Below are 72,089 nucleotides of genomic sequence, written 5' to 3'. Positions count from 1 at the left end.
CTGCCGACGGGACTCCACCGCTGCTGACACCGACGACCGCCGCAGGTAACACCTCTTGCCTGCGATCCCCTGTCAGGAACAGCTCCAGCCAGCTTGTACCCTCCGTGGCAACCCGCTGTGCCACCTGCCTCATCAGCTCATCCGCCATCTGTACTCCGGAAAACGCCCTGGACCGCAGAGGAAGATCTCTCACAGGACCAGACGTCTGACGTTTGCAGCTCCAGCAGGTAAGATAGTGAACTGCCCTTGACCTCAACTATTTATCTGCTCCTAACCCCTCCTCTATCCCCTTGTCCCACCAATCCCTGCTCCTGATTTTTTCCCGCACTTTTTTCCCCCCTTCCATCCCCCTATCACATACAGTCCCAGGCACTTTCTCTATTTGATTTAGTGCCTCAAAAGTGAACGTTTCGTTTTCTGGAGCACAGGATCAAGTTTCTCCGTTCTGCTCTTACTGCAGTACTTCCCCTTTAAGGCGGTGCAGCAGGGTTTCATCTGCGTTCACACTGGGCAGCACTAGGGAGTGACAGAGGTAAAATGAAAGCGAAAGAAACTTTTACTGCAAAGGAAATTACCAAGGAGAAGAATTACCAGATTTCAGGGAACTGATCCCCCAACCGGAGCGAGTAGAGAGCGCTGCCCCCCAAGACGTAGAGCAATCATAGGAAGAGCGCAAGAAAATCACCGCAACCGGAGCGAGTAGAGAGCGCTGCCCCCCAAGACGTAGAGAAATCAAAGGAAGAGCGCAAGAAAATCACCGCAACCGGAGCGAGTAGAGAGCGCTGCCCCCCAAGACGTAGAGCAATCATAGGAGCGCAAGAAAATCTCCGCAACCGGAGCGAGTAGAGAGCGCTGCCCCCCAAGACGTGGAGCAATCAAAGGAAGAGCGCAAGAAAATCACCGCAACCGGAGCCAGTAGAGAGCACTGCCCCCTAAGACGTAGAGCAATCACAGGAAGAGCGCAAGAAAATCTCCGCAACCGGAGCGAGTAGAGAGCGCTGCCCCCCAAGACGTAGAGCAATCATAGGAGGAGCGCAAGAAAATCTCCGCAACCGGAGCGAGTAGAGAGCACTGCCCCCCAAGACGTAGAGCAATCACAGGAAGAGCGCAAGAAAATCACTGCAATCGGGGCGAGTAGAGAGCGCTGCCCCCCAAGACGTGGAGCAATCACAGGAAGAGCGCAAGAAAATCACTGCAACCGCAGCAATTAGAGAGCGCTACCCCCCAAGACGTGGAGCAATCAAAGGAAGAGCGCAAGAAAATCACCGCAACCGCAGGTCAGAAGACAAGACTCCAGGATGACAAGTAACGCAGCATCCCCAGTGAACAGGTAGGCCGTTATCCATCAGATGCCGGAGGGGGCGTCTTCATATATGTTCGTTATGTTTCATCAAAAACATTGCATAATTTGTCGCCAAATTGTATTTAAATAAGGAAAAAGTCGTCGCTGTCCATAGAGAAAAAATGGCGCAATATATGAATAAGTATAAAACGTTGGATTTTCACACATATTTATGCCACTTATATAGAGAGAAAGCAGCTTCTAGTAAAATAAGTGGCGAATGTATCGGTGCAATGACTGCTGGGTAATTGATGGGTAATCGTTACATGTGGGCTGTTATGCGGCTGCTCCGTGCTCTTTCTCTCCTGTACACATCTATTACCTCTATGATCAATGCAGAGGAGAAAGCAGAAGCTGAACATGATTATCTTATGGCGGGCCAACCTTATACCTCCTCCCTACATTTAAATCCCCCGATCTGCCAGAAAGGGTCACAAAATCTCCCAGAAACACCCACTTTTAGGCATATGTGCATAAGCCCGGCGCCCTTGTAAATTTGTTTAGCAAAACAAGTTTGCTCCTTCTATAGCAGGAGCCTGGAAAGGTGAGTAATAAGTGTCCCCTTCACTGCCCTAGACCAGCAGGTACCTTAAGTATAACCCTTTAATTACCCTAGACCACCAGGGACTTTAATTATATCCCCTTCACTACCCTAGACCACCAGGTACCTTACTTATATCCCCTTCACTACACTAGACCATCAGGGACCTTACTTATAGCCCCTTCACTAAACTAGACTAACAGGGACCTTACTGTATCCCCTTCACTACCCTAGACCATACTTATATCCCCTTCACTACCCAAGACCACCAGGGACTTTACTTATATCCCCTTCACTGCCCTGAACCACCAGGAAGTTTTCTTATATCCCCCTTTACTGCCTTAAACCACTAGGGACTTTAATTATATCCGCTTCACTACCCTAGACCACCAGGTACCTTACGTATATCCCCTTCACTACCCTAGACCACCAGGTACCTTACTTACACTACCGTTCAAAAGTTTGAGGTCACCCAGACAATTCCAGCATTGCAGACCTTTGGCATTCTAGCTGTTAATTTGCTGAGGTCATCGGGAGACATTTCACCCCATGCTTCCAGAAAACCCTCCCACAAGTGTGATTGGCTTGATGGGCACTTCTTGCGTACCATACGGTCAAGCTCCTCCCACAACAGCTCTATGGGGGTGAGATCTGGTGACTGCGCTGGCCACTCCATTACAGATAGAATACCGGCTGCCGGCTTCTTCCCTAAATAGTTCTTGCATCATTTGGAGGTGCTTTGGGTCATTGTCCTGTTGTAGGATGAAATTGGCTCCAATCAAGCGCTGTCCACAGGGTATGGCATGGCGTTGCGGAGTGATCGCCTTCCTTATTCCAAATCCCTTTTACCTTGTACAAATCTCCCCCTTTACCCCAGACCATCACATGACCTCCACCATGCTTGACAGATGGCGTCCGGCGCCCTTCCAGCATCTTTTCAGTTGTTCTGCGTCTCACAAATGTTCTTCTGTGTGATCCAAACACCTCAAACTTCCATTCGTCCGTCCATAACACTTTTTTCCAATCTTCCTCTGTCCGATGTCTGAGCTTTTGCCCATATTAATCTTTTTCTTTTATTAGCCAGTCTCAGATATGGCTTTTTCTTTGCCACTCTGCCCTGAAGGCCAGCATCCCGGAGTTGCCTCTTCACTGTAGACGTTGACACTGGGGTTTTGCGGGTACTATTTAATGAAGCTGCCAGTTGAGGACCTGTGAGGCGTCTATTTCTCACACTAGAGACTCTAATGTACTTGTCTTGTTGCTCAGTTGTGCAGCGGGGCCTCTCACTTCTCTTTCTACTCTGGTTAGAGCCTTTGTGTGTGCTGTCCTCTGAAGGGAGTAGTACACACCGTTGTAGGAAATCTTCAGTTTCTTGGCAATTTCTCGCATTAAAAATAGCCTTCATTTCTAAGACCAAGGATAGACTGTCGAGTTTCACATGAAAGCTCTCTTTTTCTAGCCATTTTGAGAGTTTAATCGAACCCACAAATGTAATGCTCCAGATTCTCAACTAGCTCAAAGGAAGGTCAGTTTTATAGCTCCTCTAAACAGCAAAACTGTTTACAGCGGTGCTAACATAAGTGCACAAGGGTTTTCAAGTGTTTTCTAATCATCCATTAGCCTTCTAACACAGCTAGCAAACACAATGTACCATTAGAACACTGGAGTGATGGTTGCTGGAAATGGCCCTCTATACACCTATGTAGATATTGCATTAAAAACCAGACGTTTGCAGCTGGAATAGTCATTTATCACATTAACAATGTATAGAGTGGATTTCTGATTAATGTAATGTTATCTTCATTGAAAAAAACTGGGCTTTTCTTTAAAAAATAAGGACATTTCTAAGTGACCCTAAACTTTTGAACGGTAGTGTATGTCCCCTTCACTACACTAGACCACCAGGGACCTTACATTTATCCCCTTCACTACCCTAGACCACCAGGTACCTTACATTTATCCCCTTCACTACCCTAGACCACCAGGTACCTTACTTATATCCCCTTCACTAAACTAGACCACCAGGGACCTTACTTATATTCCCTTCACTACCCTAGACCACCAGGGATCTTACTTATATCTCCTTCACTACCCTAGACTTCCAGGGACTTTATTTATATCCCCTTTACTGCTCTGAACCACCAAGGACTTTAATTATATCCTCTTTACTACCCTAGACCACCAAGGACTTTAATTATATTCACTTCACTAACCTAGACCACCAGGGACCTTACTTATATTCTATTCACTGCACTAGACCACCAGGGACTTTACTGATATCCCCTTCATTACCCTAGACCACCAGGGACTTTAAAAATATACCCTTCACTACCATAGACCACTAAGGACCTTACTTATATCCCCTTCAATACTCTAGACCACAAAGGACTTTACTTATATCCCCTTTAATGCCCTAGACCACCAGGGACTTTACTTATATCCCCTTCACTTTCCTAAACCATCAGGGACATTACTTATATCCCCTTAACTACCCTAGACCACCAGAGACCTTAATATAACCCCTTCACTTCCCTGGACCACCAGGGACTTTTCTTATATCCCCTTTACTACCCTAGACCACTAGGGACCTTACTTATATACCTTTCACTACCCTAGACCACCAGGGACTTTTCTTATATCCCCTTTACTACCCTAGACCACCAGGGACCTTACTTATATACCTTTCACTACCCTAGACCACCAGGGACTTTATTATATCCCCTTTACTGCCCTGAACCACCAGGGACTTTAATTATATCCACTTCACTAGCATAAACCACCATGGACCTTACTTACATCCCCTTCACTACCCTAGACCATCAGGGACCTTACTTGTATCCTTTACTGCACTAGACCACCAGTGACTTTATTGATATCCCCTTCACTACCCTAGACCACCAGAGACCTTACTTATATCCCCTTCACTACCCTAGACCACCAGGGACCTTACTTATATCTCCTTTACTGCCCTAAACCTCCAGGGACTTTACTGATATCCCTTCACTACCCTAGTCCACCAGGGACCTTACTTATATACCTTTCACTACCCTAGACCACCAGGGACTTTAATTATAAACACTTCACTACCGTAGACCACCATGGACCTTACTTACATCCCCTTCACTGCCCTAGACCATCAGGGACCTTACTTGTATCCTTTACTGCACTAGACCACCAGTGACTTTATTGATATCCCCTTCACTACCCTAGACCACCAGAGACCTTACTTATATCCCCTTCACTGCCGTAGACCACCAGGGACCTTACTTATGTCCCCTTCACTTTCCTAAACCATCAGGGACATTACTTATATCCCCTTAACTACCCTAGACCACCAGGGACCTTAATATAACCCCTTCACTACCCTAGACCACCATGGACTTTATTATATCCCCTTTACTGTCCTGAACCACCAGGGACTTTAATTATATCCACTTAACTACCGTAGACCACCATGGACCTTACTTATATCCCCTTCACTACCCTAGACCATCAGGGACCTTACTTGTATCCTTTAATGCACTAGACCACCAGTGACTTTACTGATATCCCCTTCACTACCCTAGACCACCAGGGACCTTACTTATATCCCCTTTATTGCCCTAAACCTCCAGGGACTTTACATATATCCCCTTCACTACCATAGACCACCAAGGACCTTACTTATATCTCCTTCACTACCCTAGTCCTGCCTGCCTCCTGCTGGTATATAACCTGCCCTTATATCAGTAACTGCCCCCTCCTCATATAACATTGTGTCCTGCCTGCCTCCTGCAGGTATATAACCTGCCCTTATATCAGTAACAGCCCCCTCCTCATATAACATTGTGTCCTGCCTGCCTCCTGCTGGTATATAACCTGCCCTTATATCAGTAACAGCCCCCTCCTCATATAACATTGTGTCCTGCCTGCCTCCTGCAGGTATATAACCTGCCCTTATATCAGTAACAGCCCCCTCCTCATATAACATTGTGTCCTGCCTGCCTCCTGCTGGTATATAACCTGCCCTTATATCAGTAACAGCCCCCTCCTCATATAACATTGTGTCCTGCCGGCCTCCTGCTGGTATATAACCTGTCCTTATATCAGTAACAGCCCCCTCCTCATATAACATTGTGTCCTGCCTGCCTCCTGCAGGTATATAACCTGCCCTTATATCAGTAACAGCCCCCTCCTCATATAACATTGTGTCCTGCCTGCCTCCTGCTGGTATATAACCTGCCCTTATATCAGTAACTGCCCCCTCCTCTTATAACATTGTTGATAATTAGATGATAATGATGGGGATGATGATGATTATTATTATTAGATGATGATGGTGATGATGATGGTGGTGATGATTATTAGATAATGATAATAATGATGATGATGATGATTATTATTTTTATTAGATGATTATTAATATTATTAGATTATGATTATTAGATGATGATGGTGGTGATGATAATTAGATGGTGGTGATGATAATTAGATGGTGGTGATGATAATTAGATGGTGGTGATGATTATTCGATGATGATGGTGGTGATGATTAGATGATGATGGTGGTGATGATTATTAGTTGATGATGATGGCGGTAATGATTATTAGATGATGATCGTGGTGGTGGTGGTGATTATTAGTTATTGATGATTATTATTATTAGATGATGATGGTGGTGATGATTATTAGTTGTTGATGATTATTATTATTATTAGATGATGATCATGGTGATTATTAGATGATGATGGTGGTGATGATTATTGGATGAAGATTATTAGTTGATGATGATGATTATTGGATGAAGATTATTAGATGATGATGGTGGTTGATTATTAGTTGATGATGATGATGATGATGATGGTGGTGGTGGTGATGATTAGTAGTTGATGATGATTATTAATGATGATTGATGATGATGGTGGTGATTATTAGTTGGTGATGATGATGGTGATGATGATGATGATGGTGGTGGTGATGATTATTAGTTGATGATTATTATTAGATGATGATGATGGTGGTGGTGATGCTTATTAGATTATGATGATGATGATGATGATGATGGTAATGATTATTAGATGATGATGACTATTAGATGATGAAGATGGTGGTGGTGATGATTATTAGTTGATGATGATGATGATTATTAGATGATGATGATGTGGTGGTGATGATTATTAGTTGATGATGATTAATTAGATGATGATTATTAGATAAAGATTATTATTAGATGATGATGATGATGGTGGTGATGATTATTATTATTAGATGATGGTGGTGGTGGTGATGATTAGTAGTTAATGAGGGTGGTGATTATTAGATGATGATTGATGATGATGATGGTGGTGGTGGTGATGATTATTAGTTGGTGATGAGGATGATGGTGGTGATGATTATTATTAGATGATGGTGGTGGTGGTGATTATTATTTGATGATGATGATTAGATGATGGTGGTGATGATTATTATTTGATGATGATGATTAGATGATGGTGGTGATGATTATTATTTGATGATGATGATTAGATGATGGTGGTGATGATTATTAGTTGATGATAATGCTGATTATTAGATTATGATGGTTGATGATGATGATGGTGATGATGATGATGATTTTTTTCTCGTGTTTCTGGCAGGCAAAATTCCTTGAAAACACTTTGCTGCTGTTCATCAGGAGAAGAGTAAGTACATTTCTGTGACCTCTGTTATAATTTACATCTTGTTATATTCTGTTTACAGTGAAGATGATGATGATGAGGATGATAAGAATAAATCTGTGAATCATCCTCTTAAGTTGCGGCATTTAGTGGGGATGTCACTCAGCTTTCCCAGACTCCTGATTGTCTGTTATTATGGACATGTCTACAGGGGGCAGACACCATATAACCATAACCAATGGCACTTCTACGCCATGCCCCCTGCTGCCTCTCATCCCATTGGATGGGCTCTCAGCGAATCAGAATGAACATATGCCAGTGTTACTTGCCGGCAGCAGCCAATCACATGGCCTAGACTGCACCAGCAATAACCGTCTAATTTATTCATTTCCATTTTAATAAGTTTGCGCTATTTTGACCAACTCGTAAATCCCTCCGCCCTCCGTCGCTATTAATAAATCTCCTCCATTGTGCGCAGTAAGTGCCCCCTCCCCCGCTGAGGGCCACACAGGTAGAGATTGAGGGCCGTGGGGGCATCCAGCGCGTTCTTCTGACCTGTTTGTATTTTATTTCAGTGAGGGACGGTCGCCACAACCTGGTAAGAAGCCGGAATCACTGCCGGAGTACGAGACAATACTGTAACGTTCAACTGCGCGGCCGTGAGGTGTCTCCACATTACAGCAGAAATGACGCAAGCGAAGGAAAAACGTCATCACTCTCCACCCGTGTGAATCGCCCCAATGACAAATAACGCAACGCGCCGCTGCCCTGTCTCCTGTGCGGAGCGCTGCATCATTGTACAGTAAAAAGTTCTGCAGATTTATAACAACGTATTCCTTATACTTACCATTTCAAAATCTCTGATTGCTGTCATTGTATGGGTGGTTCTTGTTCATATTTAGAGCTAAAAACACTAGTCCTGCTCACACAGCTGACGGTCTTGTTACAATGTATCAGTGTAAGTAAGAGCTATCAGACTGGAGTCCAAGAAAGAGAGATGCGTGCTTAGCACAGAGAATTGTCTACACTGACACACTGTGACTACACCTCAGCTGTATGAGTAGGACTTGGTTAGGATGGGCTTACTGACAGCAAGCAGAGATGTTTCAAATATTAAAGACCTGAAATGCAAGGTATATTATAAGTTGCAGAACTCTTCAATGTACAATGATTATAGAGGACCTGACCCCCCCCCCCCCCATCTACTCACCATGAAATAACAGTTCTGGAACACTTTTTTAGGACTCTGCATTGTGCCGTTCCTCTGTTGTTCCTCCTAGAATGTGGGGGGGGGTGTCCCTACACAGACTGACCGTCCAATCAGTGGTGACAGAGTGACACTGTATATTGGCACTCCCCCTTGACTAATGGTAACACCCAGTTGTCAATTTATTCATACATTTCTAGGAGCAATAACAGAGGAACGGCACAATGTAGAGTTCTAAGAAAATATGTTCCAGAATTGTTATTTAATGGGAATTATAATTATCTACTAATAAAGATAAGTCAGGAGAGGCGACCGATCCTCTTTAACCTTCATTTACAGAAGAATGGACTCTGGCCCTTTAAAAAATAAATCTTACTACCTTAAAATGTATAACTAAAAGTTTGGACTAGGCAGTGATTGGCTGTGTGCTGACATGTGACGTGTGTGTGGAAATGTAATGTGTGAGATGCAATGTAACTGCTAACTGCAGCATCGGGTCCCTGCCGGGTGGAGCGGCGGAGCATGGCGCCGCGCCTGTCATGCTCCACCGCCGCGCCTGTCATGCTCCACCGCCGCGCCTGTCGTGCTCCACCGCCGCGCCTGTCATGCTCCACCGCCGCGCCTGTCGTGCTCCACCGCCGCGCCTGTCGTGCTCCACCGCCGCGCCTGTCGTGCTCCACCGCCGCGCCTGTCGTGCTCCACCGCCGCGCCTGTCGTGCTCCACCGCCGCGCCTGTCGTGCTCCACCGCCGCGCCTGTCGTGCTCCACCGCCGCGCCTGTCGTGCTCCACCGCCGCGCCTGTCGTACTCCACCGCCGCGCCTGTCGTACTCCACCGCCGCGCCTGTCGTACTCCACCGCCGCGCCTGTCGTACTCCACCGCCCCGCCTGTCGTACTCCACCGCCGCGCCTGTCGTACTCCACCGTCCCGCCTGTCGTACTCCACCGCCCCGCCTGTCGTACTCCACCGCCGCGCCTGTCGTACTCCACCGCCGCGCCTGTCATACTCCACCGCCCCAGTATTTGTCATTCATTCCTATTGCAGTCACTCAGAGGTGAAAAGCTGCTGGACTTTAATTGTGGAGAAGTCTCATGGCATGTTTTAGGGTCACGCTGCCCCCCAACATCTGAAGTCGCCAGCATAAAACTCCTAATATTGTTCAAATTCATACTGAGCGACTCCGATGATATTTTAGCACTGCTTATGGGGGCACTTTACCAATGTTTATGGGGGGACTCTAACCCTCATTATTAGAAAAGTCTTGCAGCACTGATGGGGCACTTTTATGGGGTCGCCTGTCACTGATTATGGGGCGCTCTTCCGTTGTCGATGGGGGGGGGGGCTCTGGCTGTTGTTATAGGGGCAAGGGCAGAATTTGAGGGAGGCAACAAAACATAATTGTACCGCTCATTTACAACCCCCCTGTCAGCAGTGATGAAGAGATGGTAACTAAAAGACACACAACCCCCGGTATTGCACGAACTCCCCCCCCCCCCCCACACTATTTACCCCGTTTCTAATCACCCCACAGGAAACAACGACAAACGGTGGAAGACGGAGCCACAAAGACCAGACACTGTCGAAGAGCAGCCACAGCCAACCTCAAGTAAGTGATATGAGAGGAACGCTGGATAAAAGCTTCACACCGAGAGGGGAGCGTAGATGAGGGAAATGTCAGTTCAAAAGGTGCAAAGAAAAGTCAAACAAGTTACACAACAGTTAATAATAAAGCTGACGTATCTACATAGGACTGCGTTCACACCTGCCGTGTCACTTCCATTCTTCTGCTCCATTATAGACAAAATTTACTGAGTGGCGGATCCATCTCACAACGGACACCCACCACCAAACATGACAGAATCTGCCACAGAGGCGCCAACACAGGTGTGAACAGAGTCTAAGCATATAACAATAGCAAACACAAGCTGCTGTGCAACAAAAGTCATATACATACACATATACACACACACATACATACACACTACATACATACATACACTACATACATACATACACTACATACACACACACACACACTACATACATACACACTACATACATACATACACTACATACATACATACACTACATACACACACACACACACACTACATACATACACACTACATACATACACTACATATACACACACACACACACACACACTACATACATACACACTACATACATACATACATACACTACATACATACACACACACACACTACATACATACACACACACACACACACACACACACACACTACATACATACACACTACATACATACATACACTACATACATACACACACACACACACACTACATACATACACACACACACACACACACACACACACTACATACATACATACATTACATACATACACACACACTACATACATACACACTACATACATACACACATACATACACACACACACATACACACCCACATACTACATACATACACACACACATACACTACATACATACACACACACTACATACATACATACATACATACATACACACACTACATACATACATACACACTACATACATACACACACTACATACATACACACTACATACATACACAAACATATACACACACATAAATACACATACATACACACACACTACATACATACACACACACTACATACATACACAAACATATACACACACACACACATAAATACACATACATACACACACACTACATACATACACATACATATACACTCACACATACATACAAACACACACACATACACACACTTATAAAAGTAATGTGCAATCTTCACAACAGTCACTTATACAGGTGACAAATATAAGGAGCGCAACGCCACAGAAGCTGCACAAGTCACATTCACTCATACGTATCTACAGCCACGTGCTTGTCTGGACAGAAACCAGAGGAAATCATAAGTCCAGTCTGACTTTTGCTCATGCCTTATATATTTATGTCTCGTCCGTGTCTTGTGTATTTATGTCTCGTCCGTGTCTTGTATATTTATGTCTCGTCCGTGTCTTATTATTTATGTCTCGTCCGTGTCTTATTATTTATGTCTCGTCCGTGTCTTATTATTTATGTCTCGTCCGTGTCTTATTATTTATGCCTCGTCCGTGTCTTATTATTTATGTCTCGTCCGTGTCTTATTATTTATGTCTCGTCCGTGTCTTATTATTTATGTCTCGTCCGTGTCTTATTATTTATGTCTCGTCCGTGTCTTATTATTTATGCCTCGTCCGTGTCTTATTATTTATGTCTCGTCCGTGTCTTATTATTTATGTCTCGTCCGTGTCTTATTATTTATGTCTCGTCCGTGTCTTATTATTTATGTCTCGTCCGTGTCTTATTATTTATGTCTCGTCCGTGTCTTGTGTAATTATGTCTCGTCCGTGTCTTATTATTTATGTCTCGTCCGTGTCTTATTATTTATGTCTCGTCCGTGTCTTGTGTATTTATGTCTCGTCCGTGTCTTATTATTTATGTCTCGTCCGTGTCTTGTGTATTTATGTCTTGTCCGTGTCTTATTATTTATGTCTCGTCCGTGTCTTATTATTTATGTCTCGTCCGTGTCTTATTATTTATGTCTCGTCCGTGTCTTATTATTTATGTCTCGTCCGTGTCTTATTATTTATGTCTCGTCCGTGTCTTATTATTTATGTCTCGTCCGTGTCTTATTATTTATGCCTCGTCCGTGTCTTATTATTTATGTCTCGTCCGTGTCTTATTATTTATGTCTCGTCCGTGTCTTATTATTTATGTCTCGTCCGTGTCTTATTATTTATGTCTCGTCCGTGTCTTATTATTTATGTCTCGTCCGTGTCTTGTGTAATTATGTCTCGTCCGTGTCTTATTATTTATGTCTCGTCCGTGTCTTATTATTTATGTCTCGTCCGTGTCTTGTGTATTTTTGTCTCGTCCGTGTCTTATTATTTATGTCTCGTCCGTGTCTTATTATTTATGTCTCGTCCGTGTCTTATTATTTATGTGTCTTATTATTTATGTGTCGTCCGTGTCTTGTGTATTTATGTCTCGTCCGTGTCTTGTGTATTTTTGTCTCGTCCGTGTCTTATTATTTATGTCTCGTCCGTGTCTTATTATTTATGTCTCGTCCGTGTCTTATTATTTATGTCTCGTCCGTGTCTTGTGTATTTATGTCTCGTCCGTGTCTTGTGTATTTATGTCTCGTCCGTGTCTTATTATTTATGTCTTGTCCATGTCTTATTATTTATGTCTCGTCCGTGTCTTATTATTTATGTCTCGTCCGTGTCTTATTATTTATGTCTCGTCCGTGTCTTATTATTTATGTCTCGTCCGTGTCTTATTATTTATGTCTCGTCCGTGTCTTGTGTAATTATGTCTCGTCCGTGTCTTATTATTTATGTCTCGTCCGTGTCTTATTATTTATGTCTTGTCCATGTCTTATTATTTATGTCTCGTCCGTGTCTTATGTATTTATGTCTCGTCCGTGTCTTATGTATTTATGTCTCGTCCGTGCCTTATTATTTATGTCTCGTCCGTGTCTTATGTATTTATGTCTCGTCCGTGTCTTATTATTTATGTCTCGTCCGTGTCTTATTATTTATGTCTTGTCCATGTCTTATTATTTATGTCTCGTCCGTGTCTTATGTATTTATGTCTCGTCCGTGTCTTATGTATTTATGTCTCGTCCGTGCCTTATTATTTATGTCTCGTCCGTGTCTTATGTATTTATGTCTCGTCCGTGTCTTATTATTTATGTCTCGTCCGTGTCTTGTATTTTACGTCTTGTGTCTTATTTAAGTCTTGTCTGCGTCTTTTCCTCTTTTTCCCCCCAAGAACAAGTCCCGTTCATCTCCCTCTGTCCTGTGTATTTGTCTCCTCACTTTGGGCTTCATCTTCTCGTTTCCATTTCTTGTAGGTGATTTCACCGACGGAACAATCTGTTCATTTGAAGGAAAAATAAAGAAGATGGAAAAGACAATGAGAAGTAAAGATCTTTTCTTACTTTAACTCCAGTTCTCTGTTAAATATATTAAAATCTTATTTTGTTCTATTTTTTTAGGTGCATCTACTAAAGAGGTAAGTGGAGATGTTCTCATATAGATTTTCTCCCAAAGATGTAAAACTTGAAGCTCCCGGGCCTCCACCTACCGCCGCCATTTATAATACTTGTGTCTTCTTATGTAGCAGATTAGACCGCGGCCCCTTTTAGGCTCCAGAGTTTGGATGTGAATGTTACTCCTGCACCCCGATAGCTACTACATGGGGTCTGCGGTTGATTCTAATTGGTCACCAAGTATTTCATCTGAGCTGCTGCTTATAATGGGCTGAACGAGAGCCTTTTGGTCTTTCTTCATTCGTAGGGTCATAAAATAATTTAGGTATAGGACGTGACTAGGACATATTCGTGGTAGGTTGATAAGTTCTGATAATTTTTCCAATAATAAAAACCCAGAGGATCTGATGGGACGGCTCGGTGACAACCTATATGGCCGCCATTACAGATCACAGAAGACTTTCCAGACGCGTCAATGGCAAATCTTTCTTGTTGTGGATTGATGTATTCAAAATCTGGGGGGAAATGAGTGACAACCTCGGTGGGAGCCACAATGGTGACAATATTAAAATATAAACTTTCCCCAAAACCGATATAAACAAGAAATGGCTGAATGGAATTTTTCACCACTATAAGGAATGGGCAACTCAGACATTTAGAGACACCCTTTACATAGTAATAATAATAGACATTCACTGTGTTTGATTTTAATAAATTACAAATTAGATTTTCTATTTTTAGGGTTTAAAGTTAAAAGTTGGGATTTTTTCGAGGTCAGCAGAGAGTGAATATCAATGGCTGATAACGAGGCTGGAGTCTGAACCCTTTCAGAGGATTGTAAAGCTCGTCCGACCTTGTTATATCCGCAACAACGGATTCCAGCAGTTCTCGGAGGACGTGTCTTGGTGCAAATTTGGGATTCTGTATCACAGTAAGAACAGAGGACGAATCAATATCACTGATGTCACCGACTCTCTGTATAACGAGGAGCTACAATACCTGTATGAGAAACTAGGTAAGAGAAGATGAGGGGGTCACAGGAGCGGACGGACTGATAAAGTGATGTCCTTATGACGATACCTCCGAGGTATAGAATACGGGAATGGGGGGACTCAACAAGTATTTAGTAGGATCAGTCAACTTCCTGCATCCAACCAGTCTATCGTTTACTCTAGAAAAGCTCCCCCTTACTGATCTTACACGGAAAGAAAAATGGTGGGGTCCATATTATACATCCAATTATTAATCAATCAATGGTCAAACATCTGTCTGATTATTCAACACAATAATGGATTTGACTCCTCTCATTCCTAATTATCGTAAGATGTTCAGTGAGTGGAATGGAGTAGACCAATGCTCTCCAACCTGTGGCTCACTAGATGTTGCAAAACTACAACTCCCATCATGTCCTGACAGCCTACGGCTAATTATGCCTGTGATATGTGAGAGGCCATGGCTTCCAGTATACCCAACACTCATCATCACTCATGGCGGTCAGCGAGCATGTTAACCTCTGTTTCTCCACATGATATAATCATTTATCATCGATAGGCTTGGCACTCTGTAGATTGGCTATTATCATCTAGTATAGGGAAACCTCCGGTATTCTAGTAAGTGGTCCCTCTCAAAGTGGCTCCGGTTTAGAAGTTTTGCATCTTCTGTTTGCCTTGGACTAGTCCAAAGGAAGTAAATTGTAGATACACTTGGAAATAAGGGAGGACGACGAGCGATCCTCCGAGTACTGAGATGACACCATGAGATGGTAAAGGAAGGTAATGTCCGTGGAGGGATCTATAGAAGCTTCATTGTATGAACGCCAACAGGTCACAGTAGACCTTAGTGTGAACACGTCTCCATCCTTTGTAATTGACACCATTGTCTTCTATTATATGATGCTCAATGGGGTGAGTAGAGTTTCGTCTCCATCTTATGGCGTCATCTCGTTCTTCTCAGCGATATATCCAGGCCGGTTTCTACACTTGTGTGGGATCCATTCCAATTCTCCTTCTTTTCACTATATTTTTGAGAACAACCGTAAAAGGTTCTGGTAATAAAACGATCGTGAAAAGAAGAATTAAAATATAATTTTATGAGAATATTTTGTCCCCCGAAATCCAGGAAAGAAGAATGTGATTGTGGCGGTGGACGACCTGACAGACAGTAGTGACGAGCAGATTAACGTCATCCTGGGCGCTCAGCCCAGCCTAGGGAAATGGGCCGAGAACGTTTTCTTATTCACTAAAGATGAAAAGAAGTAACCGGAGAGTAAGACGGAAATAGAAACAGAAGCGCCAGCCATTGGTTTCCTCCTGATGGTGCGGACAGGCGGCTCGCGGCTTCTACACACGTTTCATGGACTGCGGTTATCAGCCAGAATTCACTTCCTGGGATCATGACGTCACGTTGTTTTGATGTGTTGATTATAATGTTTATAAATTGTAAGTGAAATAAAAACCGATTGCATCTGAAAAGCTTTTTCTCACATACGTTGGAGCAGAATAGTGAATGAGGTGGTTCTCTAAGCTGGATATCCTAGTCCTGCTCACACAGCTGATGGTCTGGTTACAATGTATCAGTGCAGGTAAGAGTTATCAGCCTTTAGCACACAGAGCATTCTCTACACTGATATATTGTAACACGACCTCTGCTGTGTAAGCAGGACTCAGTTAGGATGGGTTTTCACCATCAATTCATTGACAGAAAGCAGAAATCTTAAAAAATGTTGAGGAATTGAAATGCAAAGTACATTAGAAAGTGTCAGAACTTCCTTCGCAGCTTGCAGGGGTAAGTGACGATATTACTGGAGATATTGCAGCACCGCTTATGAGGGCTCATTATCAATGATGTTGCGGCGAGCCCGGCAATGTTTATGGGGCAGTCTGGAAAATGCTAAAACTTTGGTAAGTCTGATACACAAATACAAGCCACTGCCTGGCAGGAAACACCAGTATTTATAACACCAAACTCTACAGCAGTCCAAGGGTTAACACCGCAGATAAATAGAAGAGCTGAATATCTACTGTAATGATGGAATCTTTCCAAGCCCAAAGACAAACATGAAAGTTTTATTCAACTTTAATACAAAAAAGAGAAAATAATGAAACAAGTCTATGCAAACAATGCACAAAATAGAGGTGTGTGTGTGTGTGTGTGTGTGTATGGTGTGTACATGGTGTATATTTAGAGTGAGTATATGTATGGTGTGTGTGTGTGTGTATGGTGTGTGTGTGTGTATGTATGGTGTGTACATGGTGTATATTTAGAGTGAGTATATGTATGGTGTGTGTGTGTGTGTGTGTGTGTGTGTGTGTGTGTGTGTGTATGTATATATGTATGGTGTGTGTGTGTATGTATATATGTATGGTGTGTGTGTGTATATATGTATGGTGTGTGTGTGTGTGTGTGTGTGTGTGTGTGTGTGTGTGTGTGTATGTTGTGTGTGGGGTGTATATATTTATAGTGTGTGTATGGTGTATATGTATGATGATGTGTGTGCGTGTATGTACAGTGTGTATGTATAGTGTGTGTATGTATGTACAGTGTGTATGTATAGTGTGTGTATGTATGTACAGTGTGTATGTACAGTGTGTATGTATAGTGTAGCGCTCCTGCTGGTGGTCCCCGCCATAGGATTACTCACGCCTGCCGCCCTTGATGTGGTGTTGATTCGGCGAGCCTCACTCTTTGGTATACCTCACAGTTGTCTCCTGGTCTATTGGCCCGGCTGCTACTAACACCGGGACCACGTCAGGAGGCAGCGACCTGGCAGTCTCCCTGCAGCGAAGTCCAGATCCCAGTAGGTGATTAAAGGGTGAAGACGCCACCTCCTGAGGTGGTCCCAGTGTGAGTAGCAGTGGAGCCAATGGACTAGGAGACAACTGTGCAGTACACAGAGGGCCAGTCATTGGCAGCTGATACAGTAACAGACGGGCACAGGTCGGAGGACACAGGTATGTAGCAAGTAGTAGGGCTCAGGTCGCTGCGGGACGAAGGTTGGAAACAGCTGCAAGGCCACAGACTGGTAGCAGGTAGCTAGATATGGACTATTAGCAAGTAACTGGATGTGGACTAGTAGCAGGTACCAGTATACGGAATGGTAGCCGGTAGCGGAATACAGACTGGAACCTTCGCAGGAACAAACTAAAGTTGCACCAAAGTTGCTCTGGCATCAGGTGACCAGGAAGACTGCCTTAAATATGAACGGTGCATCAGGGATTGGTTGGGCATGATAATGAATGCACGCTGGCCCTTTAAGAAATGGCAAGGGAGTGCGCGTGTGCCCTATGTTACATTGCGTGCAGAGCGGCAGCTAGCAGAGGGGAGAGAACCACAGTAACTAGGAACAGAGGCATAATGGGGGAGGCAGCATGCCGGCGGGCACGGATCGCCAAACCAACACCACATCTGGAGTGCCGGCGCCAGGTGAGTAATCTGATGTTGGGGACCGCCAACAGGAGTGGTACCCACCGCCAGCTATACAGTGTATACATATGGTGTGTGTGCATGTATAGTGTCTATGTTGTGTGTATGACTATACGTATGTATAGTGTGTACGTATGTATGTACAGTGTGTGTGTGTGTGTGTGTGTGTGTGTGTGTGTGTGTGTGTGTGTGTGTGTGTGTGTGTGTGTGTGTGTGTGTGAGAGATAGATTATATAAAAAAAAACACAGAAAATCACATTGTCAGAATGATCTATATTTATTTGCATTGCGCACAGAGAAATAAGTATGTGACCCCCTACCAACCATTAAGAGTTCAGCCTCCTCCAGACCAGTTACTGCTCCAAATCACCTTGGTGCCGGCATTATAGACAGCTCTTACATGGTCACCTGTATAACAGACTCCTGTCCACAGACTCAATGATCAGTCTGACTCTAACCCAGACATGGGCAAACTACGGCCCGTGGGCCACATACGGCCCGTTAGGCTTTTTAATCCGGCCCGCCGAACTTGTCCAAATTATAGTAAAAACCTCCTTTTTTTTCCCCTTTCCCTGCAATGCCCACGTTTTCCCAATAGATGGCGCACTCAAAACACATTGACCGTTGTTAATGTGGAGCGTATTTCTCTTTATTTCACTTTAATTTTCACTTCGTTTCACGTCACCATTAAGCCCTTCGGTTTTCAAAGAGTACAATATCAGCCGTCACTTTGCCACGAAGCATGCAAACTATGCTAGCAAGCAGTCAACACAAGAACGGGCGGCTACTGCTCAGAGGTTGGCAGCTCATTTACAGAGTCAACAGAACTTTTTTCTTGATAAATCACAGTGCGTATGTTATTTTAATCTATTGACATTTCCTCCTCCCAGTATCTGCGAAATAGTATGTAAATGCCATATCTTGCATATTCCTTGAGACAAATTTATTAACTGATAAGGGCTATTTTTCACATTTGAAAGACAGTTAATAAATTGGGTTGTAGTGTTCTTACTGTGCTATGAGGTTTGCACACACTACATTTAATGCTTTAGTATATCCGGCCCAAACACTCCCTCCAAATGCTCCTGGCCCGGCCCCTCTGTCAAATTTTAGAACCCATTGTGGCCCGCGAGTCAAAAAGTTTGCCCACCCCTGGTCTAACCTCTACAACATGGGCAAGACCAAAGAGCTTTCTAAGGATGTCAGGACAAGATCATAGACCTGCACAAGGCTGGAATGGGCTACAAAACCATAAGGGTATGTTCACACGTACTCAACAAAAACGTCTGAAAATCCAGAGCTGTTTTCAAGGGAAAACAGACCCTGCTTTTCAGACGTTTTTTTACCAACTCGCATTTTTCGCGCCGTTTTCGCAGCGTTTTTTACGTCCGTTTTTGGAGCTGTTTTCATTGGAGTCTATGAGAAAACAGCTCCAAAAACGTCCAAAGAAGTGTCCTGCACTTCTTTTGACGAGGCTGTATTTTTACGCGTCGTCGTTTGACAGCTGTCAAACGACGACGCGTAAATAACAGGTCGTCTGCACAGTACGTCGGCAAACCCATTCAAATGAATGGGCAGATGTTTGCCGACGTATTGTAGCCCTATTTTCAGACGTAAAACGAGGCATAATACGCCTCGTTTACGTCTGAAATTTGGCCGTGTGAACCCAGCCTTAGTAAGACACTGGGTGAGAAGGAGACAACTGTTGGTGCAATAGTAAGAAAATGGAAGACATACAAAATGACTGTCAATCCACATCGATCTGGGGCTCCATGCAAAATCTCACCTCGTGGGGTATCCTTGATCCTGAGGAAGGTGAGAGCTCAGCCGAAAACTACACGGGGGGAACTTGTTAATGATCTCAAGGCAGCTGGGACCACAGTCACCAAGAAAACCATTGGTAACACATGACGCCGTAATGGATTAAAATCCTGCAGTGCCCGCAAGGTCCCCCTGCTCAAGAAGGCACATGTACAGGCCCGTCTGAAGTTTGCAAATGAACATCTGGATGATTCTGAGAGTGATTGGGAGAAGGTGCTGTGGTCAGATGAGACTAAAATTGAGCTCTTTGGCATTAACTCAACTCGCCATGTTTGGAGGAAGAGAAATGCTGCCTATGACCCAAAGAACACCGTCCCCACTGTCAAGCATGGAGGTGGAAACATTATGTTTTGGGGGTGTTTCTCTGCTAAGGGCACAGGACTACTTCACCGCATCAATGGGAGAATGGATGGAGCCATGTACCATCAAATCCTGAGTGACAACCTCCTTCCCTCCACCAGGACATTAAAAATGGCTCGTGGCTGGGTCTTCCAGCACGACAATGACCCGAAACATACAGCCAAGGCAACAAAGGAGTGGCTCAAAAAGAAGCACATTAAGGTCATGGAGTGGCCTAGCCAGTCTCCAGACCTTAATCCCATCGAAAACTTATGGAGGGAGCTGAAGATCCGAGTTGCCAAGCGAGAGCCTCGAAATCTTAATGATTTACAGATGATCTGCAAAGAGGAGTGGGCCAAAATTCCATCTAACATGTGTGCAAACCTCATCATCAACTACAAAAAACGTCTGACTGCTGTGCTTGCCAACAAGGGTTTTGCCACCAAGTATTAAGTCTTGTTTGCCAAAGGGATCAAATACTTATTTCTCTGTGCACAATGCAAATAAATATATATAATTTTGACAATGTGATTTTTTTATTTTTTTTTATATATATATAATCTATCTCTCACTGGTAAAATTAACCTAGCCTAAAAATTCTAGACTGTTCATGTCTTTGACAATAGGCAAACTTACAAAATCAGCAAGGGATCAAATACTTATTTCCTTCACTGTATGTACAGTATGTGTGTATGTAAGGTGTACATGTATGTATGTTGTGTACGTATTCATATTGTGCGTGTATGTATGTTGTGTGTGTGTGTATGTATGTATAGCGTGTATGTATGTTGTGCGTGTAAGGTGTGTGTACGCATGTATGGTGTGTATGTAAGGTGTGTATGGTGTGTATGTATGTATGTTGTGTATGTATGTTGTGTATGTATGTATGTTGTGTATGTATGTTGTGCGTGTAAGGTGTGTGTACGCATGTATGGTGTGTATGTAAGGTGTGTATGGTGTGAATGTATAGTGTGTATGTATGTATGGTATATGTGTGGTGTGTATGTATGTTGTGCGTGTAAGGTGTGTGTACGCATGTATGGTGTGTATGTAAGGTGTGTATGGTGTGAATGTATAGTGTGTATGTATGTATGGTATATGTGTGGTGTGTATGTATGTTGTGCGTGTAAGGTGTATGTATGTATGTATGTATGTATGGTATATGTGTGGTGTGTATGTACAGTGTGCATGTATAAACATTTTTGAATGTCTTTGTCTGTAATAAAGTATTTTTTGTGTTACTCTATGATCTCTGTGCAGTAATTGACTCCATCCTTGTAGGTTTTCTTCATGTTGTTTTGGGTCTATGCAGCAGGTAACGCTTGTAACTATTTTTAGCGTTTTTGACACGTTTACACATAGGTGTTTTTTTAGCGCCGTGTGATCAAGGCCGTACCATATTTTAGCTTGATTTTTTATTAATGCAATAAATGTAGCACCGCTCTTCACCTCAGTATTCAGGGATGTGGGAAAAAGTTGGAAAATGTCACTTAGTAAAAACAACACATTATATAAAGCAATCCCGGAAACTCACCAGGATGAGCGAATGGATTGAAAACTCGGACTCATCATCTTTCTTGTCGGCAGATCTCACGGATTTATTCGGCCATAAAAAATTTGGTAATTGGTTCTAGAATTTCTATTTGGAAGAATTTGATGATTTCAATACAATCAGTGCCGGACGATATTCTAGTCATTGGTCTTCCACTAGTAGATTATCAGGTGAGAGATGTGGTCTAAGTGCGGTAGGTGATACAGCGTTGTATACATGTAATGTTCGGACTTCTTGGGGAGGGGGGGGGGGTATAAGGTCTGCGCGGGGGGGCTGAGGGCCACCATCTTCAGAATCCCCTTCACGATGCCTGGATTCCCATACAGTCTGCTCACTGTATTCCTTCTATGCCATGACGGGAGGGGCACGCTCTCTTGGCAGACCTCCCTGGTACCATATTGCATTATGGTAAATGTGGGTGAGGACCCAGTGACTGCACCTTGTCCACTGCCCGTCCTCTAGATGTCGCCAGTCTTGGTTCAGTTCTAGAGGGCCCTGTCATGTGTTGAAGATCAAGGGGCCTACAGGCGATACTTGCACAGAGGCTCACTACTATCTGTCCATCCCCAGCACAATCTCTACTTGTTAGAAACATAGGTGTAGCTATAGGGGATGCCGAGGTAGCAGCTGCATGGGGGGCCCAAAAACCCTCTGCCCCATAAGACACCAGTGCTATAAATTGCACATGGTTTCTGGGGGTCTGTTACAGACTTTGCAATGGGGCTTGGGAGCTTCAGGTTACGCCTCTGGTTGGAAGGTCCCTTGACAATAGACTATTCACAAAGTGTCCCCCTGCTGGGATCTTCAGCGATCATCTGCAATCTGTAAAGGAAACCTGGTAGTAATTGTTCAATTTCCCTGCAGCGCCACCACAGGAGAAATGAAATATTACAGTGTCTATTCATATCAATGTGTTGTGTGTGTGATGCAGGACAGGTCCTCCAGAGATAGAGACGCCCTGTGTAACCGCTCTCCACACTGGATCCTGAGCAGAAGACCCCCCTCTATTACCTCAGAATTCCCTAATAGGGTGTATGGAAATGGGTTTTCTAAACGAGTCAACCCCATTGATAATACGGTCATTATTGATTGCACCTTTATCCTCTGCTGTTGTAGACCAGGACGCTGCTGAGCAGGATGGAGGGACAGAAGATTCACGTCATTGACTATTTCTCCTAGTAAAATAACACGGAAATCTCATCATATTGCCCGTTATTTCCGAGACACCCAGAATAAAGGCAAAATCACCTTTTTCTAAGGCTTGTCCCAAACTGAATAATAAAAAAACACATTGAAGGAAGCGGAGAAGATTAGCCGGTGACGTCATCAACTAAGGAGGAGGAGTCAGTATGGAGAGCAGTTAAGTTCTTGCACTTCAGGAGGCCGATTACAGGGGGCAGTCTAAACCTTTTAATTCTGTGCTTTTGGGGCATCTGCAAGTCCCATTATCTGCCACAACTACAGACCTCCCTTAAATTATTGCAACAGGGGTTGTACGACATTAGGAGGAAAGATCTTTTGAACAATAAACCCCCCTCCTGTCCGTGTGTCTGGTATTCACTTGAATGGTGCGGAGCTGCAATACCAAACATAACCATAGACAAAAGAGGCGCCGTTTCTGGATTAAAACAAAGCAGAATCTGTGGCCCTGACGAAACAGGGACCCTCCCGTACTTAACCCCTTCACGGATATATGGGTAATGGACACTTTTTTTAAATAATCTTCCTTCGCATTACAACTTCTATTCTTGATTGTTTTCTGGGAATATGGCGGATGTTCCAGCACGGCCACTACCCCGATCTCTAGAAGGTGGTGATATGACTGTAGGGTCACAATGCCAGACTCTACCATGAGGTGGATTTCCCCTTCTCCTTTAAAACCAGACAAACCACTTTTAGGACTGTCGGAGTCGGATTACAGAACTTTTACCTTATTCTTTCTGGCACATAGAGTGACATTATAGACCCCGACATTGCTCGATGTATCACACGTGTGAGATATGGGGACACTGAAGACCAGGCTCAGAGGTCCTCACAATGCTCCTACTACACGTGACTTGGAGCTCTGTGAGATTGAAGTATCTAAGGATGGAGACGTCCATGTGAAGAAGCCAAAGTCCAGGTAAATGGATCCCAGGTGAAAGGAAGGATCCCGTTATTCCATGAAGATAGGACACAACTGGAGGAAGCACGGCTTGCGTTTGTGATAAACCTTCCTGATCGGAGGAGGCCAAGTTCTCGTTCCTGGCCAGAAACGGTTTCCAGGGAAAGTAAAATCATCAAAGACTCCTGTGGACAACAGCAACCAAGATCCCAACGCCATTCTCCTGCCTTCTGAAGTCGGACTGAAACTCAACTGGACTGCAAATTTGGCCAAAATGTCATCGCATTATAATATACATGACGCTACATCCAGGCTGGGTCTCTGCCCCTCCGGTGAGGTCACCTATCAATGGTGAACTACACCCCCCAAAGTGATGTCCATGGTTTATGGTTCTGTGCTCCTCCAGAATGAGCGTCTCATCAGGGTTGCGGGAAGATTCACATTGAACTGCAAAGTTTGTTGTTTTGACTGAGATTTCTCATGACTCTCCCCCCGACACATGAACAAACCCTGGGGCGATCAATCTGATGTCCTGTCCAATCAGAGAAACTCTTACATAGACGCTGCCATATTGAGTTTTATGACCACCCCAGATAGAGCATTGAAGAAGAGAGTTTGTGAGAATATAAAGTAATAAATAACCCCCGGGAGTTCAACTTCATCCGCCGTATTACCCGGGTTCTGCCCATTTCTGGTGAACAATGTGTTAGTGGCCGCAACGCGGTTCTTAGGCAGTCCCTGGGATTAGATTTTTCTGTTTTCGCTTTTTCTCGATTTTTTTAATAGAATGTTTAGGCTAAAATGTGCGAACAAAAATGGTAAAATAAATAAATAAATTCTCTTTTGCGCGTCTTTATTCCTTATTATGTATCTTCCTCGAAAATAGGTAAGAAATGTAAGAAACAACAAACGTGGTCTTGAAATGGGATTTCGGTTGCCGGTTTCTTTTTCAGTCATTTTTGTGTTTTTATATTTTTGCTGTATACTATGTGTAGCGTGACAGGATCAGGAATTGCAGGGGATCAAGGACACAATTATAATGGTCTCAGGCAAAGAATGTAAAGTCTTCAGGTCAATACACAGCCAGCGGCGGGGCTCTGCGTCGGTCTAGTGGTCGAGGGTCTGTTACATCTTGGAACCTCTGAATTGGACTCGGCCCAATGCAGCTTAGCACACGTTTTATACTGGTGTATATATAGGCACATGGAGATATAGTGATGTTCCTTTAAGATGACACAGACGGATTTCCTAGACCGATATATCAGGAGCCGAGTGCCCGATATTACGCTGTATATACAGGACATTCCTAAGCACGAGGTTTCCCGGCATATTCTGCTATATAAACACGCTGGTACAAGACATCCAGAGTAAGAAAAGTCTGCGGTTACCAGTAAGTAATAAAATACAGCATGATACGTGAAGAGATGGTGACTATCCTGTCGCTGAATCCCCTGCGCCATACACTGCGTACACCCAATACTTTTCGGCAGCTTTAAAGGGGTTTTCTGGAAGCAAAAAATTACTTTTAGTTAAACTAAACAATGGAAAACATATAACTTTGTAATGTACTTACGTTTCATCAGATGAATGTAGCGTTGTATCCTCTCTTCCGTCACATGACCGCTTGGTAATGTACAATTTGCAGACCCGTCCATTCGCTCCGCTACCCATCTTCCGGCTTTCACAATGTACGGTTACGTCACAAATGACGTAACTGTACCACGTGTTTCCCCATCTGCTTAGAGCATGCATGGTTGACACACTCCACCACGCATGCTCTGTTAAATGATATGGCTGCGTCTTCAGCAGCCGTGTATGTTCCATTGCGCATGTGCAAATTTTAACTATGTGGTGTCGGTGTGTAGTGTGATGGCCGTGTCTTCCATCGCTCGCTCTCTCCTTCTCCTCACAGTGCGAAGCGCATGTGAGGAGGAGGAGGGTGTTTTTTTTGCTCCCTGTAGGAGCGGAATCCCCAACCCCGGCCACAGCTGTGGCCGGGGTTGGGGATTCCGCTCCAGGAGAAGTCCCATATATGGGCACAGTGACGTTAGGGACTTCTGAAGCGGAATCCCCAGCGATGTGGCCAGGGATTCCGCTCCAGGAAAAGTCTCTGCCTTCACTGTCCATATATGGACACAAAAAAAAGAAAAAGAAACCACTAAAACATAAAAAATTATTTCTCTTTTCTGGATTTCAGGTGTAATTCCAAGAGGAAGATGGGGGTGTTCTTCTGGAACACGGAGGTCAATTGGCTTATACATCGGCTCATTAGTAAGACTATCAGCTCCGTGTCATGTCTCGCTCTGTCCCGGGCCGGTGATCAGCTCTGCGTCATGTCTCGCTGTGTCCCAGGCCGGTGATCAGGTCCGTGTCATGTCTCGCTGTGTCCCGGGCCGGTGATCAGCTCCATGTCATGTCTCGCTGTGTCCCGGGCCGGTGATCAGCTCCGTGTCATGTCTCGCTCTGTCCCGGGCCGGTGATCAGCTCCGTGTCATGTCTCGCTCTGTCCCGGGCCGGTGATCAGCTCCGTGTCATGTCTCGCTGTGTCCCGGGCCGGTGATCAGCTCCGTGTCATGTCTCGCTGTGTCCCGGGCCGGTGATCAGCTCCGTGTTGTATCTCGCTCTGTCCCAGGCCGGTGATCAGCTCCATGTCATGTCTCGCTCTGTCCCATGCCGGTGATCAGCTCCGTGTCATGTCTCCCTCTGTCCCGGGCCGGTGATCAGCTCTGGAAATCAGAGTCTTCAGGACGAAGCCTCGTTTGGGCCTTGAGGCTCAGAGCCCATTTTTCAAATCTGACATCTGTCACTTTATGTGGGAATAACTTGGGAATACTTAAAGGAACAGTGTCATCACAAATTATTTTTTTATATGTTAAAGATGTTAGTGCTTTATTAAAAACGTTTATATTTGTGTGTTTGTGTTTTACTTTTTCTTATTTTTACACTTTTTCTTCCCTATGGGGGCTGCCATTTTTTGTTCCATTTCTGTATGTGTCGATTAACGACACATACAGACATGGAATACGGCAGCCACAGTCCCATAGAGACTGCGAACGGCTCCCGTCCCATTCACTTGTGTGTACGGCGTCTGTGTGGGAACTGCGCATGCGCCGCTCCCACACAGTCCAATTTGAAATTGGCGCCGTCCGGCGCCATTTTCCTGTGGACCGGAAGTCGCGGCCGGACAGTAATATTACTACTTCCGGTCGCGGCTTCCGGACTTGTGCACTTGGACCAGCGGCAGCAGACGGAGCGGACGGGCCGGAGGGAGCCGCGGCGGCAGGAGCAGGTAAGAGATTTCAATGTATGTTCGTGTTTGTGTGTGTTTACTACTGTATGTAAACCTACTACACTGTGTGTTAGCTCAAAAAATGGCGACACACAGTGTAGGAGGTTAGACCGTTCAAACCCCTCGTTTATCCCGGCACTAGCCAGGATAAAGGAGGGGGGGGATGCTGAGAGCTCACTAGAGCGAGGGCTTTTTTACCCAATTTTGCAATGCTGCAATTTTGGGAATAGCTCCATCTAGTGACCAGAAATGGGAAATGTTATAAATTAGAATTAATTTATAATATTTCCTGACTCGTGAAAAAAAAAAAAAAATTTGAACAATGTTTAATCACCTACACACTAAATGTTTAATTAAAAAAAACAAAACATGTTTTTCTGGCAACACATTGCCTTTAAACCTATCCAAGTGATTCTGAGACTGGTTTCTCGTGAGACATTGGGCTTTATGTTAGTGGTAAAATTTGGTTGATATATTCAGTGTTTATTTGTGAAAAATGGCAAAATTTTGAGAAAATTTGAAAAAAAGTTGCAGACAGATTTATGGAGACGCTGATTTCATTTTCCAGCAGGACTCGGCACCTGCCCGCACTGCCAAAACCTGGTGTAATAACCACAGTATCACTGCGTCTGATTGGCCAGCAAACCCACCTCACCTAACCCCCATAGAGAATCTATAGGGTATTGTCAAGAGGAAGAGGAGACCCCAGATCCAACAATGCAGACGAGCTGAAGGCCGATATCAAAGCAACCGGGGCTCCCATACCACCTCAGCAGTACCACAGGCTGATCGCCTCCATGCCACGCCGCATTGACAACACCTCAGCAGTGCCACAGGCTGATCGCCTCCATGCCACGCCACATTGATAACACATCAGCAGTGCCACAGGCTGATCGCCTCCATGCCACGCCGCATTGATAACACATCAGCAGTGCCACAGGCTGATCGCCTCCATGCCACGCCGCATTGATAACACCTCAGCAGTGCCACAGGCTGATCGCCTCCATGCCACGCCGCATTGATAACCCCTCAGCAGTGCCACAGGCTGATCACCCCCATGCCACGCCGCACTGATGCAGTAATTCATGCAGAGTCGGAGCCACGGCCATGTACTGGGGGCAGATACTGGACAGACTTCTCAGTAGGACGACATTTCCGTATTAAAAATCATCTCTGATATTGGGCTTATATAATATTCTGATTTTCTGAGACACTACATTTTGGGTTTTCAGTAACTGTTCCCATAATCATCAACATTAACAGAAGAAACTGCTGGAAATAGATCCCTCTGTGTGTGATGAACCTATAGAATATACGAGATCCCTCTGTGTGATGAATCTATAGAATATATGAGATCCCTCTGTGTGTGATGAACCTATAGAATATACGAGATCCCTCTGTGTGTGATGAATCTATAGAATATATGAGATCCCTCTGTGTGATGAATCTATAGAATATATGAGATCCCTCTGTGTGTGATGAATCTATAGAATATATGAGATCCCTCTGTGTGTGATGAACCTATAGAATATACGAGATCCCTCTGTGTGATGAATCTATAGAATATATGAGATCCCTCTGTGTGATGAATCTATAGAATATATGAGATCCCTCTGTGTGTGATGAATCTATAGAATATACGAGATCCCTCTGTGTGATGAATCTATAGAATATACGAGATCCCTCTGTGTGATGAATCTATAGAATATATGAGATCCCTCTGTGTGTGATGAATCTATAGAATATATGAGATCCCTCTGTGTGTGATGAACCTATAGAATATACGAGATCCCTCTGTGTGATGAATCTATAGAATATATGAGATCCCTCTGTGTGTGATGAATCTATAGAACATATGAGATCCCTCTGTGTGATGAATCTATAGAATATACGAGATCCCTCTGTGTGTGATGAATCTATAGAATATGAGATCCCTGTGTGTGATGAATCTATAGAATATATGAGATCCCTCTGTGTGTGATGAATCTATAGAATATATGAGATCCCTCTGTGTGTGATGAATCTATAGAATATATGAGATCCCTCTGTGTGTGATGAATCTATAGAATATATGAGATCCCTCTGTGTGATGAACCTATAGAATATATGAGATCCCTCTGTGTGTGATGAATCTATAGAATATAGATCCCTCTGTGTGTGATGAATCTATAGAATATATGAGATCCCTCTGTGTGTGATGAATCTATAGAATATACGAGATCCCTCTGTGTGTGATGAATCTATAGAATATATGATATCCCTCTGTGTGTGATGAATCTATAGAATATATGAGATCCCTCTGTGTGATGAATCTATAGAATATGAGATCCCTGTGTGTGATGAATCTATAGAATATAGGAGATCCCTCTGTGTGTGATGAATCTATAGAATGAGATCCCTGTGTGTGATGAATCTATAGAATATATGAGATCCCTCTGTGTGTGATGAATCTATAGAATATATGAGATCCCTCTGTGTGTGATGAATCTATAGAATATATGAGATCCCTGTGTGTGATGAATCTATACAATATAGGAGATCCCTCTGTGTGTGATGAATCTATAGAATATAGGAGATCCCTCTGTGTGTGATGAATCTATAGAATATATGAGATCCCTGTGTGTGATGAATCTATAGAATATATGAGATCCCTCTGTGTGTGATGAATCTATAGAATATACGAGATCCCTCTGTGTGTGATGAATCTATAGAATATAGGAGATCCCTCTGTGTGTGATGAATCTATAGAATATATGAGATCCCTCTGTGTGTGATGAATCTATAGAATATATGAGATCCCTCTGTGTGATGAATCTATAGAATATACGAGATCCCTCTGTGTGTGATGAATCTATAGAATATATGAGATCCCTCTGTGTGTGATGAATCTATAGAATATACGAGATCCCTCTGTGTGTGATGAATCTATAGAATATATGAGATCCCTCGGTGTGTAATGAATCTATAGAATATACGAGATCCCTCTGTGTGTGATGAATCTATAGAATATATGAGATCCCTCTGTGTGTAATGAATCTATAGAATATACAAGAGACACTTTATGAGCTGAATTACTGGAATAAATGAACTTTCTGATGATATTCTAATTAATTGAGAAGGACTAATATATATATAATTCACTGAGAAGGACTGGTATATATCAGCAGCGGCTTCCCCCGGCAGTATCGGATGATGGGCGAGTCGCCGGACGCTAAAGACATGATCTTCATGACAACGCCGATTAACGACCCGGCCGGGTGCTGCTACTGATCAGAGCGATCACGGTCACCTCTGCAGACTCCAGACCCTTCCCTCTGGCGGCGGTGTGCGGGGGACGGAGCTGCACCGTGCACAACAATCTGCTGTGTCCCCCCAGATAAGCGGCGCCTCTGCTCAGACACCTCCCTGTCAGGTCACCGCCCGGGCAGCACCGTGAGGACGCGACCGCTACTTCTACACATAAAGAAAACCTCTTCATAACAAGGATGGGAACAGCAGAAAGTACAAGATTTATTTTTTACGTTTATTTTACATTATAACACTCGTGAAATGAAACGTAATAATCGGAGACCGCGCAGCACAGGACGAAGCACAGACCCCACTAACCACGTGCAAGAGTCCAAGAGCCTTAAAAACTCTGCACTGCTGTTGTGCACAATGTAGCATCTGATACAGATGAATTGTGGGTAAGATACGGGAGGAGAGAGAATCCAGAACTTCTGTCGTGTGCAGAGGTCAAAGGGCAAAGGGATTGGCGTGGATGGTGACGTCTTTGATTCGCACTTCTGTCAGAGGCCGGAAGGATTTCTCATGTACCTGAAGTTTTTCCAGTTCATCCAAAGTGTCCAGTCCATCGAGGACTCTGCAGAACACAGAAAAATGAGTCCAAGCAACATCTCCTGAAATACTCTGTGCTTCTACTCTGCTCTCAGCCTGATTCCCTCCCCCCCCCCCCCCCCACATGACCAGCACACTCCTCTCCTGACATACTCTGTGCTGCTGGTGATCCTGCTCCTCCCACATGATCAGCACACTCCTCGCCTGACATACTCTGTGCTGCTCGGGATCCTGCTCCTCCCACTATGTAACGCTCAGCCTGAGACCTCCCAAATAATCAGCACACTCCTCTCCTGACATACTCTGTGCTGCTGGAGATCCTGCTCCTTCCACTATGTAACTCTCAGCCTGTCACCTCCCTCATGATCAGCACACTCCTCCTGACATCCTCTGTGCTGCTGGTGATCCTGCTCCTCCCACATGATCAGCACACTCCTCTCCTGACATACTCTGTGCTGCTGGGGATCCTGTACATAACCTGCAGTAGTTCCATCACTTACTTTCCAAATATAGTGTACTTCATGTCCAGGTGCGGCTGTTTTCCGTACGTGATGAAGAATTGCGCGCTGTTGGTATTGGGGCCGCTATTTGCCATAGAGACGACGCCGCGCACATTGTGCTGGGAAGAGACGGTGATCGGTAATGAATAGTCACATGACATCACATCTACGTATACAACACAGTGAAGGTCTGATAGTCCGGCCTCCATTCCGGATCATCGGACATAGCGACGGGTCTACAGGCAACCCCGGCAGCGGGTCTCATGAAGAGGAGATGCTGCCCGGGATGGACTCGCTGCCTGGTTGGCACGCTGAACTATCAGGTGCCGGACTTACGGACTTTTCTATAGGTTTTGCTTGGTCTGAAGGATCCAGCGACGACCGACTCACCTTCAAGTACTCGCTGAACTCGTCCTCAAACTTGCGTCCCCAGATGCTCTGCCCGCCCTTCCCCGTCCCTGAAGAAGAAGCGAGGGATAAGCGGCGGCACTAATGAGAACATCCTGAGCTATGGGAGCAGCGGCGCCCTCACCTGTGGGGTCTCCAGTCTGAACCATGAAGCCTTTGATGTTCCGGTGGAAGAGGCAGCCATTGTAGAAGTTACCGGCACACAGAGCCAAGAAATTCTGTCAGACGAGACGTTACATCAGCAGCGGAGACGCAACGTGACCCCTCCCCCCACCCAGCGCCAAGAGGCAGCGACACCAGTGACTCCGCCTCCTGATCCATGCACCGAATAATCGCCACTCATTGCCCATAGCAACCAGACTCCGGATTATTATTGGGGGCCTGATTGGGGGATATTTATCAATACAACCCCCCCTTTAACCCTGAGGCAGCCATTGTTATCATTCTGCGCCCGCAGCGTCCGCTCCTAGAGAGACTTCCCCTTTAAGTCTCTTCCTGGGACGTCGGTGGCAGCTTGACGCATGGGGCGGAGCTACGTAACTCACGACCGCAGTCAGAGACGACTCAGCGGTCACAAATCAATCACGTCGGGTCTTTGTATATTTCAACGACAATAAGAAGCGGCACAAAATGGCGGCATCGCGACATATATATATAATAGCCGGTGTCGCCGCCTCAGCGAGCGCAGAAGCCCCTCCTCTTCTGATCAGGATCGCCGGCGTCACTCACCTCGCTGGCCTTCGGAGCTCGTTCACAGAACACCTCGATTTTGATGTCCCCCAAATCTGTGTGAAGCGTCACGGCCTGAAACGAAGAAAACGGAGTCAGACGCGCGGCATAAAAACCACCTAGTACAGAACGCATCATGATTGTCGCAGCCGTCTCGTCAGAATACGACGTACAGAACGCGTCAGGATTGTCGCAGACGTCTCGTCAGGATACGACGTACAGAACGCGTCACGATTGTCGCAGCCGTCTCGTCGTCAGGATACGACGTACAGAACGCGTCACGATTGTCGCAGCCGTCTCGTCGTCAGGATACGACGTACAGAACGCGTCACGATTGTCGCAGCCGTCTCGTCGTCAGGATACGACGTACAGAACGCGTCACGATTGTCGCAGCCGTCTCGTCGTCAGGATACGACGTACAGAACGCGTCACGATTGTCGCAGCCGTCTCGTCGTCAGGATACGACGTACAGAACGCGTCACGATTGTCGCAGCCGTCTCGTCGTCAGGATACGACGTACAGAACGCGTCACGATTGTCGCAGCCGTCTCGTCGTCAGGATACGACGTACAGAACGCGTCACGATTGTCGCAGCCGTCTCGTCAGGATACGACGTACAGAACGCGTCACGATTGTCGCAGCCGTCTCGTCAGGATACGACGTACAGAACGCGTCACGATTGTCGCAGCCGTCTCGTCAGGATACGACGTACAGAACGCGTCACGATTGTCGCAGCCGTCTCGTCAGGATACGACGTACAGAACGCGTCACGATTGTCGCAGCCGTCTCGTCAGGATACGACGTACAGAACGCGTCACGATTGTCGCAGCCGTCTCGTCAGGATACGACGTACAGAACGCGTCAGGATTGTCGCAGCCGTCTCGTCGTCAGGATACGACGTACAGAACGCGTCACGATTGTCGCAGCCGTCTCGTCGTCAGGATACGACGTACAGAACGCGTCACGATTGTCGCAGCCGTCTCGTCGTCAGGATACGACGTACAGAACGCGTCACGATTGTCGCAGCCGTCTCGTCGTCAGGATACGACGTACAGAACGCGTCACGATTGTCGCAGCCGTCTCGTCGTCAGGATACGACGTACAGAACGCGTCACGATTGTCGCAGCCGTCTCGTCGTCAGGATACGACGTACAGAACGCGTCACGATTGTCGCAGCCGTCTCGTCGTCAGGATACGACGTACAGAACGCGTCACGATTGTCGCAGCCGTCTCGTCGTCAGGATACGACGTACAGAACGCGTCACGATTGTCGCAGCCGTCTCGTCGTCAGGATACGACGTACAGAACGCGTCACGATTGTCGCAGCCGTCTCGTCGTCAGGATACGACGTACAGAACGCGTCACGATTGTCGCAGCCGTCTCGTCGTCAGGATACGACGTACAGAACGCGTCACGATTGTCGCAGCCGTCTCGTCGTCAGGATACGACGTACAGAACGCGTCACGATTGTCGCAGCCGTCTCGTCGTCAGGATACGACGTACAGAACGCGTCACGATTGTCGCAGCCGTCTCGTCGTCAGGATACGACGTACAGAACGCGTCACGATTGTCGCAGCCGTCTCGTCGTCAGGATACGACGTACAGAACGCGTCACGATTGTCGCAGCCGTCTCGTCAGGATACGACGTACAGAACGCGTCACGATTGTCGCAGCCGTCTCGTCAGGATACGACGTACAGAACGCGTCACGATTGTCGCAGCCGTCTCGTCAGGATACGACGTACAGAACGCGTCACGATTGTCGCAGCCGTCTCGTCAGGATACGACGTACAGAACGCGTCACGATTGTCGCAGCCGTCTCGTCAGGATACGACGTACAGAACGCGTCACGATTGTCGCAGCCGTCTCGTCAGGATACGACGTACAGAACGCGTCACGATTGTCGCAGCCGTCTCGTCAGGATACGACGTAAAGAAAACGCCTCACGATTGTCGCAGCCGTCTCGTCAGGATACGACGTACAGAACGCGTCACGATTGTCGCAGCCGTCTCGTCAGGATACGACGTACAGAACGCGTCACGATTGTCGCAGCCGTCTCGTCAGGATACGACGTACAGAACGCGTCACGATTGTCGCAGCCGTCTCGTCAGGATACGACGTACAGAACGCGTCACGATTGTCGCAGCCGTCTCGTCAGGATACGACGTACAGAACGCGTCACGATTGTCGCAGCCGTCTCGTCAGGATACGACGTACAGAACGCGTCACGATTGTCGCAGCCGTCTCGTCAGGATACGACGTACAGAACGCGTCACGATTGTCGCAGCCGTCTCGTCAGGATACGACGTACAGAACGCGTCACGATTGTCGCAGCCGTCTCGTCAGGATACGACGTACAGAACGCGTCACGATTGTCGCAGCCGTCTCGTCAGGATACGACGTACAGAACGCGTCACGATTGTCGCAGCCGTCTCGTCAGGATACGACGTACAGAACGCGTCACGATTGTCGCAGCCGTCTCGTCAGGATACGACGTACAGAACGCGTCACGATTGTCGCAGCCGTCTCGTCAGGATACGACGTACAGAACGCTTCACGATTGTCGCAGCCGTCTCGTCAGGATACGACGTACAGAACGCGTCACGATTGTCGCAGCCGTCTCGTCAGGATACGACGTACAAAACGAGTCACGATTGTCGCAGCCGTCTCGTCAGGATACGACGTACAGAACGCGTCACGATTGTCGCAGCCGTCTCGTCAGGATACGACGTACAGAACGCGTCACGATTGTCGCAGCCGTCTCTTCAGGATACGACGTACAGAACGCGTCACGATTGTCGCAGCCGTCTCGTCAGGATACGACGTACAGAACGCGTCACGATTGTCGCAGCCGTCTCTTCAGGATACGACGTACAGAACGCGTCACGATTGTCGCAGCCGTCTCGTCAGGATACGACGTACAGAACGCATCAGGATTGTCGCAGCCGTCTCGTCAGGATACTACGTACAGAACGCGTCACGATTGTCGCAGCCGTCTCGTCAGGATACGACGTACAGAACGCGTCACGATTGTCGCAGCCGTCTCGTCAGGATACGACGTACAGAACGCGTCACGATTGTCGCAGCCGTCTCGTCAGGATACGACGTACAGAACGCGTCACGATTGTCGCAGCCGTCTCGTCAGGATACGACGTACAAAACGAGTCACGATTGTCGCAGCCGTCTCGTCAGGATACGACGTACAGAACGCGTCACGATTGTCGCAGCCGTCTCGTCAGGATACGACGTACAGAACGCGTCACGATTGTCGCAGCCGTCTCTTCAGGATACGACGTACAGAACGCGTCACGATTGTCGCAGCCGTCTCGTCAGGATACGACGTACAGAACGCGTCACGATTGTCGCAGCCGTCTCTTCAGGATACGACGTACAGAACGCGTCACGATTGTCGCAGCCGTCTCGTCAGGATACAACGTACAGAACGCGTCATGATTGTCGCAGCCGTCTCGTCAGGATACGACGTACAAAACGCGTCATGATTGTCGCAGCCGTCTCGTCAGGATACGACGTACAGAACGCGTCACGATTGTCGCAGCCGTCTCTTCAGGATACGACGTACAGAACGCGTCATGATTGTCGCAGCCGTCTCGTCAGGATACAACGTACAGAACGCGTCATGATTGTCGCAGCCGTCTCGTCAGGATACGACGTACAGAACGCGTCATGATTGTCGCAGCCGTCTCGTCAGAATACAACGTACAGAACGCGTCAGGATTGTCGCAGCCGTCTCGTCAGGATACAACGTACAGAACGCGCCATGATATTGCCGCTGTACAGAGTGACGCCAGAATATCGCCGCAGTATCGTATCCAATGAAAACAACACAATACAAGTCACTGAGGGAGATTATTACACGGTGGATGTGGAGGGGTGCACTTACTTATTCATATAGTAACACACAACGATTTCAGAAGTTATAGAAAACAACAATATAAAGCCTGATAGTAATAATGACGCAGAACTCACCATCGCGTCCAAGACAAAAGACTCCCAGCGCTCCCCGACCCTACCCGGTGCGCTCTGACTCTGCTGGGTGTAGTAACATGGCCGCCTCCCGCCTTTTCCTCTTGTCTTGTGGGTGTAGTAACATGGCCGCCCCGCCCTTTCCTCCTGTCTTGTGGGTGTAGTAACATGGTCTTCTTCTGGTAAACCACCAACTTCCTCCATTCTGGGTGTAGGAATATGAAAACCTCATGTTAGGGATCGCGTGATGAGGCTGGGTGGGGCAAGATGGCCGCTCTTCCGGTCAGAAAGGATGTGACGCAGATTTGGGTGTAAAAAGATGGCGACGTGGTAGAGCTGCAGGTGGTGACTGGTGGGCAGGATTGGTGAGTGCGGGGGGCGGATGTTCTGCTGGAACTTGTGTTACATTTGTATTAGTCCTGATTGTCCGGAGCGGTCAGCCGCAGTCTGTATTGAAGGTGAATGCAATCTACTACTCCCTGTTATCAGCTGTTTTATGCTGACTGTAGAGCTCGGGGTGAGTGATGAGTATTTAGGGTTCCCGGGCCAGTACATTCCTACCTCTATACATGATAAGTGGAAGGCACGGTTCACACGTAGAAGCAAATTGCTGCGGTTTTGTGACGTGATTATTATCCGTGTGTTTTTTACGGGTGAAACGGTGCCGGCGATCGCCACATCGAACATCCGTAGTAAACCGTGTGGCACATTAGCACGACATACGGATCTAGATGAAATAGTCACTAGGACGGGCACTGCTGGGAGTTGTGGTGCCTCCGGACGTTTGCTGCAGCGTGAGAGACTCCGGGGAGACCGCTGTGGCTTATCGTGTATATTCGCCATTATTTACGCGCTGGTTCGTTGTCACGTCTTAGCCACGCCCCTTTCTTAGAAGAAACTAAAATAAAGTTGTCAGCGCCGAAAATTATATTGAAATATCATGAAGACGTCAACAAGAGCTGAGGGTCTCGTCCAGCGGAAGCCGATAGTCCGGAGGTCACGTGCCGGACTATCGGAAGTGGCGCTGCGCTGATCTCAGTCTATACAGTGCGTGAATGTTTTCTTGTCTCCGCCTCCAGACTCCTCCCTTGAATGCTGCGTTGTCGGCCCCTCCTCCTCCTCGCTGTATCTTCGCGCCGGCACGTGATGGACCTGGCCTCGGTGGTCTCTCGTCTGGACGCGCTGGCCCCCCCGGCCCTGGCGGAGAGCTGGGATAATGTTGGACTCTTGGTGGAGCCGACTCCCCCGCACCAGGTCCGGAAGATGCTGCTGACCAATGACCTGACGGAGGACGTCCTGGAGGAGGCGCTGGGGGCGGGGGCAGACCTGGTCCTGTCCTATCACCCGCCCGTCTTCAAGGCTCTGAAGCGCCTGACCTGCGCCCACTGGAAGGAGCGCCTGGTGGTGAGAGCGCTGGAGAAGCGCCTGGCGGTATACTCTCCACACACGGCCTGCGATGCACTCGCCAACGGGGTCAACGACTGGCTGGGACGAGCCCTGGGTGAGCAATTCTGCACCCCCCATGTAATTAAAGGGGGACTCCCGTATAAAATAACTGGGTCCTGATCCTTGTAGCCCCGCGGTGTAGGATCCAGGCTGAGGGGTCACATGATCAGGGGAGCGGCAGGACGTGAGTGACACCCGACTGTCTGTCTGTACAGGATCCTGTGTGTCCGTGCCGCTCCGCACCTGCTCCTCCCCCTCCCACCCCAGTGGATACGGTCACATCTTGGAGTTTGGGGGTGATGTCCCGGAGTCTATGCTGAGCCGAGTGAGCGCCCTGCAGGGGACGTGTGTGCGCACCTACCCGCTCCGGTAACGTAGAGACCCTGCATGTGTGTATAGCGTCAGTGTGCCCCACCCCCCCCCCCCCCCCCGGATTCTGACCGTGTCCTCCCTAACCCCCCCCGCCCCCTGGACTCTGACCGTGTTCTCCCTCCCTAACCCCCCGCCAGACGCTGACCGTATTCTCCCTCCCCATCCGCCGGACGCTGACTGTTTACACCTGACACTGTCCATCATCTAGGAATGAAGATGGCGCTCGGGTACGGCTCAGCTGCTCCCACAATGCTTTGCTGCAGGCCTTGGCAATTCTCTCAGAGGATCCAGAGGTCTATAAGAATGCGGAGCTGCTCACCCTACAGAAGGTAAGACACCCAGTACAATGCAGGACAGACCCTCTGGAGTATAATGTCCTTCTGGCTCTCTAGCCCCCTCTGCTGGAAACAGACCCTCTGGGGTATAATCTCTTTCTGCCTCTCTAGCCCCCTCTGCTGGACACGGGGATGGGTCGCCTCTGCACTCTCTCAGAGCCGGTGTCTATTGCAGCTGCTGTGAAGAGCGTGAAAATTCATGTTGGTCTCAATCACCTGCGTCTCGCCCTGGGGCGAGGGAAGACTTTGGGTAAGTGTGACCCCCCCCCCTGATCTTGCACCTCCCTTCCCCGGAGGGTTTCTTCATCTTACAGCGTTCTTGTTTTCCCAGGATCCTCTGTGAGAGTGATGGCCGTGTGCGCTGGCTCCGGGAGCAGCGTATTAAGTGGAGTCCCCGCTGATCTCTACCTGACAGGTAACTGCGCTGGGGTGACCGCCACGAGTCTATATCTGGGGAGACCGCCGCGAGTCTATATCTGGGGTGACCGCCACGAGTCTATATCTGGGGGGACCGCCACGAGTCTATATCTGGGGGGACCGCCTCGAGTCTACGTCTGGGGAGACCGCCACGAGTCTACGTCTGGGGAGACCGCCACGAGTCTACGTCTGGGGAGACCGCCACGAGTCTACGTCTGGGGAGACCGCCACGAGTCTACGTCTGGGGAGACCGCCACGAGTCTACGTCTGGGGAGACCGCCACGAGTCTACGTCTGGGGAGACCGCCACGAGTCTACGTCTGGGGAGACCGCCACGAGTCTACGTCTGGGGAGACCGCCACGAGTCTACGTCTGGGGTGACCGCCACGAGTCTACGTCTGGGGAGACCGCCACGAGTCTATATCTGGGGAGCCGTCGTCTCAAGGCATCGGGACAAGGTGCTGCAAAATGCACTCGGCTTTCCCAGATGAATGAGCCGAAACTGCAGCAATACAGAGGATGCGGAGACCGCCACGAGTCTATATCTGGGGAGACCGCCACGAGTCTATATCTGGGGAGACCGCCACGAGTCTATATCTGGGGAGACCGCCACGAGTCTATATCTGGGGAGACCGCCACGAGTCTATATCTGGGGAGACCGCCACGAGTCTATATCTGGGGAGACCGCCACGAGTCTATATCTGGGGTGACCGCCACGAGTCTACGTCTGGGGAGACCGCCACGAGTCTATATCTGGGGAGCCGTCGTCTCAAGGCATCGGGACAAGGTGCTGCAAAATGCACTCGGCTTTCCCAGATGAATGAGCCGAAACTGCAGCAATACAGAGGATGCGGAGACCGCCACGAGTCTATATCTGGGGAGACCGCCACGAGTCTATATCTGGGGTGACCGCCACGAGTACGTCTGGGGTGACCGCCACGAGTCTGGGGAGCCGTCGTCTCAAGGCATCGGGACAAGGTGCTGCAAAATGCACTCCGCTTTCCCGGATCCATGAGCCGAAACTGCAGCAATATGAAGGATGGGGAGATTTGACGTTCAGGGGTCTAGGAAAGCTGAGTGCAACTTTGTGGAGCTGGAGAGGCGACCGACAAGATTAACCCCCAGCAGTATATACACCTAAGCAGTCTCTTAGCGCCCCCTTTCTTCCCCGCAGGTGAGATGTCCCATCATGAGGTCCTGGACGCGGTGGCGGACGGTCGCAGCGTCATCTTGTGCGAGCACAGTAACTCGGAGCGGGGATACCTGCGGGAGCTCGGGGCCCAGATCACACAATGTCTGGAGGGGAAGGTGGAGGTGGTGGTGTCCCAGACTGACCGAGACCCCCTGCTGGTGGTGTGAGGAGCGGCAGGACCCTCTGATAACAATGAATGTCATAGAAAATAAACGCCTGCAGATGATTGCAGTTCAGCGCTCCTGTCGTGTCCTTTCCTGTTAATTCCGCCATTTTCCTGTGATATTGCGGTGGTTTTTATTTTCTCGCCATCTGACAGCAGTGCGGTGATGTTGCGTGGATCGCGCTACAGGTGATCGCCGGGAAGAAGCCGCAGCGACAGCCACATTCCAAAACACGCAACTCTTCTTGCCCCGCAGCGATGACACGAGCTTGTTCTACTGTCTCTGCGCTGTGGGACAATAAATACTCCTGCTGACGTCATCGCTGCTTCTTCCTGTGGATCCCGCGGTGGGCCGGAGCCGTCGGAACGACTGTCTGTGGAATTCTTACAACCCCATTTAAAGTGACGGTGGCGCAGTCCCCATCACCATTTCTACAGATGATTGCGTCACGTCACTGCTTGTGCTACCGCACTGAGGTCAATAGAAATTACACAACAGCCGCTTATCTTAGAGAAGCGTCACGCTATTAATAACGGCAGCCGGAGACGTCCCCAATAGATACAAGTGCTGGAGATTATAACAATAATTATAATAAGATGTCACCGAGAGCTGACACTCCATGCACGAGATAGAAGTCTGTAATTCTCTGGATTATATGAGCCCATCACTAACCCTAAAATCCAAGGTTTATAATAGTACTGGAGTGATATAAGAGGAGCGGCTGATATCAGTCACATTATGTAATGTCTCTGGAGGATATAATAGTACTGGAGTGATATTAGAGGAGCGGCTGATATCAGTCACACATGATGTAATGTCTCTGGAGGATATAATAGTGCTGGAGTGATATAAGAGGAGCGGCTGATATCAGTCACATATGATGTAATGTCTCTGGAGGATATAATAGTACTGGAGTGATATAAGAGGAGCGGCTGATATCAGTCACATATGATGTAATGTCTCTGGAGGATATAATAGTACTGGAGTGATATAAGAGGTGCGGCTGATATCAGTCATATATAATGTAATGTCTGGAGGATATAATAGTACTGGAGTGTTATAAGAGGAGCGGCTGATATCAGTCACACATATGATGTAATGTCTCTGGAGGATATAATAGTACTGGAGTGTTATAAGAGGAGCGGCTGATATCAGTCACACATGATGTAATGTCTCTGGAGGATATAATAGTACTGGGGTGATATAAGAGGAGCGGCTGATATCAGTCACACATATGATGTAATGTCTCTGGAGGATATAATAGTGCTGGAGTGATATAAGAGGAGCTGCTGATATCAGTCACACATATGATGTAATGTCTCTGGAGGATATAATAGTACTGGAGTGATATAAGAGGAGCGGCTGATATCAGTCACACATATGATGTAATGTCTGGAGGATATAATAGTACTGGAGTGTTATAAGAGGAGCGGCTGATATCAGTCACATATGATGTAATGTCTCTGGAGGATATAATAGTGCTGGAGTGATATAAGAGGAGCGGCTGATATCAGTCACACATATGATGTAATGTGTCTGGAGGATATAATAGTGCTGGAGTATAATAAGAGGAGCGGCTGATATCAGTCACATATGATATGTCTCTGGAGGATATAATAGTACTGGAGTGATATAAGAGGAGCGGCTGATATCAGTCACATATGATGTAATGTCTCTGGAGGATATAATAGTACTGGAGCGATATAAGAGGAGCGGCTGATATCAGTCACATATGATGTAATGTCTCTGGAGGATATAATAGTACTGGAGTGATATAAGAGGAGCGGCTGATATCAGTCGCACATATGATGTAATGTCTGGAGGATATAATAGTACTGGAGTGATATAAGAAGAGCGGCTGATATCAGTCACACATATGATGTAATGTGTCTGGAGGATATAATCGTGCTGGAGTATAATAAGAGGAGCGGCTGATATCAGTCACATATGATGTAATGTCTCTGGAGGATATAATAGTACTGGAGTGATATAAGAGGAGCGACTGATATCAGTCACACATATGATATAATGTCTCTGGAGGATATAATAGTACTGGAGTGATATAAGAGGAGCGGCTGATATCAGTCACACATATGATGTAATGTCTCTGGAGGATATAATAGTACTGGAGTGATATAAGAGGAGCGGCTGATATCAGTCACACATATGATGTAATGTCTGGAGGATATAATAGTACTGGAGTGATATAAGAGGAGCGGCTGATATCAGTCACACATATGATGTAATGTCTCTGGAGGATATAATAGTGCTGGAGTGTTATAAGAGGAGCAGCTGATATCAGTCACACATATGATGTAATGTGTCTGGAGGATATAATCGTGCTGGAGTATAATAAGAGGAGCGGCTGATATCAGTCACATATGATGTAATGTCTCTGGAGGATATAATAGTGCTGGAGTGATATAAGAGGAGCGACTGATATCAGTCACACATATGATATAATGTCTCTGGAGGATATAATAGTACTGGAGTGATATAAGAGGAGCGGCTGATATCAGTCACATATGATATGTCTCTGGAGGATATAATAGTACTGGAGTGATATAAGAGGAGCGGCTGATATCAGTCACATATGATGTAATGTCTCTGGAGGATATAATAGTGCTGGAGTGATATAAGAGGAGCGGCTGATATCAGTCACATATGATGTAATGTCTCTGGAGGATATAATAGTACTGGAGTGATATAAGAGGAGCGGCTGATATCAGTCACACATATGATGTAATGTCTCTGGAGGATATAATAGTACTGGAGTGTTATAAGAGGAGCGGCTGATATCAGTCACATATGATGTAATGTCTCTGGAGGATATAATAGTGCTGGAGTGATATAAGAGGATCGGCTGATATCAGTCACACATATGATGTAATGTCTCTGGAGGATATAATAGTACTGGAGTGATATAAGAGGAGCGGCTGATATCAGTCACATATATGATGTAATGTCTCTGGAGGATATAATAGTACTGGAGTGATATAAGAGGAGCGGCTGATATCAGTCACATATGATGTAATGTCTCTGGAGGATATAATAGTGCTGGAGTGATATAAGAGGATCGGCTGATATCAGTCACACATATGATGTAATGTCTCTGGAGGATATAATAGTACTGGAGTGATATAAGAGGAGCGGCTGATATCAGTCACATATGATGTAATGTCTCTGGAGGATATAATAGTGCTGGAGTGATATAAGAGGAGCGGCTGATATCAGTCACACATGATGTAATGTCGCTGGAGGATATAATAGTACTGGAGTGATATAAGAGGAGCGGCTGATATCAGTCACATATGATGTAATGTCTCTGGAGGATATAATAGTACTGGAGTGATATAAGAGGAGCGGCTGATATCAGTCACATATGATGTAATGTCTGGAGGATATAATAGTACTGGAGTGATATAAGAGGAGCGGCTGATATCAGTCACGTGATGTAATGTCTCTGGAGGATATAATAGTACTGGAGTGATATAAGAGGAGCGGCTGATATCAGTCACATATGATGTAATGTCTGGAGGATATAATAGTACTGGAGTGATATAAGAGGAGCGGCTGATATCAGTCACACATATAATGTAATGTCTCTGGAGGATATAATAGTACTGGAGTGATATAAGAGGAGCTGCTGATATCAGTCACATATATGATGTAATGTCTCTGGGGGATATAATAGTGCTGGAGTGATATAAGAGGAGCGGCTGATATCAGTCACATATGATGTAATGTCTCTGGAGGATATAATAGTGCTGGAGTGATATAAGAGGAGCGGCTGATATCAGTCACATATGATGTAATGTCTCTGGAGGATATAATAGTACTGGAGTGATATAAGAGGAGCGGCTGATATCAGTCACACATATGATGTCATGTCTGGGGGATATAATAGTACTGGAGTGATATAAGAGGAGCGGCTGATATCAGTCACATATGATGTAATGTCTCTGGAGGATATAATAGTACTGGAGTGCTATAAGAGGAGCGGCTGATATCAGTCACATATGATGTAATGTCTCTGGAGGATATAATAGTACTGGAGTGATATAAGAGGAGCGGCTGATATCAGTCACACATATGATGTAATGTCTCTGGAGGATATAATAGTACTGGAGTGTTATAAGAGGAGCGGCTGATATCAGTCACACATATGATGTAATGTCTCTGGAGGATATAATAGTGCTGGAGTGCTATAAGAGGAGCGGCTGATATCAGTCACATATGATGTAATGTCTCTGGAGGATATAATAGTACTGGAGTGATATAAGAGGAGCGGCTGATATCAGTCACATATCATGTAATGTCTCTGGAGGATATAATAGTACTGGAGTGATATAAGAGGAGCGGCTGATATCAGTCACACATGATGTAATGTCTCTGGAGGATATAATAGTACTGGAGTGATATAAGAGGAGCGGCTGATATCAGTCACATATGATGTAATGTCTCTGGAGGATATAATAGTGCTGGAGTGATATAAGAGGAGCAGCTGATATCAGTCACATATGATGTAATGTCTGGAGGATATAATAGTACTGGAGTGATATAAGAGGAGCGGCTGATATCAGTCACATATATGATGTAATGTCTCTGGAGGATATAATAGTGCTGGAGTGATATAAGAGGAGCGGCTGATATCAGTCACACATATGGAGGGTCTCAGTATTGGGGACATGTGATATGAAGTCGGGATCATGGTGGAGGTTCATTTACACTTCAAGTACCTTCTCCCCAGTCTGTGATGGCTGATAACAGGGGACAGTAGATTTTAACCTGCTCAGCACATGGAGATTTTATTTGTGTACTGTCACTTTAAGTTTCTGCCATGTGACTGCTGTTGATACATTGTGTATAGATAATAATGTGATCCGGATGATACAGATTATACTTTATAATGGGTGGGGGGAGGGGACGCAGCATCACAAGGGTCCAGGGGAACTAATATATAGGGGGTGATTCTCACAGGACAGGAAGCGCAGACTCTCACCCTCCACCCACCACTCCTATCCTCCCTCCCAGTCTCCGCCTATAATCCTCATCCTCCTCCGGCCCCTCCCCCGGTTTCCTCTTCATTCTCGGAGCACATGGTTCAGGTGAGTGTTATATACAGGGATGTCCTCTTATTGATGGGGTGTGGACCCTGCAGCAGGTTGTGGGGGGTCCCCGTGTCTGCTGAGAGTCGGGGTCGCGCTGTCCACAGCAGGGGGTTTGTTCTCTGATACTTTGGAGTATAAGTCTTGATGTAAAGTGGTCACATCCAGAGCTGCAGCAACGATTCTGATACTGACTTGTGATCTCACACAGAATCCGCAGCAGAATCTTAAAAAAAACGCAGAGAAATCCGCAGCGAATGGCGCACGTCTCTCCACAGCGGCACCACCTGCAGATTTAACGTAAAGCATTGATTATAGCAAAGTACATGAGCGCCTGCGGATTTCCTGCGATTTTTATTGCTTTCACGGTGTAACTATCGTAACGAAACAAATCTATTGAGACATTTCTGCTCCTCATTGAAGTCTATGGGCAAAACCCGCGGCGTCTCCGCTCAGAACCCGCAGCAGAAATCGAAATCCTATCATGTGTGATACTGTCTGCTGAGCTGCTGTATCTAATCCTATCATGTGTGATACGCTCTTCTGAGCTGTGTATCTAATCCTATCGTGTGTGATACTGTCTGCTGAGCCGTGTATCTAATCCTATCATGTGTGATACCCTCTTCTGAGCTGTGTATCTAATCCTATCATGTGATACCGTCTTCTGAGCTGTGTATCTAATCCTATCATGTGTGATACTGTCTGCTGAGCCACTGTATCTAATCCTATCGTGTGATACTGTCTGCTGAGCTGTGTATCTAATCCTGTCACGTGTGATACTGTCTGCTGACCTGTGTATCTAATCCTGTCATGTGTGATACTGTCTGCTGAGCCAGTGTATCTAATCCTATCGTGTGATACTGTCTGCTGACCTGTGTATCTAATCCTGTCACGTGTGATACTGTCTGCTGAGCTGTGTATCTAATCCTGTCATGTGTGATACTGTCTGCTGAGCTGTGTATCTAATCCTGTCACGTGCTTCGTCTTGATTCCATGTTCTCCCCCTGCAGGGTCTCCTGATCAGTGAAGATGAAGGTCTTGCACTTTTATTGCTCTCTCCCGGCCTCTGATGATTCGCTGCGTGTGTCTGGGACGGAGGATCCGGGGATCGTTCAGCGGGAGCGGTGTTACAACGTCAGCTGGACGGGTGAGGGATCGGTGTCGCCCGGTGTGATATATATATGTATAGACTGTGATGTGACCCGGCCCTGCCCCCTCCTCTGCCTCACGGTTTTATCTCTGTTGGGTCCTTGACATATTTTGCCTCGTGAGCTGAACTCCTCTGTTCTCACATAATACAGATCAGACCACTAATAACCGGCTGTAGATATTCTGCTGCCACGTCGCACCCCTGCCGGTACGGGTCTCGTAGGCCGCCAGTTCTTCTCATTGGCTCGGCTGTTTGTACTCCGTGGGTTGGACCAGTAGAACATTTTTGTGATTTGTAGATCTTGCGCCCCCTGCAGGTGACTCTCCTCCGACCTCTGAGCAGACGGACATCCTGCGCTGGCTCTTCAGCTGCCCCTTTGACCCCCAGAGCGTTTCAGACACAACTTTTCTGCATCCTGACCCATCGGACCTTCTGGTGGAGGTGGGACCCAGGTGAGTAAGAGGACTACTGCACCCATCATCCAGCTCCACGGCTGATTGGAGAATCACCTACTGACTGTTTCTCTCCAATTCTCTGTAGGTTGAATTTCTCCACCGCGTCTTCCACCAACGCCGTGTCCATTTGTCGTTCCATCGGTCTGACCAACGTTGACCGGATCGAATGTTCTAAACGATATCTGATGAAGGTGCGAGGAGCGTCTGTAGGACCTGCAGGCCGATCCTGCGAGATGTTTGCTGCTTGTGTTGTGACATGGGGAACCGCTGATCTTCTATTAATCGAATATCTAAACCCATCAGTTTTCTAAAGAACTCGAGGAGAGCGAGAAACAGAACTTCACCTCTTCCCTCTACGATCGGATGACGGAGTGCATCTACCCCGAACCTGTGAGAAGTTTCCAGATCTCTGTGCGGCCGGAGAAGGTGTATGAGGTGGACGTGATGGGACGAGGGAGAGCGGCGCTGGAAACCGCAAACACAGAGCTGGGTAAGTGGCTCATTGTATCTTATACTCCAGTCACATCAAGAGCTGCATTCTGAATTCTGCTGGTTGCTTCCTGAATCTGTCAGCACTGTGTTGCCTGACACACCTATCCTCATTATTGCGCTGCCCTGTGCTACGTTGCAGGATGTTAACACTACTTGTCCCACAATGCAGCACAGCAGAACATGAACTGTACAGTCCCTGAAACATTGGGAGGTGGTGCAGCCTGAAAGAATTGCAAATAAGCTCCGGATGTAACTAGAGTAGAAAACCTCATCAGAAGATAAGTAACGCTGAGGGTCTTTTCCAGGTCTTGCTTTTGACTCCTGGGACCTGGATTTCTACACCGCACTTTTCCAGCGCGTGGGCCGCAACCCGAGCAGCGTTGAGTGCTTTGACTTGGCTCAGTCTAACAGGTCAGCGTCTCGGACATTGCCTCCGGTTGTCTTCTTCGGAGACTCTTGACTAATGACTTCTTCCATCTTGCAGTGAGCACAGCCGCCACTGGTTCTTCAAGGGTAAGCTCATCGTAGACGGGCAGGAGAAGTCGCACTCGCTGTTTGACATGATCATGAAGACCCAGGAGACCAGCAACCAGAACAACGTCATCAAGTTCTGTGATAACAGCAGGTCTGTGTCTTCTCTCCGGTGTCTTCTTTCCGGTGTCCTCTCTCCGGTAGACGTGATGATGAGTGGTCTGACTAAAGCTTACGTTCTCCAATGTTGTCTCTGTGTCCAGCGCAATCCAGGGGAAGCAAGTGACGAGCCTGATCCCCACCGATCCCTCATGTCCTGCCCCCTACAAACTGGCCAGCTCCACCCGGGACCTCATCTTCACTGCCGAGACGCATAACTTCCCTACAGGTGGGTGCGGAGTTTTGGATGGTGTAACTACGCCTGATCCTTCTTCTGACGTCCTTCTGAGGTTCCTGCGCTCTCTTCCAGGCGTGGCTCCCTTTAGTGGCGCCACTACCGGCACAGGAGGTCGTATTCGGGATGTACAGAGCACCGGGAAGGGGGCCCACGTTATAGCCGGCACCGCTGGATACTGTTTTGGGAACCTGCACGTTCCGGGTAATGCCGGACTTGTCTCTTCTTCTGTCCAGTGAGACCGTTTCTTCTCTCTCGTACTCTGGGCCTCTCGACTCTTCTGCCCAATAAGTCCATGTTCCTCTGCCTGCAGGATATTGTCTTCCATGGGAGGACCCCTCTTATCAGTATCCAGTCCAGTTTGCCCGACCTCTGGAGGTAGCCATTGAAGCCAGTAACGGAGCCTCCGATTATGGCAACAAATTTGGAGAGCCGGTTCTGACAGGTGAGGAGGCGACGAGAGGAGGAGTAAATCCATTTCCTCCCACCCTGTCCAAGTCTTGATGATTTACAACCAATCAGATAAGAGTAAAGTCATGCTGCCCGGATGATCGGGCGCGGTTCTTCACTCTCCGGACCCGCCATTGTTGGGCCGTCCATTATGGCAGCTCATTGTCTCTTCTCTTAATGGTGACAGGATTCGCTCGTTCGTTCGGCCTTCGTCTGCCCTCCGGGGAGAGAAGAGAGTGGGTGAAGCCGATCATGTTCAGTGGCGGGATTGGTTCTATGGAAGACGTTCACCGGACCAAGGACACTCCAGAACCCGGTGAGGCTCCTCCAAGACCTCTGGACTGTGTGGACAACGTTGTGTGTTTTGTATCTTGGAGTTTGAGTTTTGGTGATTGATGAAGAGAAGTGGTGGTCCGATGTAGAGATCTCCATGTCCCACCCCACCCCTCCCCTCCTCACCATTTTGTTTCTCTCACTCAGGGATGCACGTTGTGAAGATCGGGGGTCCCGTCTATAGGATTGGGGTGGGTGGAGGAGCCGCTTCTTCTATTCAAGTAAGTCGTGACAATGAATTCTGTCGTCTTGCATTTTAAGTTTATATCGCAGACCAATACTCCATGATGCGCAGGTTCAGGGGGACAACGCCAGTGAACTGGACTTCGGAGCGGTACAACGAGGGGACGCGGAGATGGAGCAGAAGATGAACCGAGCCGTCCGCGCCTGTGTGGAGAGAGGGGCCCGGAATCCGATCTGTAGTATTCATGACCAGGGGGCCGGTGGTAACGGTGAGGCCGGTGGCTGCGTTGTCCACTCCTCCACTTCTGGTGGCGCCTCTGTCCTGACTCGCGCTCTCGTTCTCAGGTAATGTCCTCAAGGAGCTGAGCGAACCTCAAGGAGCCGTCATCTACACCCGCAACTTCCAGGTAGGAAGCCTCCCCGCTCCCCGGCATGGTCTCCCCCGTCGCCTGCAACATAACTCAAATGACTAAGACTTCTCTGAATGGTCTTGTATCGCCAGTTAGGGGACCCCACTTTGAGTGTCCTGGAGATTTGGGGGGCAGAGTACCAGGAATCCAATGCTTTGCTCATCCGTCCAGAAGATGCCGAGTTCCTGCAGTCCGTGTGTCGTAGAGAAAGGTCTCCAGTGGACTTTGTGGGTAAAATCACCGGAGACGGCAGGGTAAGAACCTACAAAACCTCATGTTATTGATTGAGTCTCCCCCCCCCAGTCGTTCACCACTGTGAAGTGGTTTCCTAAAATAGCGGCTATTACAGTACTCTTAGGAGTCATCATCCAGCTTTCTAAAGACCCTGAACGGCATATATTGCTATGTATTGTTACACCCTATATTTCCTTCCTTTGACTGTCTGTCAGTCTTCACTGTACTTCTGGCATTCTGTTTACCATAGACACTCCCAGGATTTTTTCCCAGTAAACTTGTGATTATTTTGGATGAGATCTTTAATTCTCGTCTCCTCTTTCCTGTGTAGATTGTTTTAGTGAATGGCAGCGAGCGAGATCCTGTCCCCGATCACGGTGACCGCAATGTTGTCCCGGTGGACCTGGAGCTGGAGTGGGTCCTGGGGAAGATGCCTCGTAAGGTAGAGAACCTCCTCATGGTCCGGTCCCTCCAGACGTCACGGTTTCGATGCCTCTCTCCTCACCTTGTCTTCGTGTCTCTGCCTTTTATAGGAGTTTGTGTTAAATCGCGTTACCCCCATACTGAAACCATTGACCCTCCCCGAAAAGCTGAGCGTCCGGCGAGCGCTAGAGCGCGTCCTGAGACTGCCGTCTGTGGCGAGTAAACGATACCTAACCAACAAGGTGGGTATCGTCTCAGAATTTCCATGCTGGGACCTCTGGTGACTTCGTATCTTCAGTAACACGGAACCGTCCTGCAGGTGGATCGCTCGGTCACGGGTCTCGTAGCCCAGCAGCAATGTGTGGGGCCACTTCACACCCCATTGGCTGACGTGGCTGTCATCTCCCTGTCCTACACTGACACTGTAGGTGGAGCTACGGCTATTGGGGAGCAGCCAATTAAAGGTCTTCTGGACCCGGCGGCAGGTGCCCGGATGGCGGTGGGCGAGGCGCTCACAAACCTGGTGTTTGCCTTAGTGACTGACCTGAAGGTAATCTCCGAAGTCTTGAAATGCTGCACTGATGCTATATAGAGTGATCGTCTCCTGGACCCTCCGGGGTCCACTAGTGACATCATCGGTTTGATTTACTATGTGGAGGACAGCCGTGTCAATCTATTGACTGTGAGGGCCTGTGGTCATCCTCGGCTGTTGGCCCCTGGGGCACGGCCAGATGCCCTCTCCTGGTCACAGTGAATGTGTTGGTCCGGCGGCCCCTCGGTCTAGTCACTCATCTCTCTATCTCGTAGGATGTGAAGTGCAGCGGTAATTGGATGTGGGCGGCCAAACTACCTGGTGAAGGTGCGGCACTGTATGACGCGTGTGTGGCCATGTGTGATGTCATGGCGCAGGTTGGTGTCGCTGTGGATGGAGGAAAGGACTCGCTCAGCATGGCCGCTAGAGTCGGAGCAGAGACCGTGAAGGCCCCAGGTGACCAGGACGGGTCAATGTCCTCTCCACGCTCCTGTCTCTGTCCTTCAGTCTAATACGGTCTCTGTTTTCAGGGTCGCTGGTCATCTCGGTGTACGCAGTGTGCCCTGATATCACGGCCACCGTCACGCCAGACCTGAAAAACCCGGGACAGAAGGGTAAGTGTACACGGGGGGGGGGGGGGCTGGGATTGTGGCGTCTTATACTGCAGAGGACGTGTTAGGGAGGTGGAATAGTTATATCTTCTCTCCCCTCCAGGCGTCCTCCTCTATGTGCCCCTCAATCCCACCAAGCATCGTCTAGGTGGTAGCGCCTTGGCTCAGTGCTATTCACAGCTCGGACAGCGGCCCCCTGACCTGGATGACCCCCAGACCCTGGTCTCCTGCTTCAAGGTCACTCAGCAGCTCCTCAAAGGTGAGACTGATCAAAAAAGCTTTTCTATATTTCTCTTAAATAAAAAAAAATGATGATATGGTGTTCAGATAAGTCACACCGCCACATCCAGAGCTGCATTCTCAATTCTGCTGCTTTCCTGTTAGCTCTCGGGTTGCAGAACCTTACAGCTCCCTGCTGGTGCAATGGCAGAAGGAATGAACGGCTGTGAGTGAGATGATGTTACGTGTATACAGTGACTGTGGGTACCAAGCGACAGCATAATGGTCAATGCAGCTCTGGATGTGACTGGAGAAACTGCTGACGTAGATACTCTACCGCATTACACTCTGATGCTTTGCATTGTGGGCGATGCAGTGTTTTTCTGTACTTGAGGCTGTTGACGTGTTTACATCAAACATTGTCCGTCTCCCACGATGCAGCACAGGAAGGTATATAGTGAGGTCCTGAGAGCTAATAGGAAGGCAGCAGACCTGTGACTGGAGTATAGGACACTGTCGCTGTGGATGAGTCTCCGCTCCCTGCGTCTTCTCTATTACTCCACGTGAGGTAACTCCTTCCCTGACTCTCCTTCTCTCACCCGTAGAGCGTGCGCTGAGTGCGGGGCATGACGTGAGTGACGGAGGCCTCATCACTTGTCTCCTGGAGATGGCGTTTGCCGGTAACTGTGGTCTGGATGTGGAGTTTTCTTCCCCGGACGTCAGCGGTGAGTCCCTGTTTGGCGTCTCGCGGTTGATCGTTGATGGCTGGATGTCTTTACATCTCGCTCCTTCTTGTTCCTCAGCTCTGGATCTGCTGTTCTCCGAGGAGTTGGGACTTGTTTTAGAGGTCCCTGAAGGGTCGTGTGAGCGGGTGATGGAGCAGTACCGAGCATCGGGGCTCCAGTGTGTCAAACTAGGACGTACCCAGGGAAGGGGCCCGGGCGCTATGGTAAGTCTGATGACCCTTTAAATGGCCGTGAACCAGAATTTACCAGGGGTCTTAAAGGTACGGTACCTATCCTGACCACCCCGTATGTCGCCCTGTGATACTGATCTGCCGTTTTTTGTGACTTCTCCCCTCTGTATGACGCGCTCTAATGATTGCTGGTAATCTAGACCGCTCACCCCATACGGACCCAGCGTCACATTTTCTAATAAAAGATGAGCGGCGCCAGGACCTACATCAGTTAGGGAAATGCTAGGGGTCCTGTGACGTGCGCCTCCTACATCATTTACATTAATTAGCATTTCCCTTTAGACTCCTCCTCTTAAAGGAGACATTATTATTTTTTTCCCTTGTATTATTTCCAGGTCCGAGTCTGTGTAAATGGGGAAGAGGTCCTGCGTGATGAAGTAGGGAAGCTGCGGGCGCTGTGGGAGGAGACAAGCTTCCAGTTAGAACGATTGCAGGCCCGTCCTGGCTGTGTGTCACAGGAGGAGGCGGGGCTCATTAAGAGGGAGGGGCCAAATTATCAGCTGACGTTCAACCCATCTGAAAAGTCTCCTGTGCCGGCTCTGATAGGTACAGTAGTGACGGGTGGTGACGGTTATACAGGGAGGGTGTAAGGTGACTGTACCTGAACAGGTGTATTACCCTCCACCCAGGCTCCACCCAGCCGCGTGTTGCTGTTGTACGGGAAGAGGGCAGTAATGGCGACCGAGAGATGGCGGCTGCGCTGCTGATGGCTGGGTTTGAGGTAACGCATTGTCCATCAATCCTTGAAATTACATTCTTTATTATATCGTATACTCAAGTCACATCAAAAGCTGCAGTTTAAAGTGAAAGCTGTTATGTGTCCGTCATAGGATTTAGAGGTACTATGGGGAACAAATAAATATATCTGTCATAACAACTACTCCCATCATCCTCTGTCCTCTTCAGGTGTGGGACGTCACCATGGAAGATCTCTTGTCCGGAGGAACCACCCTAAACATCTTCAGGGGACTCATATTTGTTGGAGGATTCAGTTATGCAGACGTTCTAGGCTCCGCAAAAGGCAAGTGATCAGCGGGACATGAAAACCCTCCACACAAAGCACGGAACTGTTACCATACTGCCCCCTATAGGCCAGGACCAGTCCTCCACAGAGAAGCAGTATTATAGTAGTTATATTCTTGTATATAGGGGCAGTATTATAGTAGTTATATTCTTGTATATAGAGGGCAGTATTATAGTAGTTATATTCTTGTATATAGGAGCAGTATTATAGTAGTTATATTCTTGTATATAGGGAGCAGTATTATAGTAGTTATATTCTTGTATATAAGAGCAGTATTATAGTAGTTATATTCTTGTATATAGGCACAGTATTATAGTAGTTATATTCTTGTATATAGGCACAGTATTATAGTAGTTATATTCTTGTATATAGGGGGCAGTATTATAGTAGTTATATTCTTGTATATAGGAGCAGTATTATAGTAGTTATATTCTTGTATATAGGGGCTGTATTATAGTAGTTATATTCTTGTATATAGGGGGCAGTATTATAGTAGTTATATTCTTGTATATAGGGAGCAGTATTATAGTAGTTATATTCTTGTATATAGGAGGTAGTATTATAGTAGTTATATTCTTGTATATAGGAGGCAGTATTATAGTGGTTATATTCTTGTATATAGGGGCAGTATTATAGTAGTTATATTCTTGTATATAGGAGCAGTATTATAGTAGTTATATTCTTGTATATAGGGGCAGTATTTTAGTACTTATATTCTTGTATATAGGGGCAGTATTATAGTAGTTATATTCTTGTATATATACGGGCAGTATTATAGTAGTTATATTGTTGTATATAGGAGCAGTATTATAGTAGTTATATTGTTGTATATAGGAGCAGTATTATAGTAGTTATATTCTTGTATGTAGGGGCAGTATTATAGTAGTTATATTCTTGTATATAGGAGCAGTATTATAGTAGTTATATTCTTGTATATAGGGGGCAGTATTATAGTAGTTATATTCTTGTATATAGGGGCAGTATTATAGTAGTTATATTCTTGTATATAGGAGGCAGTATCATAGTAGTTATATTCTTGTATATAGGGGGCAGTATTATAGTAGTTATATTCTTGTATATAGGGGCAGTATTATAGTAGTTATATTCTTGTATGTAGGGGCAGTATTATAGTAGTTATATTCTTGTATATAGGGGGCAGTATTATAGTAGTTATATTCTTGTATATAGGAGCAGTATTATAGTAGTTATATTCCTGTATATAGGGGGCAGTATTATAGTAGTTATATTCCTGTATATAGGAGCAGTATTATAGTAGTTATATTCTTGTATATAGGGGCAGTATTATAGTAGTTATATTCTTGTATATAGGAGGCAGTATTATAGAAGTTATATTCTTGTATATAGGGAGCAGTAGTATAGTAGTTATATTCTTGTATATAGGGGGCAGTATTATAGTAGTTATATTGTATATAGGGGGCAGTATTATAGTAGTTATATTCTTCTATATAGGGGCAGTATTATAGCAGTTATATTCTTGTATATAGGAGCAGTATTATAGTAGTTATATTCTTGTATATAGGGGGCAGTATTATAGTAGTTATATTCTTCTATATAGGAGCAGTATTATAGTAGTTATGTTCATGTATATAGGGGGGCAGTATTATAGTAGTTATATTCTTGTATATAGGGGGCAGTATTATAGTAGTTATATTCTTGTATATAGGGGCAGTATTATAGTAGTTATATTCTTGTATATAGGGGCAGTATTATAGTAGTTATATTCTTGTATATAGGGGCAGTATTATAGTAGTTATATTCTTGTATATAGGTGGCAGTATTCTAGTAGTTATATTCTTGTATATAGGGAGCAGTATTATAGTAGTTATATTCTTGTATATAGGGGGCAGTATTATAGTAGTTATATTCTTGTATATAGGGGGCAGTATTATAGTAGTTATATTCTTGTATATAGGGGGCAGTATTATAGTAGTTATATTCTTGTATATAGGGGGCAGTATTATAGTAGTTATATTCTTGTATATAGGGGCAGTATTATAGTAGTTATATTCTTGTATATAGTAGGCAGTATTATAGTAGTTATATTCTTGTATATAGGGGGGCAGTATTATAGTAGTTATATTCTTGTATATAGGGGGCAGTATTATAGTAGTTATATTCTTGTATATAGGGGCAGTATTATAGTAGTTATATTCTTGTATATAGGAGCAGTATTATAGTAGTTATATTCTTGTATATAGGAGCAGTATTATAGTAGTTATATTCTTGTATATATGAGCAGTATTATAGTAGTTATATTCTTGTATATAGGGGCAGTATTATAGTAGTTATATTCTTGTATATAAGAGCAGTATTATAGTAGTTATATTCTTGTATATAGGAGGCAGTATTGTAGTAGTTATATTCTTATACATAGGGGGGGCAGTATTATAGTAGTTATATTCTTGTATATAGGAGGCAGTATTATAGTAGTTATATTCTTGTATATAGGGGCAGTATTATAGTAGTTATATTCTTGTATATAGGGGGCAGTATTATAGTAGTTATATTCTTGTATATAGGGGGCAGTATTATAGTAGTTATATTCTTGTATATAGGGGGCAGTATTATAGTAGTTATATTCTTGTATATAGGGGGCAGTATTATAGTAGTTATATTCTTGTATATAGGGGCAGTATTATAGTAGTTATATTCTTGTATATAGGGGCAGTATTATAGTAGTTATATTCTTGTATATAGGGGCAGTATTATAGTAGTTATATTCTTGTATATAGGTGGCAGTATTCTAGTAGTTATATTCTTGTATATAGGGAGCAGTATTATAGTAGTTATATTCTTGTATATATGGGGCAGTATTATAGTAGTTATATTCTTGTATATATGGGGCAGTATTATAGTAGTTATATTCTGGTATATAGGGGCAGTATTATAGTAGTTATATTCTTGTATATAGGGGGCAGTATTATAGTAGTTATATTCTTGTATATAGGGGCAGTATTATAGTCGTTATATTCTTGTATATGGGAGCAGTATTATAGTAGTTATATTCTTGTATACAGGAGGCAGTATTATAGTAGTTATATTCTTGTATATAGGGGCAGTATTATAGTAGTTATATTCTTGTATATAGGGGGCAGTATTATAGTAGTTATATTCTTGTATATAGGGGCAGTATTATAGTAGTTCTATTCTTGTATATGGGGGCAGTATTATAGTAGTTATATTCTTGTATATAGGAGCAGTATTATAGTAGTTATATTCTTGTATATAGGGGCAGTATTATAGTAGTTATATTCTTGTATATAGGAGCAGTATTATAATAGTTATATTTTTGTATATAGGAGCAGTATTATAGTAGTTATATACTTGTATATAGGAGCAGTATTATAGTAGTTATATTCTTGTATATGGGAGCAGTATTCTAGTAGTTATATTCTTGTATATAGGGGCAGTATTATAGTAGTTATATTCTTGTATATAGGGGCAGTATTATAGTAGTTATATTCTTGTACATGGGGCAGTATTATAGTAGTTATATTCTTGTATATAGGGGGCAGTATTATAGTAGTTATATTCTTGTATATAGGAGCAGTATTATAGTAGTTATATTCTTGTATATAGGGGCAGTATTATAGTAGTTATATTCTTGTATATAGGGGCAGTATTATAGTAGTTATATTCTTGTATATAGGGGCAGTATTATAGTAGTTATATTCTTGTATATAGGGGCAGTATTATAGTAGTTATATTCTTGTACATGGGGCAGTATTATAGTAGTTATATTCTTGTATATAGGGGGCAGTATTATAGTAGTTATATTCTTGTATATAGAAGCAGTATTATAGTAGTTATATTCTTGTATATAGGGGGCAGTATTATAGGAGTTATATTCTTGTATATAGGGGGCAGTATTATAGTAGTTATATTCTTGTATATAGGGGGCAGTATTATAGTAGTTATATTCTTGTATATAGAAGCAGTATTATAGTAGTTATATTCTTGTATATAGGGGGCAGTATTATAGGAGTTATATTCTTGTATATAGGGGGCAGTATTATAGTAGTTATATTCTTGGATATAGGAGCAGTATTATAGTAGTTATATTCTTGTATATAGCGGGCAGTATTATAGTAGTTATATTCTTGTATATAGAAGCAGTATTATAGTAGTTATATTCTTGTATATAGGGGCAGTATTATAGTAGTTATATTCTTGTATATAGGAGGCAGTATTATAGTAGTTATATTCTTGTATATAGGAGGCAGTATTATAGTAGTTATATTCTTGTATATAGGGGCAGTATTATAGTAGTTATATTCTTGTATATAGGGGGCAGTATTATAGTAGTTATATTCTTGTATATAGGGGGCAGTATTATAGTAGTTATATTCTTGTATATAGGGGCAGTATTATAGTAGTTATATTCTTGTATATAGTAGGCAGTATTATAGTAGTTATATTCTTGTATATAGGGGGGCAGTATTATAGTAGTTATATTCTTGTATATAGGAGGCAGTATTATAGTAGTTATATTCTTGTATATAGGGGCAGTATTATAGTAGTTATATTCTTGTATATAGGGGCAGTATTATAGTAGTTATATTCTTGTATATAGGGGGCAGTATTATAGTAGTTATATTCTTGTATATAGGGGCAGTATTATAGTAGTTATATTCTTTTATATAGGGGCAGTATTATAGTAGTTATATTCTTGTATATAGGGGGCAGTATTATAGTAGTTATATTCTTGTATATAGGTGGCAGTATTCTAGTAGTTATATTCTTGTATATAGGGGCAGTATTATAGTAGTTCTATTCTTGTATATAGGGGCAGTATTATAGTAGTTATATTCTTGTATATAGGGGGCAGTATTATAGTAGTTATATTCTTGTATATAGGGGCAGTATTATAGTAGTTCTATTCTTGTATATGGGGGCAGTATTATAGTAGTTATATTCTTGTATATAGGAGCAGTATTATAGTAGTTATATTCTTGTATATAGGGGCAGTATTATAGTAGTTATATTCTTGTATATAGGAGCAGTATTATAATAGTTATATTTTTGTATATAGGAGCAGTATTATAGTAGTTATATTCTTGTATATAGGGGCAGTATTATAGTAGTTATATTCTTGTATAAAGGGGGCAGTATTATAGTAGTTAAATTCTTGTATATAGGGGCAGTATTATAGTAGTTATATTCTTGTATATAGGGGGCAGTATTATAGTAGTTATATTCTTGTATATGGGGGCAGTATTATAGTAGTTCTATTCTTGTATATGGGGGCAGTATTATAGTAGTTATATTCTTGTATATAGGAGCAGTATTATAGTAGTTATATTCTTGTATATAGGGGCAGTATTATAGTAGTTATATTCTTGTATATAGGAGCAGTATTATAATAGTTATATTTTTGTATATAGGAGCAGTATTATAGTAGTTATATTCTTGTATATAGGAGCAGTATTATAGTAGTTATATTCTTGTATATGGGAGCAGTATTATAGTAGTTATATTCTTGTATATAGGGAGCAGTATTATAGTAGTTATATTCTTGTATATAGGGGCAGTATTATAGTAGTTATATTCTTGTATATAGGGGCAGTATTATAGTAGTTATATTCTTGTATATAGGGGCAGTATTATAGTAGTTATATTCTTGTATATAGGGGCAGTATTATAGTAGTTATATTCTTGTATATAGGAGCAGTATTATAGTAGTTATATTCTTGTATATAGGGGCAGTATTATAGTAGTTATATTCTTGTATATAGGGAGCAGTATTATAGTAGTTATATTCTTGTATATGGAGGCAGTATTATAGTAGTTATATTCTTGTATATGGGGGCAGTATTATAGTAGTTATATTCTTGTATATGGGAACAGTATTATAGTAGTTATATTCTTGTATATAGGAGCAGTATTATAGTAGTTATATTCTTGTATATGGGGGCAGTATTATAGTAGTTATATTCTTGTATATAGGAGCAGTATTATAGTAGTTATATTCTTGTATATAGGAGCAGTATTATAGTAGTTATATTCTTGTATATAGGGGCAGTATTATAGTAGTTATATTCTTGTATATAGGGGGCAGTATTATAGTAGTTATATTCTTGTATATAGGAGCAGTATTATAGTAGTTATATTCTTGTATATAGACGGCAGTATTATAGTAGTTCTATTCTTGTATATAGGGAGGAGTATTATAGTAGTTGTATTCTTGTATATAGGAGGCAGTATTATAGTAGTTATATTCTTCTATATAGGAGCAGTATTATAGTAGTTATATTCTTGTATATAGGGGCAGTATTATAGTAGTTATATTCTTGTATATAGGGGGCAGTATTATAGTAGTTATATTCTTGTATATAGGGGCAGTATTATAGTTGTTATATTCTTGTATATAGGGGCAGTATTATAGTAGTTATATTCTTGTATGTAGGGGCAGTATTATAGTAGTTATATTCTTGTATATAGGGGCAGTATTATAGTAGTTATATTCTTGTATATAGGGGCAGTATTATAGTAGTTATATTCTTGTATATAGGAGCAGTATTATAGTAGTTATATTCTTGTATATAGTGGGTAGTATTATAGTAGTTATATTCTTGTATATAGGGGGCAGTATTATAGTAGTTATATTCTTGTATATAGGAGCAGTATTATAGTAGTTATATTCTTGTATATAGGAGCAGTATAATAGTAGTTATATTCTTGTATATAGGGGGCAGTATTATAGTAGTTATATTCTTGTATATAGGGGCAGTATTATAGTAGTTATATTCTTGTATGTAGGGGCAGTATTATAGTAGTTATATTCTTGTATATAGGGGCAGTATTATAGTAGTTATATTCTTGTATATAAGAGCAGTATTATAGTAGTTATATTCTTGTATATAGGAGCAGTATTATAGTAGTTATATTCTTGTATATAAGAGCAGTATTATAGTAGTTATATTCTTGTATATAGGGGCAGTATTATAGTAGTTATATTCTTGTATATAGGAGGCAGTATTATAGTAGTTATATTCTTGTATATAAGAGCAGTATTATAGTAGTTATATTCTTGTATATAGGTGGCAGTATTATAGTAGTTATATTCTTGTATATAGGGGCAGTATTATAGTAGTTATATTCTTGTATGTAGGGGCAGTATTATAGTAGTTATATTCTTGTATATAGGGGCAGTATTATAGTAGTTATATTCTTGTATATAGGGGCAGTATTATAGTAGTTATATTCTTGTATATAGGAGCAGTATTATAGTAGTTATATTCTTGTATATAGTGGGTAGTATTATAGTAGTTATATTCTTGTATATAGGGGGCAGTATTATAGTAGTTATATTCTTGTATATAGGAGCAGTATTATAGTAGTTATATTCTTGTATATAGGAGCAGTATAATAGTAGTTATATTCTTGTATATAGGGGGCAGTATTATAGTAGTTATATTCTTGTATATAGGGGCAGTATTATAGTAGTTATATTCTTGTATGTAGGGGCAGTATTATAGTAGTTATATTCTTGTATATAGGAGCAGTATTATAGTAGTTATATTCTTGTATATAGGGGGCAGTATTATAGTAGTTATATTCTTGTATATAGGGGCAGTATTATAGTAGTTATATTCTTGTATATAGGGGCAGTATTATAGTAGTTATATTCTTGTATATAGAGTGCAGTATTATAGTAGTTATATTCTTGTATATAGGAGCAGTATTATAGTAGTTATATTCTTGTATATAGGGGCAGTATTATAGTAGTTATATTCTTGTATATAAGAGCAGTATTATAGTAGTTATATTCTTGTATATAGGAGCAGTATTATAGTAGTTATATTCTTGTATATAAGAGCAGTATTATAGTAGTTATATTCTTGTATATAGGTGGCAGTATTATAGTAGTTATATTCTTGTATATAGGGGCAGTATTATAGTAGTTATATTCTTGTATGTAGGGGCAGTATTATAGTAGTTATATTCTTGTATATAGGGGCAGTATTATAGTAGTTATATTCTTGTATATAGGGGGCAGTATTATAGTAGTTATATTCCTGTATATAGGGGCAGTATTATAGTAGTTATATTCTTGTATATAGGAGCAGTATTATAGTAGTTATATTCTTGTATATAGTGGGTAGTATTATAGTAGTTATATTCTTGTATATAGGGGGCAGTATTATAGTAGTTATATTCTTGTATATAGGAGCAGTATTATAGTAGTTATATTCTTGTATATAGGAGCAGTATAATAGTAGTTATATTCTTGTATATAGGGGGCAGTATTATAGTAGTTCTATTCTTGTATATTGGAGGGAGTATTATAGTAGTTATATTCTTGTATATTGGAGGGAGTATTATAGTAGTTATATTCTTGTATATAGGAGCGGTATTATAGTAGTTATATTCTTGTATATAGGAGCGGTATTATAGTAGTTATATTCTTGTATATAGGGGCAGTATTATAGTAGTTATATTCTTGTATATAGGAGGCAGTATTATAGTAGTTATATTCTTGTATATAGGAGCAGTATTATAGTAGTTATATTCTTGTATATAGGGGGCAGTATTATAGTAGTTATATTCTTGTATATAGGGGCAGTATTATAGTAGTTATATTCTTGTATATAGGTGGCAGTATTATAGTAATTATATTCTTGTATATAGGGGCAGTATTATAGTAGTTATATTCTTGTATATAGGAGGGAGTATTATAGTAGTTATATTCTTGTATATTGGAGGGAGTATTATAGTAGTTATATTCTTGTATATAGGAGCGGTATTATAGTAGTTATATTCTTGTATATAGGAGCGGTATTATAGTAGTTATATTCTTGTATATAGGGGCAGTATTATAGTAGTTATATTCTTGTATATAGGAGGCAGTATTATAGTAGTTATATTCTTGTATATAGGAGCAGTATTATAGTAGTTATATTCTTGTATATAGGGGGCAGTATTATAGTAGTTATATTCTTGTATATAGGGAGCAGTATTATAGTAGTTATATTCTTGTATATAGGGGCAGTATTATAGTAGTTATATTGTTGTATATAGGGACAGTATTATAGTAGTTATATTCTTGTATATAGGGAGCAGTATTATAGTAGTTATATTCTTGTATATAGGAGCAGTATTATAGTAGTTATATTCTTGTATATAGGGGCAGTATTATAGTAGTTATATTCTTGTATATAGGTGGCAGTATTATAGTAATTATATTCTTGTATATAGGGGCAGTATTATAGTAGTTATATTCTTGTATATAGGAGCAGTATTATAGTAGTTATATTCTTGTATATAGGAGCAGTATTATAGTAGTTATATTCTTGTATATAGGAGCAGTATTATAGTAGTTATATTCTTGTATATAGGGGACAGTATTATAGTAGTTATATTCTTGTATATAGGGGGCAGTATTATAGTAGGTATATTCTTGTATATAGGGACAGTATTATAGTAGTTATATTCTTATATATAGGGGGCAGTATTATAGTAGTTATATTCTTGTATATAGGGGACAGTATTATAGTATTTATATTCTTGTATATAGGGCAGTTCTGTTATAATTATGCCCCCTATGGAGAAGCTATTACTGCCATGATTTTGTTTTATGCAGAGGATGATTTTGTGTTTTTTGCTTTTCTTATTATGACTCCTGTATTTGGTTTTTGTCTTGTAGGTTGGGCAGCATCTGTCAAGTTTAACTCTGATGTCCGTGAGAAGTTTGAAACGTTTCGCTGCCGCACCGACACGTTCAGCCTTGGGATCTGTAATGGCTGCCAGCTGATGGCGCTGCTGGGGTGGGTAGGAGCGGAGGGCCTGTCAGGTACAGGTGAGTGTCCGGACTCTTCCGCTGTGTGTGTGTTCTGTGTCCTCGTTCTTACGGTCTGTCCTGCAGGTGATCGTCTCGCACACGGAGTCCTGCTGAGCAACAACGTCTCCGGGAGGTTTGAGTCTCGCTTTGTGACGGTGAAGATTGAGGAAAGTCCTTGTGTCCTGCTGCAGGGGATGGCTGGGACGTCGCTGGGGGTCTGGGTGGCACACGGAGAAGGTAAATGATGATGTTCGTGTAGACGTCGCTCATTTTCAGTCATTCAGGAGTCTGGGAAAGCTGCGGCCATGTTTATAGTTATTTTTTATTTAGGAAGAGGGGATAAGAGTTGTGGTTCCTATAGGAAAATAAAATTGAAATAGTAAAAATAATAAACTTTATTGATATATTTAATTAAAATTATTTTTGAGACGTTTTTTTATATAATTATCCAATGTAGGTCAGAATTAATTGCGGTGCAGATGACCCCTTGTCCGGCACTTTGAGAGCAAAATTTGTCTTGTGTATAATTTGCTATGAAATGCTACTATCACACAACAACAGAGCTAAACCTTATTTGTTGTTAAGGCTGATGAATTGTTTTGGATTGAGCTTTATTCAACGGTAAACTGAATAAAAATCTGATGACAGTGGTATAGTGATGTGTTATGCCAAATGTGCTATCATTGTATGCACCGAGTAAATCCGCATTTGCTGTTAGTCTTTGGACATTGTATCAGTTTTGTGTTCTCTTATGTGCACTGAGTGGATCCATTTTTGCTTGTTAATAGATCTTGTGTCAGTTTATTCAGGACCACTGAGTGTGTCAGCACTTGCTGTTAATCCATAGGCATTATTTCAGTGGCTTGACGTTCTCTTGGTGTAGATACAATAGACAAAGTGCGATAAAGTATCGTGCTGAGATTAAAATTTTCGAAAAAGCTGTGTATACGTCTATTGCTGGATTGATTCAGCAGTCCACATTGTGTTGTTATACAACGCTGGCCACTTCTATCAGAAATAGCAACGATGCGGTAACCTGTGTGAATGAGCGCTACAGGGAGTGCTCTGATTATTGAGTGCTCGCTGTCCGTTCTCACCGTTCGTGAGAGACCGTGAGCAGCGGCACAATGCGGTATTCAGGCTGTGTGTTCCGCCTTTGCAAATGGCATACACCGCCGATCCTTCCTATTAGGATCAGCAGCGATGCAATTCGCCTATTTGTAAATAGAGTTGCACTATGTGAAGTGCCCTATTTGTGGGGTGCTTGCTGTCTGTTCTCACGGGAGAGGCAGTAGATAGCAGCACGGTCTGATAGTCTGGTTAACCTGCCTGTGTATATCGATCAGCTGGCTTAGTGAGCGCTGTCGGGGATTTCACCCAGCAGCGTCTGACCGGATCCACGCACCGCTCTCCTTCAGGGAGCAGCGCTTCCGCATATAAGTCGTTGCCGACTATTGATTGATCTTGTAGGTATCATTAGATGAAGCTAGGACCTTTAAACATTGGTTTCATAAATATGACTAGACACCCGACGCGTTTTTCGCCGGCATTCCGGCTTCCTCTTGGGGTGTGACCCGCCGGTTCTGACGCCCTTAAATATGGTAAGTGCTGCTGGGATTGTTTTGAATATAACAGTGTGTAGATTAGATTAATTCCAAATATCTGTCCTAAGGCTCAATATTATTTCTTAACAGAAAGATCAATTTTAACCCCTTCCCGCTCCTGGACGTACTATTAGGTCATGGTAGCTGTATCGTTCGCGCTCCATGACCTAATAGTACGTCTCGGGAGTAACTGCCATTTTGGCCGTCCTCCCGACACATACGGGAGCTGTGACAGCTGCTGTCTCGTACAGCGGGGACCGATCGCTGTGTCCCCGCTGATTAACCCCTGAAAAGCCGTGTTCAATAGTGATCACGGCTTTTTAGGGGTTAAGCTGCCATCGCCGGCCTGCTACACGATAGCGGCCGGCGATGGTGACTATGGCAACCGGACACCAAACAATGGCGTCCGGCTATGCCATAGACGGAAGCCTAGTGGGTCCTGACAGTCAGGACCCACTATGCTTGCTGTCAGTGAGTAGCTGACAGTTCTAATACACTGCACTACGCATGTAGTGCAGTGTATTAGAATAGCGATCAGGGCCTCCTGCCCTCATGTCCCCTAGTGGGACAAAGTAATAAAGTTAAAAAAAAGTTAAAAAAGGATGTGTAAAAATAAGAAAATAAAAGTTTTAAAGTAAAAATCCCCCTTTTTCCCTTATCAGTCCTTTATTATTAATAAAAATATATAAACAAACAAATAAACTATACATAATTGGTATCGCCGCGTCCGTAACGGCCTGAACTACAAAATTATTTTGTTATTTATCCCGCACGGTGAACGCCGTAAAAGAAAATAAATAATAAACCGAACCACAATCACAATTCTTTGGTCACTTCACCTCCCAAAAAATGGAATAAAAAGAGATCAAAAAGTCGCATGTACCGGAAAAATGGTCCTGATCGAAACTACAGTTCGTTACGCAAAAAATAAGTCCTCGCACGGCTTTATTGATGGAAAAATAAAACCGTTCTGGCTCTTAGAATAAGGAACACAAAAAGTGAATGATTGTTTACAAAACGTATTTTATTGTGCAAACGCCATAAGACATAAAAAAACTATAAACATCTGGTATCGCCGTAATCGTATCGCCCCGCAGAATAAAGTGAATATGTCATTTATAGCGCACGGAGACGCTGTAATAACTATAAACATCTGGTATCGCCGTAATCGTATCGCCCCGCAGAATAAAGTGAATATGTCATTTATAGCGCACGGTGAACGCAGTAAAAAAAATAGATTAAAAAAACAATAGTAGAATTGCGGTTTTTTAGTCACTGCGCCACTTAAAATAGAATAAAAACTGATCAAAAAGCCGCATGCACCCCAAGAAAACTACAATGGATTCCTCAAGGGGTCTAGTTTCCAAATTAGGGTCACTTTTGGGGGGTTCCCAATGTTTTGGCACCACAAGACCTCTTCAAACCGGACATGGTGCCTAATAAAAAAAGAGGCCACATAATCCTCTCGGCGCTCCTTTGCTTCGGAGGCCGGTGCTTCAGTCCATTACCGCACGAGGGCCACATGTGGGGTATTTCTCTAAACTGCACAATCTGGGCAATAAGTATGAAGTTGCGTTTCTCTGATAAATCCTTTTGTGTTATAAAAAAAATGGTATAAAGAGGATTTTCTGAGAAAAACAAATTTACAAATTTCACCTCCACTTTGCTTTAATTCCTGTGAAATGCCTGAAGGGTTAAAAAACTTTCTAAATGCTGTTTTGAATACTTTGAGGGGTCTAGTTTTTAAAATGGGGTGTTTTATGGGGGTTTCTAATACATAGGCCCCTCAAAGCCTCTTCAGAACTGAACAGGTAGCTTAAAAAAAAGGCTTTTGAAATTTTCTTAAGAATATGAGAAATTGCTGTTTATGTTCTAAGCCTTGTAACGTCCAAGAAAAATAAAAGAATGTTCAAAAAACGCTGCCAATCTAAAGTAGACATATGGGAAATGTGAACTAGTAACTATTTTGGGTGGTATAACCGTCTGTTTTACAAGCAGATGCATTTAAATTCTGAAAAATGCTATTTTTTTTCACAATTTTCTCTCAATTTTGCAATTTTTCACAAATAAAGACTGAATATATCGACCAAATTTTACCACGAACATAAAGCCCAATGTGTCACGAGAAAACAATCTCAGAATCGCTTGGATAGGTTTAAGCATTCCGACGTTATTACCACATAAAGTGACAGATGTCAGATTTGAAAAATGGGCTCTGAGCCTCAAGGCCCAAACTAGGCTGCGTCCTGAAGGGGTTAAAGGGGTTTTATTTTGATATTTAATGTTGCTCTTTAGTTTCTTTTATCTATTTTAGTTTATAAGTTGCTAATACACACATGAATATCTAGATTATTAGATTCATATCAAATAGTTTATATATATATATATATAGGGCCTGATCAGATAAAGCGAGAGATTTCTTTAATAATATATAGAATTTATTGATAATATTTGCGGAACTCAATTTGTTGATGTTTATTTTAGTGTCCAAAATACATAAATATAAATATATCTCCCGATTTATATTCTTCACTTTGAATCTATTGTTTTTTATTATTCCTGTACTGGAGTGACATCCATAAAAAAAAAACTTTTCTCAAAAATAATTTTAATTAAATATATCAATAAAGTTTATTATTTTTACTATTTCAATTTTATTTTCCTATAGGAACCACAACTCTTATCCCCTCTTCCTATTTCCTAAATAGAACATAGCATACACTGGTGGTATACAGCTTTTTGTGGTTCCCCAACACTCACTTTATATATAATAAATAAGTGAGGGTATCAGCAAAATCCCTATTTTTGACATGTTCATAGTTATTTAGTGGTGGAGCGGCGGAGGCGAGACCACCAGACTAGATACAGGTGGGAGTTAAAGCTCCCCGGCACATTACAGATCTTCTGATCGTGCCCTCCCCCCACCATGTGTAATTTATTATACTGGGGTACGATTGGGCCCCTCAGACAGCAGGGCCCGGGTGTTCCCGACCTCTGCACCCCCATAGCTTTGCCCCTGCTGGTAACTCCAGGACTGTTCTATTTAATTCTTCACTTTTTTCCAGGACTCATGAGATTCCGGTCTGAGAAGGTTCGCGATCACGTGACCTCCCACCGTCTGGCTCCTCTCCGCTACGTGAACGACCAGAACGTCCCCACCGAAGAGTACCCCATGAATCCGAACGGATCCCCTCTAGGGATTGCTGGACTCTGCTCGATGGACGGACGCCACCTAGCGATGATGCCGCACCCTGAGCGCTGCGTCCTGAAGTGGCAGTGGCCCTGGATGCCGGAGGACTGGCGGAGGACCCTGGACGTGTCTCCGTGGATGCGACTTTTTGAAAATGGCTACGGCTGGTGTCAGAAGAGCGCGCTGCACTACTGACCGGCCGATGTGTAATAATGGCCCCTCCCCCCAACCTCATGATGTCATCGTCTTATACAGACGGATGGGAGGAGCTTGTTGCTGCTGTAATAAATATGTCCACTAGAGGGTGGTGCTGATAATTTAACCCCTTAAGGTGCGGCCTATTTGGGCTCTCAGTATGGAGATAATTTATTTTTGGGGGGGTTTTTTCATTGCAGCGGTCCCTGAGCCATGGCTTTTTTTTGTGTTTTTTTTGGTAGGTGTTTGTTTTTATTGCTATTATTTTGGGGAAAACAAATTGGTTAAAAATGTAATTTAAAATTATAGAAAAAAAAAGTATTTATTATTTTACACCGTGTGTCGTGCGGAATAAATATTGAATTTACTTTATCCGCGTTGGGGTGTCAATGGCCCCCCTCCTCTTCTCTGTCCAGCTCCTTACATCCCGCGGTCGTGCAGGTTCTTATGGGCAGATCAGTAGCTGGAGCTGGTCTGTGAGTGACACCTAGACGTCTGCTGGTGTTGTGCCCGTGCGATGGTTAGAGCGGGCATGGACGCCATGGTACCTATAGGAGGTTATACAGGTTTTTCACTTGTAGCGCAGTTTCTCCCTTCGTTTGTTTCTCCCGGAGTTCCCCTTTATAGGAGACGCATGGCACACACCGTTTTCTTTCGTTTTTTTCAGAAAACTTTAAAGGGTTTGTGCGTTGGGCGGTTGTTTATAGGATAGGTCATCAGTATGAAAAACCGTTGTGTGTGTCCGGAAAGACCCATTAAAGGGATAAGCCGCTGCTTTTTTTCCTGTTATTTCTCGGGGTGACGGGTGGAGATATTGGGCAGTTTCTGCGCTTCCCTCTGCAAAGCGAGAAAAGTCCCGGAGAATAATCATAATCTGCTGCGTCCCAGGGTTATCGTCATCTCCTCTATCGACCACTAGGTGGCAGCGCGGTGTCATATCTGCCATGAGTGATCGGCTCGGACTAAAGTCCCACGGAGGACCACGTTATACATAATGGGCTTTACGTCACAAGTGTCCTACGTATGGGGCCGGAGAAACATAGAAGACGTCGTCTTATTTATAGTCATTTTATTGTGGGGAGTTCTAAAGACGAATCTCTCTAGATGAAAGAAAAAAAAAACATTGATAGAAATATTTATATTATGGGGCGGGAGCGAGCGGGGTACCCAACTTCTACCATGACCCCAAAATCATGTATGTGTATAACGGCCACTCCGAATACAGGCGCCTACAAACACGCACAGCAGCAAAACACAGGGAGACGTAAGAGGAGGGAGTCCCCGACCTGTCCCCCCAGAAATAGTCACATCCATGGAATTCTCAAACTGGACTTGTCGTAGATCATTATGAATAAATTGACTGGGGGAGGGGCCGGCTGATATTTCCTGGATCACCGCTGTGTATAGTCATAAATAAAACATTACATGCAATCAATAGACGTCTCCTTCATTACAGTCTGGAGTCCTCCACACCCACTCTACATCAGGAGCCGTACCGGATATGTAATGTATGTACACAGTGACTCCACCAGCAGAATAGTGAGTGCAGCTCTGGAGTATAATACAGGATGTAACTCAGGATCAGTACAGGATAAGTAATGTAATGTATGTACACAGTGACTCCACCAGCAGAATAGTGAGTGCAGCTCTGGAGTATAATACAGGATATAACTCAGGATCAGTACAGGATAAGTAATGTAATGTATGTACACAGTGACTGCACCAGCAGAATAGTGAGTGCAGCTCTGGAGAATAATACAGGATATAACTCAGGATCAGTACAGGATAAGTAATGTATATACACAGTGACTCCACCAGCAGAATAGTGAGTACAGCTCTGGAGTATAATACAGGATGTAACTCAGGATCAGTTCAGGATAAGTAATGTAATGTATGTACACAGTGACTCCACCAGCAGAATAGTGAGTGCAGCTCTGGAGTGTAATACAGGATGTAACTCAGGATCAGTACAGGATAAGTAATGTAATGTATGTACACAGTGACTCCACCAGCAGAATAGTGAGTGCAGCTCTGGAGTATAATACAGGATGTAACTCCGGATCAGTACAGGATAAGTAATGTAATGTATGTACACAGAGACTCCACCAGCAGAATAGTGAGTGCAGCTCTGGAGTATAATACAGGATGTAACTCAGGATCAGTTCAGGATAAGTAATGTAATGTATGTACACAGTGACTCCACCAGCAGAATAGTGAGTGCAGCTCTGGAGTGTAATACAGGATGTAACTCAGGATCAGTACAGGATAAGTAATGTAATGTATGTACACAGTGACTCCACCAGCAGAATAGTGAGTGCAGCTCTGGAGTATAATACAGGATGTAACTCCGGATCAGTACAGGATAAGTAATGTAATGTATGTACACAGAGACTCCACCAGCAGAATAGTGAGTGCAGCTCTGGAGTATAATATAGGATATAACTCAGGATCAGTACAGGATAAGTAATGTATGTACACAGTGACTCCACCAGCAGAATAGTGAGTGCAGCTCTGGAGTATAATACAGGATGTAACTCAGGATCAGTACAGGATAAGTAATGTAATGTATGTACACAGTGACTCCACCAGCAGAATAGTGAGTGCAGCTCTGGAGTATAATACAGGTTGTAACTCAGGATCAGTACAGGATAAGTAATGTAATGTATGTACACAGTGACTACACCAGCAGAATAGTGAGTGCAGCTCTGGAGTATAATACAGGATATAACTCAGGATCAGTACAGGATAAGTAATGTAATGTATGTACACAGAGACTCCACCAGCAGAATAGTGAGTGCAGCTCTGGAGTATAATACAGGATATAACTCAGGATCAGTACAGGATAAGTAATGTAATGTATGTACACAGTGACTCCACCAGCAGAATAGTGAGTGCAGCTCTGGAGTATAATACAGGATATAACTCAGGATCAGTACAGGATAAGTAATGTAATGTATGTACACAGTGACTCCACCAGCAGAATAGTGAGTGCAGCTCTGGAGTATAATACAGGCTGTAACTCAGGATCAGTACAGGATAAGTAATGTAATGTATGTACACAGTGACTCCACCAGCAGAATAGTGAGTGCAGCTCTGGAGTATAATACAGGCTGTAACTCAGGATCAGTACAGGATAAGTAATGTAAT

At 44.2% G+C, this 72,089-nt stretch overlaps 3 protein-coding genes and 1 long non-coding RNA gene across 11 annotated transcripts; 3 read left to right on the top strand and 1 right to left on the bottom strand.

The window, feature by feature from the left end:
• The first annotated feature begins 494 nt into the window (after positions 1–494).
• Positions 495–16,235, top strand: LOC142656094 (uncharacterized). Its single transcript, XM_075830965.1, has 8 exons — positions 495–1,330; positions 7,498–7,542; positions 8,094–8,116; positions 10,256–10,330; positions 13,641–13,709; positions 13,785–13,801; positions 14,520–14,793; positions 15,897–16,235. The coding sequence occupies exons 1-8, from the start codon at positions 1,299–1,301 to the stop codon at positions 16,034–16,036; spliced, it is 675 nt and encodes a 224-aa protein (XP_075687080.1). The 5' UTR covers positions 495–1,298; the 3' UTR covers positions 16,037–16,235.
• Positions 16,236–17,583: 1,348 nt separating this feature from the next.
• On the top strand, positions 17,584–28,447 carry LOC142656097 (uncharacterized). Of its 2 annotated transcripts, none has more exons than XR_012849587.1 (3): positions 17,584–17,728; positions 21,948–22,082; positions 27,874–28,447. It is a non-coding gene; the product is annotated as an uncharacterized LOC142656097 (long non-coding RNA). The 2 variants fall into 2 exon arrangements; XR_012849586.1 differs by lacking the exon at positions 17,584–17,728 and adding an exon at positions 17,741–18,200.
• Positions 28,448–30,807: 2,360 nt separating this feature from the next.
• Positions 30,808–36,923, bottom strand: PPIL3 (peptidylprolyl isomerase like 3). 2 transcript variants are annotated; one of them, XM_075830966.1, is made up of 7 exons: positions 36,895–36,923; positions 36,765–36,849; positions 32,780–32,854; positions 32,175–32,268; positions 32,033–32,100; positions 31,643–31,761; positions 30,808–31,167 (listed from the first exon to the last, which is right to left on the bottom strand). In XM_075830966.1, exons 2-7 carry the CDS (start codon positions 36,765–36,767, stop codon positions 31,041–31,043), a joined length of 486 nt encoding a protein of 161 aa, XP_075687081.1. In that variant the 5' UTR covers positions 36,768–36,849; positions 36,895–36,923; the 3' UTR covers positions 30,808–31,040. The 2 variants fall into 2 exon arrangements, with proteins under 2 accessions (XP_075687081.1, XP_075687082.1); XM_075830967.1 differs by lacking the exon at positions 36,895–36,923 and having other exon boundaries at positions 36,765–36,883.
• A 102-nt stretch (positions 36,924–37,025) lies between these two features.
• Positions 37,026–70,377, top strand: PFAS (phosphoribosylformylglycinamidine synthase). Of its 6 annotated transcripts, XM_075830937.1 has the most exons (29): positions 37,029–37,126; positions 46,805–46,941; positions 47,261–47,396; positions 47,485–47,590; positions 47,703–47,889; positions 48,197–48,302; positions 48,376–48,516; positions 48,626–48,750; positions 48,832–48,960; positions 49,070–49,201; positions 49,394–49,522; positions 49,687–49,760; positions 49,835–49,991; positions 50,068–50,129; positions 50,225–50,386; positions 50,698–50,808; positions 50,900–51,031; positions 51,109–51,339; positions 51,597–51,777; positions 51,852–51,935; positions 52,036–52,191; positions 52,757–52,876; positions 52,955–53,100; positions 53,463–53,673; positions 53,757–53,848; positions 54,034–54,148; positions 63,819–63,971; positions 64,038–64,190; positions 68,623–70,377. In XM_075830937.1, exons 2-29 carry the CDS (start codon positions 46,824–46,826, stop codon positions 68,940–68,942), a joined length of 3,969 nt encoding a protein of 1,322 aa, XP_075687052.1. In that variant the 5' UTR covers positions 37,029–37,126; positions 46,805–46,823; the 3' UTR covers positions 68,943–70,377. The 6 variants fall into 6 exon arrangements, with proteins under 6 accessions (XP_075687053.1, XP_075687052.1, XP_075687049.1 ...); XM_075830934.1 differs by having other exon boundaries at positions 63,819–64,190; XM_075830936.1 differs by lacking the exon at positions 37,029–37,126 and adding an exon at positions 37,145–37,219 and having other exon boundaries at positions 63,819–64,190.
• Positions 70,378–72,089: the final 1,712 nt, after the last annotated feature.

This window comes from Rhinoderma darwinii, chromosome 6 (assembly GCF_050947455.1).
Source record: "Rhinoderma darwinii isolate aRhiDar2 chromosome 6, aRhiDar2.hap1, whole genome shotgun sequence".
Lineage (NCBI taxonomy): Eukaryota > Metazoa > Chordata > Amphibia > Anura > Rhinodermatidae > Rhinoderma > Rhinoderma darwinii.
The sequence above is the reverse complement of the archived record's forward strand: the minus strand, read 5'-3'. Positions and strand labels throughout refer to the sequence as shown.

What these genes read in the sequence shown, in the direction of transcription:
- LOC142656094 (XM_075830965.1), top strand. Translation starts at nt 1,299, where the DNA reads ATGACAAGTAACGCAGCATCCCCAGTGAACAG. An exon ending in TGCTGTTCATCAGGAGAAGA is followed by an intron (nt 7,543 to 8,093) that starts GTAAGTACATTT and finishes ATTTTATTTCAG; the next exon opens with TGAGGGACGGTCGCCACAAC. An exon ending in ATACCTGTATGAGAAACTAG is followed by an intron (nt 14,794 to 15,896) that starts GTAAGAGAAGAT and finishes CCCGAAATCCAG; the next exon opens with GAAAGAAGAATGTGATTGTG.
- PPIL3 (XM_075830966.1), bottom strand. An exon ending in TCAGACTGGAGACCCCACAG is followed by an intron (nt 32,101 to 32,174) that starts GTGAGGGCGCCG and finishes CTTCTTCTTCAG; the next exon opens with GGACGGGGAAGGGCGGGCAG. An exon ending in AAGTACACTATATTTGGAAA is followed by an intron (nt 31,168 to 31,642) that starts GTAAGTGATGGA and finishes TGTGTTCTGCAG; the next exon opens with AGTCCTCGATGGACTGGACA.
- PFAS (XM_075830934.1), top strand. Translation starts at nt 46,824, where the DNA reads ATGAAGGTCTTGCACTTTTATTGCTCTCTCCCGGCCTCTGATGATTCG. An exon ending in CTAAACGATATCTGATGAAG is followed by an intron (nt 47,591 to 47,702) that starts GTGCGAGGAGCG and finishes TAAACCCATCAG; the next exon opens with TTTTCTAAAGAACTCGAGGA. An exon ending in AACCGCAAACACAGAGCTGG is followed by an intron (nt 47,890 to 48,196) that starts GTAAGTGGCTCA and finishes GGTCTTTTCCAG; the next exon opens with GTCTTGCTTTTGACTCCTGG.